The sequence below is a fragment of the Gopherus evgoodei genome, chromosome 3 (assembly GCF_007399415.2).
Source record: "Gopherus evgoodei ecotype Sinaloan lineage chromosome 3, rGopEvg1_v1.p, whole genome shotgun sequence".
NCBI lineage: Eukaryota > Metazoa > Chordata > Testudines > Testudinidae > Gopherus > Gopherus evgoodei.
In genome coordinates, this window is record NC_044324.1 from 149,408,897 (window position 1) to 149,480,985 (window position 72,089).

The 72,089-nt window shown below is 41.2% G+C and overlaps 1 protein-coding gene across 2 annotated transcripts; it reads right to left on the reverse strand.

Moving 5' to 3' along the window:
* Positions 1 to 740: 740 nt before the first annotated feature.
* On the reverse strand, positions 741 to 50,468 carry GREM2 (gremlin 2, DAN family BMP antagonist). Of its 2 annotated transcripts, none has more exons than XM_030556979.1 (2): positions 50,201 to 50,468; positions 741 to 3,556 (listed from the first exon to the last, which is right to left on the reverse strand). In XM_030556979.1, exon 2 carries the CDS (start codon positions 3,553 to 3,555, stop codon positions 3,049 to 3,051), a length of 507 nt encoding a protein of 168 aa, XP_030412839.1. In that variant the 5' UTR covers position 3,556; positions 50,201 to 50,468; the 3' UTR covers positions 741 to 3,048. The 2 variants fall into 2 exon arrangements, with proteins under 2 accessions (XP_030412839.1, XP_030412838.1); XM_030556978.1 differs by lacking the exon at positions 50,201 to 50,468 and adding an exon at positions 41,904 to 41,941.
* Positions 50,469 to 72,089: the final 21,621 nt, after the last annotated feature.

Sequence of the window (72,089 nt, forward strand, 5' to 3'; positions counted from 1 at the left end):
CAATTACTAGAAATGGTGGCCACTCTTTTCCTTGCAATATCAGATCAAGTGCATAAAGCACTCCTTTACTCTCTTAGATAGGTCATCTGCAGTGTGGGTAGCACCATGTAGATTGAGGCATGACACAGGGTAGCTTGTGTGGGCAGGCAGGCCTGCCATTGGTGGAGCCTTGGCTCTACCCTCACCAAGTCTCCATGGTAGTCTAGTGGTTAGGATTTGGTGCCCATAGCCCAGCTTCAACACCTGTTCAGGGAATTACACACCAACAAAAATGGGGGGGGGGAAGCTCGGCGGTTTGAACACTGGCCTACTAAACCCAGCATTGTGAGTTCAATCCTTGAGGAGGCTTTTGGGGGATTGGTCCTGCTTTGAGCAGAGGGGTTGACTCAATAATCTCCTGAGGTTCCTTCCAACCCTGATATTCTATGATTGTAAGTCTTGGGCCAGCATGGCTGAACAAGCATTTGTGAGTGGGATGTGATCTACCTCAAATATAGAGCTGGTGAAGGTTATTGCCCCTTATCACCTTCACACAAGGTGGTAACCTAAGAGCAGGTTGTATCAATCCCTGTCCTACATGCTCCCAAGGTAGCACAACTACATAGTCCATTGGCTGAGTCTTGTGGCAAATCTGAAACTGAGCCCTCACAGAACCAGAGACAGAGCCATGAGTTAAAGTAGTGGTAAAATATTGAAGTTAGAAGCAAAGCCCACACACCTGGATTCCATATAATCCTAGAGTATCTTTATTTGTTCTATAATTTAATAATACACCTATAAAATAATTATTTCTTCATTTTTTGTTTTCATTTATAAAACAAAGAATTAAATACAGTTTGAACCCTTACAAGCTCTACTCAGTTTTTACATACAAACAGCCCCAAGGAGGAGCTTCATGCTGCAGCATATTCATATTGCAAATTGGTGAGAAACCCTGCTTGGGTGTAGCTTAATGATAAGCATTCTTGCCTATTTTTTCCTTAAATAATTGTAGAGTTAATATAATTAAGAAGGGCCCAGGGCATTTCTATCTAGTCTTAGCTACAAGGGTGACTTTATAATCTCTTCCTTCAAGGACACATTCATAATCCTAGAACCCTAATGGGCTGAAGACATTTCAAACTCCCTCTGTACTATCAAAAAACTCCCAATAACCTGGATTTAGGAGTGCCCATTCATATGGCTGACCGCAGAGCAGTAACAGCCTCTAAAGCAAGCCCTGGACTAGGAGTCTCCCTTGGCAGCTCTGCCATTGTATAACAACAAGGCAGTAAATACACGCAATGTAGCTGTAACAGGGTAAAATACCTACCTGATCCCATCCTCCCCGTGCCAATCCCCATAAACCGATTGGTAAGCTCTAGCAGAGATCAGTACCAAAAGCCTCTTAAAGCAGCCTGCCTCGCATAATAGTGAACTGTGCCACTGAACTCATAGATGGCAACAGTCTGTAACACTTTTAACCCTTGGGATTGGTCATTCCTGAAGATGTTGCTAGAGAAGTGCTACACAGGCTAGTTTCATTAGCCCAGAAGTATTGCAGATGCTAAGCTGTAAGACATGCAATAATGTCACACATTAGTCTCTGGTATTGGTTGGTGTGCTCTTTGATTAACTTACTGTGTTTAAAGAGAAGACATTACAGCCACTGGTCTTAGAAATCTGAACTGGAACATACTGAATATACAAACATGCTAAACTTTGGTGAGTGAGTAACTTAGTATGACTTTAAATGAATTAAAATATCCATTGACACTGATTCATTATACCCCTATATCAAAAGTGTAATGGGGCAACACTGCTACAGTAGTTACAACAGCTTATTCCCTCCCAATTTGTAAAGGAGGGGACAGAACCCTTCCTCATTTCTGTAGCTGTGACCACATTCTACAAGCATTTGCTAGCCTGCTCTTCTTTCAACATGACAAAGGTCACTTGATTCCCATTCACTGTGTAGACGCTCCTGACATCTGAAGAAACTGATATGTAAGGCAGAATCTGTATTCAAAGTAACAATGACTGCAATCTGTCCTTTGCGCTACAATGCTTTAATAACTTAAGTGGAATATTGCTCCCACAAGTGTTTAATACCCTCCCCCCCACCCCACACAAGTATAAATACACAGCAATTACTGGATGGGTTTGGGAACATACTAAGGCAGAATCTACTGAAAGCCCATTCAAAACCTGTCAGTTTCAAGTCAGGTGACTGACCTAGCAATCAAGTCTATTTACTCAAGACACTTTAATCTAATCTTTGAAATATTCTGCCAGAAGAAAAATATAGATGACTAGGTCTAATAATATTTTAAACAACTTTACTATAGCTAGGTTACAAAATAAACATTGCTGTAGAGACTGTGTTTGATATAGTCAAATTGCAGCAGCACAAGAATCCATCTTCAGTCTGCTGATGGAAAAGCGGTAGCTGCTGAGAGTGTTGTGGCCGACCAATGTTCCCTCTCCCCATGCTCATCCCCCTCTCAGACAAGGAGCGCAGAGCCATTCTGTCATCCTACAGTTAGAGTTCTCTCATCATGCTCACAGCCTCTCATTTTCTTTTAGTACTCTACTGTATCCCATAGCTGCACCTCACAGCCACAGCTGGCAGCACCAAGCGCTTAAATATGAAGGTGAAAAGCTCCAGACTGAACACTGAGTGAGATGCAAAGGTAGCGAGACACATTTTCTTCCCACAGAAAGGACTGGAGTGTAGGGCAGAGGGTTTTTCCCACATAGTGGAAATGTTAATGCTGGATTCAGCCATCGGTCACCTAGATGATCAATCCCAAATTCGGAGGGGCCTGCTCCACCCTTAAAATTCAATTTTAAGAGGATTATATTGGAAATATGCTGAGGTTTTATGACAAGGTGCCTAACATAGCCCAGGACAAATTTTAGTTCCAGTAGGCAAATGACAAGTGAGCCTTCCATGCTAGAAAGATGCATCCTGAAGAAAAAAAAACAGACAATGAGTCTGCTCAGGGAAGATGAGAGACAGCAGCAAATCTGATGAGGTGATGCCAAGCAGTAGCCAGATACTTGCTTTCACTGTTTGTCTGAGTTGCTGAGGTTCACAGACATACACCTGCACTGCTTGACTTTCTGGATTTTCTTGAGTCGGAAAGGTGGATCCAGCTCAGGGCACTCCAGCTCCACAGTGAAGGAGGTGACTTTCTGAGGCTTGCAGAAAGCACAGGACTGGAAGGATTCCTCATCCTTTTTCACATGCCGGGGGATGTAGAAGGAGTTGCACTGGCCATAGCAGAAACGGTTGATGATGGTGCGGCTTATACAGCCCTCCTCGCTGACAGTCTGCCGCAGGGGTTGGGTTTTGCACCAGTCACTTTTAAGGTACTTCCTCTCAGTGACCACTAGGGCCTCCTGGCTGGAAGCCAGTACTTCTTTGTTCAGATGCTGCCTCCTCTCTGAATTGTTGCTTGTGCTGTCTTTGTAGGGAGATGGAATTGCTCCTGCAGGATGGTTTTTTCTGGTATCTGTTACTTTAACTAAGGTCGCCACCAGAAAAACAGATAAGGCAAGTTTCCAGAGCATCCTGCAAGAATAATACAAGTGAAGGTTAGAAGACATAACACTTCAGCACAGTTTGCCTTTATTTTATCTGCACAGATATTTGCCCATCCCAGCAACAGGTAGACAGTGTTCACTAAGAGTTATAGATATGACTATTGTACTCTTCACCTTAGGAGAAAAGAAATGTTTTCAGCTTGCCATAACTTAAGTCTGTTTCTTCTTCCCCCTTGAAGACATCCCTGCCATCATGTCTAAAACAAATCAAGTGTTATACACAGGATATGTCAATGAAGAAATGAAGGGACCAGTAGATTATCTAGTCTGACCTCCTGCTTAACACAGGCCACAGAATTTTATCCACTTACTCCTGTTTTGAGGTCAATATACAGATTTCTTTCCATTGTATTCAAGTCTACACATTCTATTAATAGAGCTGGGATATTATGACTTTTGAAATCTGTTTAGTTCCCTAGGAGGATGACTAGTTTTTAGGGCTCATTGGTCACCAAGTATGCCAGGAGGATGGGTTTCTGGCCACTGGGAGACAGGGCCCAACCTACAGTAAGAATTCATTACTTCTTCCAAACCTTCTAGCTACCATTTTCTCACTGATAAATTGATAATTTGACCACCTTATTGGTCAACTGTGCAAACCAGTCAGTTAACAGAAGCTAGATGTGAACTAACTTCTCCCCACCAGGAACAACTGAGAGACCAGTTGGCTAAGTTTCAGATGTCAGATGAAGTCTGCCAGTCTCCTGAAATCCCATTTGTGCAACCCTGATCGGAGGGGAAAGGAAGAAAGGATGATCTACTGTGAATTCACATTTTACTATTTCAAGCTTTGGGGTTCCAATTCTAGTCTAGTTCCAAATCATAATACAGTCAAGTATCAAGAGGTGTCTACCAGAATAGTCACTTTCACATTTTTTCTCAAGTTTCTGGGGTTTTATGTATTTCGCTGTAAGAGTGAACGTATATATTCCCGAGTGGCTCCAAGCAGCCACAAAATTGAAAGGCAGCAAATGCAAGAATATTACAAGGAAATTATATGAATACAATACACTGTTAATCTAGTAGACTCATTGCTACAAGGTCTTTTAGGTAAATAATTTAGTACAATTAAGAGACGCATACATATGGATGAGACTTTTTTTTTAGAAAAGATGTAAAACACTCACTTTACAAAGAATAAGCCAATCACTAACTGAGACATTAAGAAATTTTCCCAGTGGGCAGATTATTCCCTAATTGTCCATTACCATTTCCTGCAGCTGGAACAGGCCCCTGTTAGAGGCAGACCACTGGATTTCATGAACCAGTCATTTGATCCAGTCTGGCAAGTCTTCTGTTCCTGAAGGTCACCACTCTCTGTAGGAGGAAGTTAAGCCACTTGTACTGAATTCACTTTGATAAGTTAGGCCTAAACCTTCACAACACTCAAAAGTACTTCCGCCTCCCAGAGGAAATAGGAACAAGAAAATGTATGGCAATAGACACACTGGAATAAACTAATATTGTGATAAGTGACAGTTTCCTCTGATTTAGTACTTAAGCAAACTGGCTTGCAAAGGTACTAAGTGTCCATTGATATCTATGGTGCTTTAAATAAATGGCCTTTTTTCAAAATGCTTAACTTTCAGCACATTAATACTTAGATGGAGATTGGATAAAACTCTTGATGAATGTGCACAGAATCTTTCCATCAAGACCACTGGATGTCAATTCTGGTATCCAAGCCAAAACCTAATCAGATAGCTACAGTCCAACATTTAGTTTCAGCTTGATATAGGTGTCCCACACTTCCTCAAACTGCTCTCGCATTATCGTGCACTTGTGGCTGCACTCCAGTAATGGGTGAAATAATCGATCCCGGTGTTGTTTATGAACATGCATTCTCTATCTGGCTCAAGACACAGATACAAAGCCTCCCAAACAATTACAAATTCACGTCTTACAGAAAGAAAGAAAAACAGACCCACTCCACTTACTTTTTTGGTGAGGATAGGAGGGTAATAGCCACAGCATTACTACATCTTGAGTGGGGAGATCCAATTCGACATAAATTACAAACTGTACAGATCAGTGAGCTTCCACTATAAACTAGATCATTGTTAGTATCAAATACTGGGATTCAAAACCCCTTCTAAAAAAAGAAGAAGTGCCATCAAGATCTCAGTGCAACTGTTCAGAGATTTTAAATGCCTGATTAAACTTCCTCCAGAAAGGGGTGGTGTAGAAGCCCCATAATACTGCAGGTCTCTTCCAGCCCTACCAGTTCTGAGCGTCTATGAAAAAAGGCATGAAATTATAGTAGCTTAACAATTACTGAAACAGCTTCTACCTAGAGAATGAGGGCCATTCGATCAAATAATAAACATGGATTTTACTGGATAAATCCTGGCTTATCACTAATAAAGCATTATTACTCAAAGCCACTGTTGTAAGGTTATCAGAAACTGAACTCTGTAGTACATGTAACCAAGTATTTTAGTAGTCAGATGTGCACATACCAACTATTTCTATCGTTTGATCCCTATCAAATCTGGATATTTAAGATGTTCACAAAGAGTGTATTACTCTGTCCTAAACTGGTAGGTCAAAGTGTTGTGCATCCTTTTAGATCATCACATTTCTAATCACATGGGTACCTCCTCAGAACCGTGCTAACCTGCAAATTGCCCCCTCTTAAACCCAGGCACTGTTAGCAACACAAACTGTATTCAAGAAAACAAAGGTACATACAACCTGGTGACAGAAACATTCCATGGACTATATGTTCCAGGTAGCCACCATAACACACACACACCCCACCTCAATGAAAGCACAGAAGCATTTTGGAGAATTCTTAAGTGAGCCTACTCCAAAAGGTGCAAAAGTAACATAATGAATGTTAAGTTGATTTTGTTTCTGAATAGGCTGGGTCCACTGAATATAGACTGCTGGCAATAATGGGCCAGAGCCTCAGACCCAGTTCTATTCTACCCAAGATTCACAAAGGGGATTTAATCTGGCCAGGTGAGAATTCCTCCAGCAAAGGGGAAAAATCTCAGTTAGCATAAAGGCAGTGGAGCCCATCTTCAGACTGTCCTTACCTGCAGCATAGAAGTAAAGCAGAGGTAAGCTTCCCTATGACAATTCCTAGAGGGCATAAAGCTGCTTAAGGCCCATAGCCAGCTGTTATAAGTGAAAGCAGAAGCCCCTACAATGTTGTAACTTAAATAAGAGCTTGAGCTAGGGCACCTTGACAAACAAGAGGCTGTAACTTGTTCCATGGCCAACCCATTGCCAAGTGTGTCGTGGTACAGAAAAGAATTGGGCCCGATGTCTTTGGCTCAGCTGCATTTCTATTGCATGTGTTGAATTTGAAACTGTGAGATAGTGGACAATAGATCAACTTTGGGTTCTTATAAATACCCTAAACAATCATGAAAAAGTATGTAAATCATGAGAGGTTTTTTTAAAAAATGTTTATAGCTACAATGATCTACAGAGTCATAATATTCCCATGGAAAATAAGCCCTGCCTTCTAACAAGAGATCAAGCCTTAATCACATGCACTACAAAAAGTGAGCTTTGGTAAGACACAAAGTTTTGGCCACTAGTGATTTGTCCTTAAAATAAAAGCCTCCTGACTTTAAACACGTAAATACAGCTTGTAAAGTCAGGATCCTCCTTTGCTATTCATTAACAGCTGCAAAATGCCATGACAAGGAGCACCTACTGCACGAATAATGCAAACTTGGAAATCACTGAGGGTATAATGTGTGGGCGGAGACCCCACCCTTCTGCCAACAGAAATCACACTTATCGTTTAGAGGTTAAATATCACTTAGAAAAATATCATCACAATGAGTTCTCCCCCAAGGTTGGCTGCTACGATCAGTGCCCACAAAAAGTTCTTAAGTGAGGACTCTTGTGGCACATCTCCTAAAATCTAGCTCCCTTTGGTAGAAGGCTAGTCCCACCTCTTGAATCTGTGGTGAGGAGGAGGAGGAGGAGAGGAGTTTAATAAGCCATGTCTCCTCCAGTGAGTTAGCAGGATTGAAGGGCTTGTCTACACATGCAGCACTGCAGTGTGTCTGATGAAGACGCTGTAAGCCGACAGGAGAGAGAGCTCTTCCATTGACATAACAAAATCACCTCTGTGAGAGGCGGTAACTATATCAGCGGGAGCAGCTCTCACACCGACATAGCGCTGTCCACACCGACGCTTAGGTCAGTGTAACTTATGTCGCTCAGGGGTGTGGTTTTTTCACACCCTGAAAGTTATACTGACAAAAGTAGCAGCGACCTGCAGGATTCCAACACTTTCTAACAGGGTGGGACAACATAGACCACCCCCATTCTATTCATAGAGGGCGACAGCAGCAGTTTGACAGGAAAACAAGCATTTAAGCTTGAATATATTTGTAAGTCATGAACAATGCTATTAACAGACAGACACTCAGATTCAGTGAAATTCTAGCCATTGAAATAAGGGTTTTACTCAGTGAGGCCAGGGGGTCACCCATTTATGCTCATCTGTCTCTGTAGGCTTCCTAGTCCCATGGCACTGGACCTTCAGGAACCTTGTAAAGGTTAGTTGATAATTAAGGTTAAGTTATTTGTAACTTATTGAAGTATTCAACTGAGCTCTGTAGTGAGTCAAGTACAATACATGCAGCCGTCTAAGAGCTTCCAGCTTACATATTATACTTAGAGCTGGTCAGAAATTTTCCAGTGGAATGTTTTCCTGGCAGAATATACTGATTTGGCAATAGCAAGATGGGAACGTATTGATTTCAAACTTTCATTGGACAGATGTCTAGTTTCCTCTCAGCTCCCGCTACTTGCTCCTCAGCAGCTCACCTGGTAAGACCCAGCTCCCCAGGCAATGGTTTTACCACCTTGCCAGCTCCTCATTTCCTGGAAGGTGAGTGGGCAGGCTGCCTGGCCCTGTCTCCTAGCTGAGTAGGTATGTAGCTCTTCCACAAACACCTCAGAGATATTTTTTCCTGAAACCACTGTTGAATGAAGAAAAAAAAAATCAAATTCTTCAGTGTATTTTGTGGACTAGAAAGTCCTGTTCCAGCTCAGCTTTAATTATGTTCTGTAATCTTAAGAAGCCACGATTAAATTGTGATGATGCAGCTAAGAGGACAAATTCAATTCTTGGATATATAGAAATGGTAATAACAAATAGCAGCAGAGAGGTATAATTACCTGTGGGGAGGGGGCATTAATGAGATCCATAATGGAATACAGTGGCCAGTTCTGGTGTCTACACTTCAAAAAGGCTGTTGAAAAACTGGAAAAGGGTTCACCAAAGAGGCACAAGAATGATTCAAGGTCTGGAAAACCTTTTCAGAGTAAAACACTTAAAAAAAAAAAAGGAGACCTATTTATTTAGCTTATCCAAGAGGAGATATGATAAATATCTACTCTATAATACGTACCTGAACCCTGTCCAATTTACCAACATTTTACTTGAATGGTGGATATCAGAACTGGACATGTATTCCAGCATCAGTTACACAATCAACAAACATAGAGGTTAAAAAAAAAAAAAAACAACCTCTATTCCTACTTGAGATTCTCCTGTTTACGCATCCCAAAATTACATTAGATCTTTTGGCCACAGAATCACACGGAGAACTCATGTTCAACTAATTATCTACCACAATCCCGAAATCTTTTTTAGTCACTGTGTCCCAGTATAGATTCCCCCATTCTGTAAGTATGGCCTACATTCTTTGTTCCTAGTTTTATACATTTAGCAATATTAAAATGCACATTCTTTGCTTGTGCCCAGGTTACCAAACAATCCAGATCACTCTGAATCAGTGACCTGTCCTTTTCATTATCCACCATCCCCTAATTTGTGTGTAATTTGCAAGCTTTTTCAGTGACAATGTTACATTTTCTTGCAAATCACTGATAAAAATGTTAAATAGCATATGGACAAGAACCAATCCCTGCAGGACCTCCACTGGAAACACATCCACTTGATGATTCCATGTTTACAATTACAATTTGAGACCTATCAGTTAATCAGTTTTTAAATCCTTTTAATGTGTACCATGCCTGTATTATGCAAGTGGTCTGACGAGATCATCTCTTCTAGCACTCTAAAGAGATATGCACATAGAGCCATAATTAAGGTCAGCCATTCAACGGGATCTCTATTATGGAGAGGTTTACTTTGCAACCTTTGTTTTGCTTTAGGGCTAGAATGGGGAAGAGAAGTTACATGAGAGAGAAACAACAATATATTATATATATATATACACACACATATATACACACATATATACACACACACACACGTGCACGTTATTTAGATATTCAGGGCTTTAGCCTGTAATCTTTCCTCAGTATTTAAGATGAGACAGTACTTCTGTTAAATGAAGACAGATAAAATAAATTGGAAATAAGATGCCAAGTTCTAACACTTAAAGTAGGTGTGTGAAGCAAAGAATTCCTATTCGTTGCCATGGAGACAAAATGCTACTTTTTTTTTTTATTAGTTACACAAGATTTTGGAGATTAGTTGAACTAAAGATGCCCAGATCTTTGTAAGAAGATGGGATCCAGTGCTACCATCTCACTTTAAGTGCTCATTTGGAGACTCCTGTGCTGCTGTGATTTCATATTAGCAGCACGAAGTCATCTGAGCACTGAACTCTATGCATCCCATTGCAATGGCACTGGCCTTTATGCTAGAAGGCTGTTCCCACCATTTAATGAATTTTCAAATCACTAAAATGCCCAATCCTAGAACCCTTGCAACTGCAGAACATATAAGAAGGGAAAACATAAAACCCAATACTTTAAAGGTATTCAAAACTTTTCCGAACAACACTTGCGGCCAAACTAGTCATTGTCTGATCTGTAATGAAGAGTTTGAGGACCACACATATTAGGCATCACTTTAGAGGTATATACATGACCACTATCAGAAGGGCTATGATGTAACAGAAGAGTAATGTACTTTGCCCTAGAAGCAAAGAAGCTCCATTAATACTTTCTAACTACTTTTTTTGGCACTTAGAGTGAACGTCTACCTTGCAGTGAGGAGCCATAGACACTGTTTGACTAAAGATTCTGAAGTGATGGCAGACAAATGGGCCAGATCTTCTTCTGTAAGTTGCATAACACCATTGATTTCCATGGGGTTATGTGGATTTAAACCAGATGAAAATCTGGCTCAGTCTTCTAAGAAGACAATAGCATGTATTGCACAAAAACAGTTGGAAGATTTGGGGACTAGCAAACTGGTTCAGACAAAAGAGGACCAAAACAGAATTAAAGTCCATAGTAATTTCACCCCAAGCTAACAGATTGTGTTCTTGGGAAATTGAGCTCAGTTCCCAGGTCTCCCCTTCCTCTTAATGCATCTAAATCAATTATGCTAATCTGCACATGGAGACAAAGGTATACCTACTGGAATTGTAGGGTACAGCTCTAGTGTGGTCATTGCTAACATGTTAGAAATTGCTGCTTCCTCACATTCTAGCCCTACTATAACATGCACGGGGCATTGTTTTTACCAGGCTGAAGGCTAGCACCCTCGGTATGAACAAAAATGTATCTACAAAATGAATTGTGATAAAAGATCAGAATACTTGTAAGTCATGTACAGATTTCCTTCTGTGGTTGAATCAGTGGCATAAACCAAAGAAGGTATGTTTTATAATCAAATTCTGCTGCAAGAGTGAGGAAAACCTTTGGGGGAAAAAATGTAACCCTTAATTTTGTTTATGCTCTCACATTGGAAAGAGCCATCCTTCCGAGTTCCTGAAAGTGAACAGCTTGTGCCAGGAGCAGAGTCAGTACAATTGGGAGGATTTGGGGTCCGTTTTCCTGGACTAGAAATCTCCATGTGCCTTGGGCTTCAATGGAGACACTGCTTATGTCTCTATACATAAAAAGAATTAAAGTCACAGGTGATGTGAAATTCAGAGATCTTCTTAAGCAATCCGACATTACAGAGGATTGTGGTCTGCTTGTTAGCCCTTGTATCCATGCTAAGGCACTGTACATACTTTACTAGAACACTGGTTAAATCAGTAGGTTCTGTTATGTCCCTAAACATGGACTAATACTATGGGCTTGTCTTCACTACTAAGGTAAATTGACCTAAATTGCAAAGAGTCCTGTGCCACCTTGTAGACTAAACAGATGTATTGGAGCATGTACTTTCGTGAGTAAATACCCACTTCGTCGGATGCATCCGACGAAGTGGGTATTCACCCATGAAAAGCTCATGCTCCAATACGTCTGTTAGTCTACAAGGTGGCACAGGACTCTCTGCTGCTTTTACAGATCCAGACTAACATGGCTACCCCTCTGATACTTGACTTAAGTTACGCTTCTCCAGCTATGTGAATAATGTAACTGGAGTTGATGTAGCTTAGGTCAACTTACCATAGTGCCTGCACTGCACTAGGTTGACAGGAGACGCTCTCCTGTCATTGTCTCAGGGACCTGGAGTACTGGGGACTGGAGAGTGCTCTGCCATTGATTTAGTAGGTCTTCACTAGAGCCGCTAAATTGACCCCTGCTGCATCAATTGCAGAAGCATTGACCTCTCCACAGTGAAGACCAGCCGTAAATGTTAGGAAAGAGAAACCCCATACTCTCTCAGGAGCTCTTTCTAGAAAACTCCAGTGTGTTCCCTGGTTACTGCACCAGCCATTATGGGGCAGTTCTAAGCTCAGACACAAATGTCCCTTGCTTCCACTGAGGTACTGGAAAGTTGGCTCACACACTGCCCCAAAAGATCATTCTATGGAAATAGGCAGCAACCATTAAAGGTTGATGTGCTGAAAAACCTTTTCAGTGTTAAAGTAGGGAGCCCCTCAGCAAATCCTGAAGATATGAGAGGTGGCTATGAGGGCCACACCACATCCAAGACAAGCTGCTAGGAGAACTCCCAGGCTCCAGGGAAAGAGTTGAGAGGATTCTTGGAGAGTGTGATTTATGTAGCACTCAACCTTCTCCCCACACACTCTTTCCCTCCTCCCCGCACAAGCAGGCCTCATACATCAGGGTGTCAAGTTACCTGCAAAAGAGGTATGAAAAACTTCCATCTCCCTCAAGGCATGTTCAACATTGTATAATTTACTGGTTACTTTATTTTTGGTGTGGGGGAGGCTGTAAGGAAGACTTAAAGGTAACCCCCACCCAGATGTAAGATACCAACTTGCTGTAGCATTAGGCTTTTCAGTGCCGGATCAAACTACATCCTTGGTAGTTGCCTCTAGAGTTGTACCACTAAGTAGAAGTGTTGTACCACTTAGTTGTACCACTGAGAGAATAAATGTTTACAACTATGTGCTTCTTGGCTATTCAGTTAAGCTAAGCTCAGGCAGTTTTGAATACAGCTTCTCATTTCATCATCAGTGCCAGAGTTAGAGATCACATAATTTTTCTCTGCACTGATGTCCTGCCAGGAATGATATGGATTTAAACAGTTAATTACTGATCTACAATACTACGCTCTCCACAGCTTGGGCTTCTCTTATCTTGCAGAGCTCCAAAACCCCTGCTTCAATTTCCTTTTTGAAGTGGCAGTGGAAGGAAAGAGAAGTTTCTCATTTTTCAAGGGTGAAGGAAGGGAGAACAGGTGGAAGTCTTTCAGTGTTGGTCCATAATGCCCCAGATATGAACTACTGGGTCCCTTAAGACACTGAATAATTAAACTAAAGTCTTGGAGCCATGAATACTTTGGTTGTCTTCTTTGGGGATACATATGCCAAAACGCATAGCCACCTTGATAAATTCCGATGCTTCCCGAAGATTTACACACCACTTGCCAGTGATGCAGGCAGAACTTAATACCACCATTAGATATACAGAAATCCTAAGGACATTATTTTTCTTCTTTTTTAAACATGAAGTGGAATAAAAATGCAGTGATATGGAATGCTATCAAGTTGGCTACTTATTTGTGATGAGGGGCCAAACTTGTCACAGGAAAGACATTTTTGCCATTGCACATCACAACATCAGCATTTGTTTGTTTTATTGGGGGGTGAGGAGGGAGAAAAGAAAGAAGACATTTTTTTTTTTAAAAAGTCAGCCCAAACTGGACTAGTAATATAACATAAGGCAGCAGTGCCTTTAATCAGGGAACTCATATTCATACTGCCTCTGCTAGATGGCATCTGGTAATTCATAGATTCTAAGACCATATGATTGTCTAGTCTGACCTCCTGTATAACAGGCCATAGAACTTACCCAAAACAATTCCTAGAGCATGTCTTTTAGATGAGCCTCTTATCTTGATTTTTAAAATGACAGCGATGAAGAATCCACCACAACCCTTGGTAACTTGTTCCAAGGGTTAGTTACTCTCACTATTAAATAAATTTCTCACTGTTAACTGGTAAAAGAGTTATTTCCAGTCTGAGTGTGTCTAGCATCAACTTTCAGCCACTGGATTACATTATACCTTTCTCTGCTAGACTGATGAGCCCATTACTAAACATCTGCTCTGTGTAGGTTCTTAAAGTCTGATAAAGTCACCTATTAGCTTTCGCTTGGATAAGCTAAATAGAATCCAGGAGCTCAGTCTATCACAATAAAACATGTTTCCTAATCCTATAATCAGTCTCATGGTTCTTCTCTGAACCTTCCTCAATTTATCAACATCTTTCTTAAATTGTGGGTACCAGAGTTGGACAGTTTCCAGCAGCTGTTGCACTAGTGCCAAGAATAGAGGTAAAATAATCTCTTTACTCCTACTCAAGATTTCCTTGTTTAAGTATCCAAGTCACTCTTTTGGCCACAGCTTCAGACTGGGAGTTCATATTCAGTTGACTATCCACCAGCATCTTCAAATATTTTTCAGTCACAGCTTCCCTGGATAGAGAGTCTACCATCCTGTAAGTCTGGCCTGTATTCTTTGTTCCTAGATGTACACATTTACATTTAGCCATATTAAAACACATACCATTTGCTTGTGCCCAGTTTACTAAGCTGTCCAGATCACTCTGAATAAGTGACCTGTCCTCTTTGTTATTTACCACTCCCACTATTTGAGACATCTGTTAATTTGATTAGCAGAGCCCTGCAAACCTGAGGATATCCATGAATATCTGCATGCACATGCACACACACATTCTACATATAAACAACAAGTGCAGAACTGGCCAAATTTCTCCCCACTACCTGGGTTCTCTCTGGTAGAGAACTGAAAAACAGGTTCTGTCTAAACCAGGTCAGGTATTTTTCAGCAGGACTTTTTACATCAGAAACTACTGATTTATCAGCACTGAAATTCCTTACAGGAAAGGGTTGGTGGCAAGTATTTTGAAAATTTTCAAGTAAACAAAGCTTTGAAGTTGCTGAAATGCTTTCTTTTGACATTTTCAAAGTGAAAAACTTTAGTTTTCCAATTCTAAACCACTGTTTCAAAATTTAAGGTATGACACCTGGTACTTTTTTCAAACAGTTTTTCACATCTGTCTTCCTCACTGTTTACTACCTTTATTGACAGTTGCTTTCCATTCAGGTCTGTCCTCAGTTGTATATCCTAAGTCAGGGGTCGGCAACCTTTCAGAAGTGGTGTGCCGAGTCTTCATTTATTCACTCTAATTTAAGGTTTCGCATGCCAGTAATACATTTTAATGTTTTTAGAAGGTCTCTTTCTATAACTAAAACTATTGTTATATGTAAAGTAAATAAGGTTTTTAAAATGTTTAAGAAGCTTCATTTAAAATTAAATTAAAATGCAGAGGCCCTGGAACGGTGGCCAGGACCAGGGCAGTGAGAGTGCCATTGAAACATCAGCTCACATACTGCCTTTGGCACACGTGCCATAGGTTGCCTACCCCTGTTCTAAGTTATCAATATTTATGCTGTATGAGTTGAGATTCTGCTTAAAGATGTCTTTGATGAGTTTCTGAGTTTCAAGTTACCATAGACTCATAGATTCTAGGACTGGAAGGGACCTTGCGAGGTCATCGAGTCCAGTCCCCTGCCCTCATGGCAGGACCAAATACTGTCTAGACCATCCCTAATAGACATTTATCTAACCTACTCTTAAATATCTCCAGAGATGGAGATTCCACAACTTCCCTAGGCAATCTATTCCAGTGTTTAACTACCAAAGTAACATAAAGTGTGAATTCTTCAGAGAGGGCTTTTTTTCAGGGGGTTATCACTACCCATTTTGATAACATGACCAAATAACTAACATACCATAACTAAACCACCACCTGAGTGTTTGCAATGCTCTAGGACTCCCCAACTGTAAAAATATGGATTGTTGCAGATGAGGTAAACTCAAGGCAAAACTGGCAAGTTAACTTTGACCATACTAAAAAAAGATATGAGTCAAGCTTAGAATTGAAAGGGTTCTGGCTTAACAAGAGCTAGAAAATCCATACCTTTTATCTTATGTGTGTTTAGCAGCCACAGCATCTTAGAATGAGAATCTGTATAAATCATATTAAAGGTTTATAATTAAAGGTGTATTAAAAAGACTATATGCTATCTAAATTCTTATATTGGCATCCATTGTTGAAGTATCTGGTATCTCCTAGGGGTGAGACAGACAGTTTTCTCTTTTTCCTGCTACAAGGCAGAGTTATTTAAAGTATGTACACACACACATTTGATGTTGTTGCAGTATCATTGTACAAAGATCTCACAGCAGAAATAAATTTGGGTAATATGGCTAGCAAGTGTGATTGTATCTTGCCAGTTGGATGAACTTTGGGATTCTATTTGCATCCTCCAAAAGCTTGTGAGTGACTGACTATAAAAATATTCTATATAGTAGTCCTAACATATCAATGTACATACTCTACGCAGGTCTATTATACTTACCAACTTTTCCTTGCTATGTAGAATAAAGACTCTGGAGTTGGAATTTAATAGTTGTCTTCCTTCTTTACATGAGTGAAAAACCCAAATTTTGTTTGAGAGAGTTATCTTGTGTGGCTTCTAAAGAAGTCTTAGTGACTTAGCATATCTGTAAATTAATATCTTTAAAGTCATTTGTACAACTGCCATGTTTTTCAATTATACAAAAAAACCCAGGATTTAGGTAACAACAACATTTGGTTCTTGAGCCATGTCATGAACAGATTATGCCCTGCTATATAGGATGTCGAAATGTAGATTAAAATGTAATTATATACCTAACATGAGTAAGAATATTACTGCTTCCAAGACTCTTTCAAGTAGCAGAAAATGCACACACTACGTTTACAATGGACCTGGTGAAAGGACTTGAAGCTTACAGAAACTTTGAAACTGCCATTTATTCACTGTCACTACCAAGATCTGTCATTAACAAAGTAATAGCTTTCTAGTGGGGTGTTTTAAAAGAGCCTGTAGTACAACATGTCCTACATCCCAAATACTGGAAGCTAACTTCATTTTCCCCTACTTCACACTGATGGCAACAATCAGCTGTCCCACACCTATGACATCGTGGTTTTGATTCATGCTCTGTTCCCCGATTCTCCATCTCTTGTTTTCTTAAAAATGTAAATATTTGTTCTGTCTGTAGTTTAGTAGTTTATAAACTTGGCCCCTTATTGAGTAGGAGATTCAATCACAAGGGAATCAGCTGCCATGCAGAAACCGGGATTGTGTGTTTTAATTTCATTAGCTTGGCATGGTAACCATTCCTGGCCCCTAGACCTCTGCCTAGTATTGAATTATGGTTATGTCTCTAACTCAAGCCCAGTATTATTCTATTTCTCATCTTTTGCGGGAAGGAAGACCAGAGCTATCCTTCTGAATACATACCAAACCACAGGAGCCTGGATGAGGTACTTTAAATGTACAGTGTAGGAAAACCTGTCATTACAGTCTTTCGGCTAATTAGTGTGGATTTCCTTTGTCTAGACTAACCTAATGCAACAAGTTTATTTTATTTAAAGGAGCACGGCTAGCCTTCCTTTTACTGCCCAATGAGAAGGAGAGGAAAAAGTCACTCTCCTGGAATCTGGGAGAGACTCAGCTAAAGCATTTGTCCTTGAATGAGCCACTTGATCAAGATTTCTCTGCTCTAGCAGGACCAGAGTCAGCAGTAGTGTCAGAGGAAAATATAATCAAAATCAAATTGAACTATCTTGAAAATACTAGTGCTGAGAAAGTTACTGAGCAGTTTACTCTCTACATCAATACTACAGGCAGAGTTCTTTGCTGTAATCACTTGTAAACAGCTATGTAACTACCATCTTCAGAGTGCTGCACAAGCATTAACTAAAGCTCACAACAATCTCAAGTTTGTTTAATCAGTCTCACTTTACAGAATGAAGCAGAATAGGTGATTTGCCATTGGCCTAGTAAATCTTGTGACAGAGTCAGGGCTAGAAATCAAGCAACCCTGTGTCCCAATACCATGCTCAGTCCCATAGAACATACTGCCTGGAAGGAGACCCCTTCCTTGTCCTTAGTTGCCTTGTTTCAGGAATCTTTATGCTGCATCTCAACCCTCACCCAGAAGAGTTTGGAAATGGAGTTGTCAGTCAGGGACAGTCCTTTGGAACTCTCCCTTGGCTAGGTGACAGACAATTGGGTAAAGAATCTATCAACATATTCAAAGGTCTGTTTCCTGGGCCCGCTGCCAGATGGCAAGTGGACAGAGGCAGATTTAACTCCTGAGAGGATAGTGTATTCTCTGCAGAGGGCAGAAGTTAACCCATGGTCAGTTACAACCTCACTGTAAAATGATAAATTCTGCATCTCCTTGTCTGTACAGTGCATCCATCCTGCTGGCTGTGCTTAGGAAATAGAATCAGAAATAGAAAGATGATAGCTCTGATCATTCTTGAGAAGCCTCATGCTACAGTACGCGAGAACAAACATACCAAGACTCCATTTCATGACAGCACTTGGTTTGGCCTAAGCGTATTGAGTCATCCAACTGAACCGGCCAAGTCAGCTCTCAATAATCTGAAGCTATTACACAGCTAGCTAGTTAACATTTTTCATCCATGACAGGTGAATACTAGATTGAATGCATGTTCACAAGAGGAGGAAGAGAAAGAGAGCAAGGGGAGTGGAAGGAGTATTCTAGCCAAATGAACCCTTCATTTTCTTCTACTACAAAGTAGTCAGACACCATATGGGGCTTTGCAGACTATGAAGCTGTATTGGTCTTGCCACTCCATGATGATCTGAGGTGAAAGTTCTTGAGCTTTTTTTCCCTCTCTCCTTTGTGGCTTAAGAATTTTGGAAAGTTACTCTTCAGAGCTCAGTTGACGCCATTATAAAAATGTGCCAAACCTATAAGCCAATACCATTTCAGAATGCAAACAGATGTGATAAAAAAGGCTCAGCGCTAGTTTGGGGCAGGTGCTGGGAAGGGAAGAGGTAAACAGTCACAATCATCTGAAGAGAGAAATTAGGAGTTATTTCTGGTTAAAATTAAATTTTTATTCACTTGTAAGCAGTGACACTATATGAGGGCTCCCAAAGCCTTACAGTCAGTAACCTTGCTTCAGTTTCTAGTGGATAAGCAGTCACATCACCACAACTGGTAATAAACTACCATCTCACCGATGGAGGTGGTTCTTCCAGAAGTTACCCTTTACACTGGTTAGTTCGAGAGGTGGCTACCTGTGGTATAATCAGTTCTGTGGATAAAGGGGACTGGTGAGAATATGTTTCAGGTTGGCAGTAACTGCACACCGCACCATAGTAACTCTAGCTCAGGAACCAATCCATGCAACAAACCTCGATGCCAACTCTGCCCGCATATCTACACCAGCAACACCATCACAGGACCTAACCAGATCAGCCACAACATCACCGGTTCGTACACCTGCACGTCCACCAATGTAATATATGCCAGCAATGCCCCTCTGCTATGTACATCGGACAAACTGGACAGTCTCTACGGAAAAGGATAAATGGACACAAATCAGATATTAGGAATGGCAATATATAAAAACCTGTAGGAGAACACTTCAACCTCCCTGGCCACACTATAGCAGATCTTAAGGAGGCCATCTTGCAGCAAAAAAACTTTAGGACCAGACTTCAAAGAGAAACTGCTAAGCTTCCGTTCATCTGCAAATTGAACACCATCAGCTCAAGATTAAACAAAGACTGTGAATGGCTTGTCAACTACAAAACCAGTTTGTCCTCCCTTGGTTTTCACACCTCAACTGCTAGAACAGGGCCTCATCCTCCATGATTGAACTAACCTCGTTATCTCTAGCTCACTTATATATATACACACACATACACACACACCTGCCCCTGGAAATTTCCACTACATGCATCCGACGAAGTGGATATTCACCCACGAAAGCTCATGCTGCAAAACGTCTGTTAGTCTATAAGGTGCCACAGGACTCTTTGCTGCTTTTACAGATCCAGACTAACACGGCTACCCCTCTGATACTTAAAATGTATTTGACCATAAGCTTTTGTGGGCTACAGCCCACTTCATCGGATGCAAATTTGTTAGTCTAAGGTGCCACAAGTACTCCCATTCTTTAGGCTCACTCTAGGGTCTGATAACACAAATGGGCAAGGTCAGCCCGAAGAGGCCATGTGGGAAGATTCCTGCCCCCCAAACACACACATTTGTATTTAGACACTTCTGTCTGCACTTACGGAGCAGGGGTGATAATGAAGAGGAAAAAAGGCAATAGAGTGAAGTTTCCCTGATGTAACTATAAAAACAACACCACATCAGCTCATCCCCTGACGTTGGCTGGAGCCGTAGACACCAAAAAGAAAACTGCGTTTATTAGAGGAAGAGCTAGAGGTATAATTCTCCTAGCCCACACCTTAAACTAAGGAGCTCCAACTTCCTGAGGTGAGACAGATTTGCTCATTAAAAGTAATACTGCGGGAGGGAATAGTTTCTAAGATCAAATCCTAGATATGTGATCACTAATATCCAATGCGTACAAGGATATAATAAGTTTCATTTGTGTGCACTGTATAGATGTTTATAAGATCATAGGGAAAGACTCTTGGCCTCTTATAAAACAAACAAAAAAAAACCCCACCACACAGTTTGTTTTACACTGCTAGGCAATAATGAGTTAAGCAGACTGCTCCACTCATCGCAGACCACAATACGGAAGGCAAGCAGACTAGAGATGGTGCTAGGAAAGTACTGAATCAACAAATTGATTTATAAATTAATAGAGCTGGTCGGAATATTTTAAAAAAAAAGTTATTTTTTGCTAGCTGTGTGACTGCACTTGGTATTCTCAGAGGGTGGATGCTCACAGTGCACAGAAAGGACTATTAGGGGTTAGGACAATAGTTTGGAACTTGAGAGAGCTGTGTTCAAGTCACTACTCTGTCACACCCTTCCTGTGTGACTGTGGGAATGGTATGTACATGTTAGAATCATAGAATATCAGGGTTGGAAGGAACCTCAGGAGGTCATCTAGTCCAACTCCCCGCTCAGAGCAGGACCAATCTCCAGATCCCTAAATGGCCCCATCAAGAATTGAACTCACAACCCTTGTTGCTCTGCTCAGTGCTGGAACACCTCACTGATTTTGGAGACTAAGTCCCATTGTCTTACAATGAGACTGAGGCCATGTCTACATCTAAAATTTTGCAGCGCTGGTTGTTACAGCTGTATTAGTACAGCTGTATAGGGCCAGCGCTGCAGAGTGGCCACACTTACAGCAACCAGCGCTGCAAGTGGTGTTAGATGTGGCCACACTGCAGCGCTGTTGGGCGGCTTCAAGGGGGGTTCCGGGAACAAGAGAGCAAACCGGGAAAGGAGACCAGCTTCGCCGCGGTTTGCTCTCGCGTTCCCGGAGCCACCCAGCAAACCGCAGGGAAGGAGACCTGCTTGCTCGGGGTTCCGGGAACGAGAGAGCAAACCGGGAAAGGAGACCAGCTTCGCCGCGGTTTGCTCTCGCGTTCCCCGAACCACCCAGCAAACCGCAGGGAAGGAGACCTGCTTGCTCGGGGTTCCGGGAACAAGAGAGCAAACCGGGAAAGGAGACCAGCTTGATTACCAGAGGCTTCCTCCTTCCACGGAGGTCAAGAAAAGCGCTGGTAAGTATCTACATTGGATTACCAGCGCTGGATCACCAGCGCTGGATCCTCTACACCCGAGACAAAACGGGAGTACGGCCAGCGCTGCAAACAGGGAGTTGCAGCGCTGGTGGTGCCCTGCAGATGTGTACACCTTCAAAGTTGCAGCGCTGTAACTCCCTCACCAGCGCTGCAACTTTCTGATGTAGACAAGCCCTGAGACTCTTGGGTTCCTAAACTCCTTTTGAAAATGAGACATAGGCTCTGCCCTGCTCAGTGTTGCGATGCCTACATACCATTAGCTTCTCGGTGCCATAGTTCTTTATTGATAAAATAAGGATAATAGTACTTCCCTACCTCGCAGAGATGTTGTGATGACAGATACATTAAAGGTTGTGAGGTCCTCAGATATTAACAATAATGGGGACCCTACACGTATGTAAAATAGACCACCACCACAATTGGCATCCTTCTTAGCAACCCAAGCACAGAGGCCAAAAACAGAATGGGTAAGTGACTCAACCATCACTTTGTCCTTTGGAAATGGTCCTCCTGGGGCAGGTTTGAGGGTACTGTACATTGGTGGAGCAGTCTGGGAGAATTCACAATGTTGCTACCTATACTGAACCCGTTCTTTAGATAAATTGTCTATTGGCCTCCCAAACTGTCAAGCCAGGACCACTCCTGAAAGCCACATTATAATGGGTAGGGCCAAAGCCTGGTCCAGTCAAAGTCAGTTTTGTCATTGACTTTAGTGAGATCAGAATTTGACCCACAGAGAGCTAGTCAGGAGGGAAACCTCAAACTGGTGATACTTTGAAGATTAAGAAATACTGGTTTTTGTTCTCCAAGAGGAAAATATTCCTCAATCAAGTACAGCCATTGCTTTGGGGTACACTGAAAGGGGCTGTTCACTATAAAGCTTGACAGTGAGTATGTCAGCATATATGCAAGTCTTCTATTATCCAATCTTGTTCTTAAAATTTCCTATGTTTGAATTACATTAAAAGCAGTATTCACGGTATCTTTTTCTTGACTATTGAGGGATTGATAGGAATATACTGTACTTTTGAAATACCATGACTTTTCTACGGGAACTAATAGCTTAAATCATTGATTTTATCATTTGATATAAACTCTACGTCACACTCAAGCTCAAGACTAGTAGATGAAGTTTCTGGTTGAAAGAATGGAAGTTTATGATTGGATGGAATCAGTGCTTTTAATTTTATAATATTTCAGCGTGGAATATTATAAAATTAAAAGCACTGACTTCATCACAGTCATAAACTTCCATTCTTTCAACCAGAAACTTCATCTACTAGTACACACACACAAATAGAATATAGGATAGCTAGCTAGATTCAGGTCCATAGATTAGGTACAACATGTAGAATATTTTTTGGAAAAATCTGTATATGTCCTCTATCAATTTTTATTTTTTTAAACTAGTCATTCTTTCCTTCCTATTTGTTCAAATGTCTCTCTCATTTTTCTCATTGCAGACAGTTTAAAAAAGAAAAAAGAAGGGAAACTCAGCTACTTCTGAGTAACTGTTTCACTTATTTGTTAATAGGAAGTAGGAAATTAACCAAATGAATTCATTCATCAGTCCTTGCTCTGTGGTTAATTTTGTTACATGGCAAGCTTTAGCCCTGTTCTCATGCTACTTCATGATGCGTGGACTGTGCCAACGCCTACAGCTATCATACTATTCACTGCAGTTTTGTGGTATGTGTAATCTAGTGCTGGCCTCATCTAATACTTTAGTTTACACACTTGGTTAACAGGATGTAGGTTGGCTGTGTGCATATTTTCTAAACCACTGTTGAAGGGCACGTGCTATTTCCATAGCACTGCTATTATTGTATCAGTTATGTAAATGTGAGGCTAACATTTAAATTAACAAGTAAATTGAAAGATTAAATTATTTATACAGGTTCTTTAAAACTGTTGTCTAACTTAATCAGTTGTGTGTGAGGTAAGTCACCTGTGCACTTATGTACTGTAAATCACTTGTTCATATATTGTAGACAATGTGATATCTAAACATTTACTGTCAAACAGAGTGAAAAACAGCAAAAAAGACAGAAGAACCCATCTCTCACACCTGAGCAACTCAGCATGGAATAACTTGATGCTGCTGGACAGACTTCTGTTTTTCACCCATTCCAAGTTATGACCTCAAAGAATGAGAGATTAGACTTCACTCTTCTTGTACTGTCTAACCAAGTCAATTCAAATGGTCAGTTATAACTGTACATGTTGCAAGATATATCTCATGCATGTCTATGTCATTACCAAGCTCAAATTTCATGGAAGATCAGATCCACATAAATGGAAGTTTGCTTCAAAAAAGACTGTTGTTGACTGAATCACATCTTTGCTTTTTACAACATACAAAGGAAAGATGTGCAGCCTTCAGTTCTAAATGTCAAGATAATCTCTGTTATGGTCATATATTATATAAAAAAAAGCCACATTAATGGAATATAAAGGTTGCATATTATCTAATATTGTACAACAGGAGAAACAGTGCATCACCATACAAGAAGATGCCAACTGCCAGATATTCAGGAGAGCTCAGCTTCCATTTAGACAGTAATATAAGGACCAGAGTTTTAGAAGTGCTGAGCACCCAGCAGCTCCCACTTATAGCTAAATTTTCAGAAGAGCTCAGCACCAAATATATTGAGATGTGTTGAAAACCTGGCCCTAAGTTGTAATGCATATACAAAAAGAGAGCAGAGTTAAGATTAATAGATTTTTAAGTCCAGAAGGATCAGGATGATCACCCAGTCTGACCTTCACAATCAAAACCTATGCAACCTTAACTTCATCATTTTCTAACTGTTGAGTTCCTCACTTTGCAACTTTCTGGGTTTCTGTACAGAATTTCCTAGGGTTTTCTCTTTAAAGAAAATTAGCAAAGAAATTCCATCATGTGCAACTATTTGCTAGATAGCATTAGAATGTCCTGCACTGTCTGATATGCTCAAGTATCGATACAGAACCTAGACTTCTTCCAGGTACTCCTTCAATTAGGTAGCCCCACAGTCCAGCTTTGAGGTTGTGATGGGCCTGACTTAGGTGGTCTGGGGTTGATCCATAGAATCCATGTTTATGTAGATCCACAGCCATATCTCCCATGCAGCTGGTGAATTGCAAAGACAAGGACCAATCTTATACACATTGTCATTATTAAGCACATAGATTTTGGTGTGTTGTTTTTTTTTCTGAAAGGTAGCGTGGCTAAATAGGATAAGGCCTGGGAACAAAGTATTCTTTCATTCTCTTCTATCTAGATAATGGCAGAACCAGTTTTGTTCAACTTTTAAAAAGAAAAGAAACTCCCTCATGTACATTCCACTAGAACGTGCCTATAGATAAAAGGCTCAAAGTTATAAGTAGTTGAAAATGTTCCCCTTTGAATGGAAATACTTGTGCAACTTTCCTACAAATTGATAGTGTGCTGAAGCAGAATAAAAATCTCTTCACCCATCCTGGTTATTGGATTTTCCCTTGTGTAGTAGGTCAAGCTGTGCAAATACATGATTTGCTATTCCTAAGAGAAAGTGTTACAGCACTACTCCAACAGCAGACCTGTCGAAGTGTAACAATCTACATAGCCACCATGGTCATTGGTGGTCTAACCTGGGACCTTCAGCACCAAAAGCACTAGCCCTGATCACCTGATCTAAAGGTGTAACTCCTATAGCCTTTAAGCAGCAGCAGGACTCTTCTACTAATGGAGAATAGCCAACAGAGGGTCATATGATCACACACACTAAGCCAGTGTATTACACACTCCCCTTGTCATTAAACAACCTGACTGAGCAGCTGAAGTCAAGGAGAGTGGGGACCAAAGTCCCATGTAGGGTAGCATTGTGTAATGAACTATGATTGCATATACATACAAACACCATGGTCATCAGAAAAGATTGATGTGGGGAACTGTGGCACAAGACACATAAACTCCTACCAGTTGAGCAAAAGGAACAGAACTTTAGTGATTAGGGTCCTGATTCAGCACATTCTTAAATGTTTTGCTGAGTTGGGGCCTAAAAGCCTGTTATGGGTACCACACACTAGAACAGAGGTGGGCAAACTACGGCCCACAAGCCACGTTGAGTCTGCAGGACCCTCCTCCTGGCCCAAGAGGCTTGCCCCCTTCCCCACAATCTCAGCTCACTTTGCTGCTGGCACAATGCTCTGGGTGGTAGGGCTGTGAGCTCCTGGAGCAGCGCAGCTGCAGAGCCCAGCCTGACCTGGTGATCTGGGCTGTGCTGTGTGCGGCTGGCTCCAGTTGGGCAGTGTGGCTGTAGTGCCACCAGCGCTCCAGGCAGCGCTGTAAGGGGGCAGGGAGCGGGGGAAGAGGGATTGAGGTCGGGGTGGTCAGAGGACAGGGAACACGGATTGAATGGGGGAAGAGGTCCTGGGGGGGTGGGATGGGTGGTGCAGGGCAGCCAGACTTCACTGATGCCGATTTTCACCAATTGAGGCCCTTCTGTCCCAAAGTATCCATATTGTATGTATATTTTTTTCTCAATTCTCTACCTTCCTCCTTTCTTACCCTTGCAGTAAAGTTTATTGCTTCTTGGCAGTTCCCATAGTGAGAGCTCATTATGCTTTCCGTAGTGATTCAATATGCTTGCTGGGAAGTCCTTAAAAAAAACATCTCAAAGCCAGCTCTTTGGTTAACACAATGCAGCCTGGTAATTCTGAGCTCACAAGTTATGATGTCTAAACTAAGAGTGGCTGTCAGGAAACAAAACCTCAATTCCTGTTAAGCTACCTTTGTGTTGATTTCTTTCACTGAAGGCATAATGCTCCCCATTTGTTTAATGTTTCTCTGTGGGGAAAACACCAAGAGACAAGGTTCTGGAGAATGCCTTGGGATTTCTAAGATTTCTGTAGGAAACTATTTGTAACAGACATTTTGTTGATAGTTACTTGCTGGAGAGGGCTGGAAGGATCAGGGGAAGGAAGAATACTATTTATAAGGAATAGGAAATTTTACTCATTTTCCTAAACCTCTCTGTGTACCTTACAAAGTCATTTTCTACATAGTGCTGAGTAGGAGACTGACTTCGGAGCAATGGTGGATACAGTTACAAGGGGATCTTTCAGGACTGATCTCAAGAAGAAGGAAAATTATATGCTGCATAAATAGTTAATGTAAAGAGGTAGATGAAATTATTCTAGTAATATTGTACAAAGAGTCCGACGAGGCTACTCACTGTGTTTTTTTGATCAAATGAGCCTCACTCTGTTTTAAGAGAGTACAGAAATAGAAACTTAACAGTCCATAGCATGCCAATTTCTAAATGGAATAGGTAGAACAGAATGGCTGTGTCGGCTGGTATGGAAGTTAAAATCAAAAGGTCAGCTAAGAAAAGTATGAGTAAGGAAGAAATTTTGGTGGGATCCTTATATATCAAGAGGAGTGAACAGGATATCAGTAAAGTGATTGAAAGATACTCCAAAATAGTCAGCCAACCAACCACCACCACACCACATGTATTTGTAAAATATGTCCCTGATATTGTAAGCTTCAGACCCAAGTCTCAGTTAATCCTTTCCTGCTCTTGAGAAAAGAGATAGCAATAATGGTGGTATGGAAAGCAAGATGGCTTTAAGCTTCCCTTATGTTCTCTGTATTCTAGGGCCATGTAGAAGCCTGCCCTTCTCTGGAAGTCAGAGCAGCTCCAGATCTCCAATGAGCCAATGGAAGTAGAGCATAGTTTATGACCTGTCACATTCCCAATCCATCTCTTCTTTCAGAAGATGAGTGTAGGAACAGTATAGAACAATTATACCAACTCCATTGGAGACCTCACTGGCTGACATGAAAAGAGTATTCTAAGTGATCTGCTTCCACCCACTAGAAGGCCATTTACAGTGAGACAGATGCATACCAGGTCCTTAGTGTAACAGAGAATCAGACCTATGGTCAACAGCACTCCAAAACCAAGGCTACTACATTTAAAGTTCTGGAGCCAATAAATAAATGTGTCTTGATCTTAATTGTCAGCAAAAAACAGATTGCCAGCAGAAAGAAAACAAATTGCCATCAACATACATTGGATGGTAGATGGAGCTTTACACCACAAATATTAGCAATACTGCAGTTCTTGGGCTAGAAAGTGCAACGTTTATCAGGACCAAGGAAATACATTTTTTAGATTAAGTTAAATTTTAGGGTTTGTCATCCTAGATGGCAATGCCTTACTTATGGCATAAGCTACCAAGGGCTGAAGCAGGAATTAAATAAAATGAGGCGATATAATAGTATAACTAATAGAGTTTGATTTGTACAATAGAGAAGGAAAAAAAGGGGTGCGCTATAAGTGTAACCTAAACGGCCAACTGTAGATTAGATGGAAAGAAGCCAAAAGCAAAACATGCTGCTATTTAATATACCACTTCTAAATCAAAGTCACTAATGACTCTGCTACATATGGCAATAGCATATATAATACAGACAGGCCTGATCCAAACCCCAGATCTAGCTCAAAATGATTATTTGGGCCGAGTTTGGAAGCAGACAGTCAGAAAATTGCATTAACAAAAAATGGTCATGTTGTCCTTATGCTGGCAAACACCCAAATCCCTCTCTACCTGTAACAGCTGTGGGCAGATTAGCAAGTCTCTGGTATGTGGCACAGTTTACTAATGTAATCATTTTCTCTCTTGCAATAACAGCTTTTTTTGTGAAAATGTATCTGATTAATTATTTTTGCTCTTTAAATTATTTGTCCCCCAGAAATAAGCAAAGCACCAAGAACTACAATTTGGAATGAAACTTCATTTTGAAAAACAAAAAGGTCTGAACTGATATGTTTTGGACTTTCTGCTAATTTAGCTCAGCACTAAATCCCTGACAGTAACAGTCTATTGAATAAAACAATCTCTTATTAATAAAAAAGTCTTTGGGCCAGATCCTCAGCTGGTGTAAGTCACTGTAGCTCCATACTCTGCTGGATTTACACCATGTGAAGAGCTGGCCCTTTATCAATAGCCTAATTACATGGAGTGCAATTTTGATGTGTTGGAGTGCTACACACCATTCTGATCTACACAATTACAGCTTCAAATGCCAGTGACAAAATGCTATTTTGTAACATTTTTAGATAAGATAAGCAACAGCTAAATCTAAGGGAAGCATATTTTTTGTTTGTTTAATGTAAGTGATAATTTTAAGTAAAAAAAAGGGAGCTAAATATGGTGAATAAGCTTCCAGATTCTAAATATAATTATTATTGATACACCACTGTCATTACAAAAAAAGATTAGACAGGGAAGGCGTCTGTAGGACTTAAATAAAAGTAATATTTCAGATGGCAAGGCATGATCCTGAAGTCATAAATATACTAGAGGTGTATTTCCTTGGTTGTAGATGAAGAAGCATCTGTGCAGCCCCAAGCACAAATAAGCATTGCTAACTACTATCTACAGAACCACTAGGTGCATACATCACTTCTGTTTGCACTGAGTGGATGCGGCACAGAATTCTGCAACTATTCCCTTGGATACTTAGATAAATTCACTTCATCCAGGCCCCTGCCTCTTTTGTGTTGGTTTTCTGCAAACATTCAAGCATTTTAAGTTTACTGACATGAATATTCTCTGAAAGCAGCATTAGAGTTTTGTATGAATGTACTTAAGGCTAGATGCTCAGCACAAAATAAAGGAACCATCACACAGCAACTAGCTTTACAAGTGTGCCATTTAAGTGGGAACTGCTCATGGATAAGTCAGATTACAGACATGTAGTGCAATCATTGAATCCTCATCCCATTGAAGTAAAAGGCAAAACTCCCTTGACGTCAGTGGGACCAAGAATTCACCTAAAGTGTAAATCTGCATAGATCCCTTGAAGTCAATGAATCTAGGTCATCAGTTTATACCATACACACTTGAATATCTCACACACTCATTAAAGCAGGGAAGACAAATAATACCTTTTGAAATACATGACCAGTTTGTTATAAGTAACCAACACAATCTGAATAGCTAATGCTCACAGATAATTTATGGTGATCAAAACAGAGCAAAAAATGTTTGTCAGTGAATAATTTTAAACAATCAACTGAAAGACAACAATATCTGCTCACTGACATTCCAAAAGAAAAAGCAAGCTAAATTTTCTTAACCTTGTTACAAATTATTCATTCATTATATGCTTGATATCATATTTCTTCACTAGTCATTTTGGTTACTGTAAACTAGATTTTATTTTGGATTAGGCAAAAACAGACATTGGTATAATTTCAGAAAACTGGTGGCAATGGACTTGACATTTCCGCAAGAGAGAGAGCCCCAAATCCTCAAAGGAATTTAGGTGCTCAACTCCCCCTGATTTCACTGGGAGTTTGGCCCAGATCCTGAAATGTATTTAGGCGCCTTACATGCTAGATTCATATAAGAACAGCTAAATTAGTTGGACCTACTCAGGACTTGAATGGGTGACCTCTACAAACAAAAGGGAGCATGAGTAATATGCATGTGTTTTTGTATCAGACTACAGCTGTTATTTTGTCTCCTATGTGGTGGTGTTAAAAAAAAAATGGATGATCTGCTCAATGTTACATTAATGCAATGTTACGGATGAGGTTTTAACCACTTGAGAATGAAGAAATTCAGTTACGCCCACCGCTTTGTGGAATGCAACAGTTATTTTCTGATGATGTGGTGGTGGAGGCGTGGGACCAATGGCAGGGGTGGCAAGTTTGTAGAAGTTTTGGGATTGGCCAGAACACTCAGAGCCTGCCCCCCTCAAACTCCACCCCCCCCGACCTGCCTAAAGCTCTGAGAGGGAGTTTGGGTGCAGGGAGGAGGGTTGGCAATGCTACTGTAACACCATCTACTCAATAGGAGAAGAGAGTGTTCAACATCTTACACAAATGACCATCCGGTTTCTCCCTGTTCTTCACCCTGATCATTCCATTCTCCCTTCACTGGAAACTCTATTGGATGCCTCACATGTAGATCCTACAGCTTCCTGTTATGCCTTAAACTCTTCCTATGTAAATGTTTCCCTCAAAACATAGGGCCAGATCCTCAGCAGTTTTCAGTGGGGGCAATATGGATTTACACCAGCTGAGGATTTGGTGTAGGGTCTTTAATATATTGATGGGAGAAGCTCAAAGGCTTAGCTTTAGTTTGACTAATAGACAACACTCTTGGGTGCTTATCTTAAGCTTATCCAAACTTTTCTGAACACATGCAGTAATTATAGGCATCACAACACTGACTTCCTGTTTTGTACAACTCTTCAGAGGCAATGTGATTTTTTCAGCAAATTGGTTGTAACAGGCAAATCATTTAAGCAAAGCAGAGCTGACCCTAATCTCTCGATGCAATACAAGTCCAGTATAAATGAAGAATTCAGAGACTGCACTGAAGGTTTGTAATACAGTTAATCTAGGAGTTAAATGGCACATTCATAGCTAGTCACTATATTGTTGTTTCTTATTTTGTGCTGAAACAAAATCCATTGATTTACTTTGCTTTGTGAAGAGCCCTAAATTAGCTGGGAGATCTCACCAGCTTCTGGAAAGGCTCCTCAACTCTGAACTACAATTAAGACTTTCTGACTGCCAGTGCCAGACACCATTACCCGAGGAGGTTGAAGGTGGGAGAATAGCTATCTAGCTGTACTTTGGATCCAATTATATCTTAATACAGCTCTAAGTATTTTATCACCTTTAGTTCCAGGATGCAACTGAAACTATGCCTTAAAGTGATCTTCCCAAGTTGCACCTTTCCCTTGCAGCTGAAATGTCTCAGTAAGTATATCCTGGGACACAGAGCAATTAAGAAGCATTTTGCTGTACTTTTAATTAGCCCTTCCTCCCTTTCTCTTCTACCTCTAGTGTTATCCTCCCACAGCCTAAACAAGGAACAAAGACCAAAAACAAGAGAACAAAGAAAAGACTAGTGCAAGAAGCTTTAATTGATGTTAAATTACATGATTTAGTGTTTCTAAATGCCAGTATTTCAGTTATACAAGCAAGACCCCTACAGATACATCTGGGCCAGATGTAAATTCTATATTTAACACAACAGAAAGTCACTTTCCTTTCCCATATTTATGTCAATGTTCTTCTGTGGCAAGTTGCAAAATCTGCTCTTAAGGCTGAAACACTGCAAAAGTTCCTCATCCACATCATCTTTCCAGAAAAGACTGCCAGTTAAATATGGATCTTGCTCTAACAATGACAAGGTGCCTACCAAATTCCTAATCTTTGGGGCCTCAGCCTGTTTCTAAAGTCAATGAGAGTTTTGCCATTCATTTCTGTGACAGCAGGATTGCACTTAGAATCACAGAATCATAGACTTTAAGGTCAGATGGGGTACTGTATTATTTTTAAATGTTTCTACCTTTTAAAATCGATTTTAATTCCTAACAGGGATGATTAACTCTAATGGTCTCAAAATTCCAACATATTTGAATGGTCCCATTTCAAAGGAGCAAATAAAGGTCATATTTTGTTTTTAATTAACTGATATTATGAATTGGCCTATGTGTGTGGCACTGAATGACAATGGCCTACCCTAATCCTGTGATATCAGATGGTGGTTGCAGGTGTGTTTCTAGGGGACTAGTGTCTGTAGTACCTCAGAAAGAACTCATCATCACTACGATGGGAACTATTGGCAGTTTCAGCTGACAGGCAAGGAATTGAATGGGAATGGTTATTAACGACCTTCTCACCCCTCAGAGATGCAGCTTCTCTCTCCTCAAGAAGAGGTGGTTTGAAGTAAAAGCTTGCAGGGCTGCACCTGAAGTTTTATTAACAAATATACAGCTGTTATACCAAGAGAGACACCTGCCTTCATCATCAGTGACAGCCAACACCAAGGGAGCCACCAGCAAAGCAGGACTTAGTAATGGGTGTAACTAATTTGTCACTACGTGGCCAGTGTTCCTTCTTTTTTTTTTTAATTGGTGTGGTGTTCATGTTCTTATGACTTGATGTTGGTAATTACCTGGATTTTAGAGACTGCCCTGCACAAGGGGAAAGATGGGGCATTGTGAATGGGCAAATAGGAAGTGACACACACACCTCTGAACACCATATGGGGACTGAACAGGATAGAGATCTCAGCAAGTCTTAAGGTCAGGTTTTGCTCTGAAAAGGGACTTTAACACTATCAGCATGGAGTCCCATATTCATTTGCTCTCAATGTCAAACCTGCTAAATTTACTGTGACTTTTCTGTCGCTGGCCCTCCAAACTTATCCTAAGATTGGAAAGCCAAGCTAGATTCCTTCTGATTCACATGTCACCAAAAACAGACAGAGATTTTATAGTTGGAACTAGTTTAAAGTTCTCCTGGGGATACATTTGGCATCATAGAATCCTGCTCACTCACTCTTAGCTGCATTGCAAAGCACAACTCTACCACAACTATAGACATTTTCAGTCAAGTAAGCAAATGCCAACTCTAATTCTAAATACACATGGGGAGAAGAAGATGCCATTTTCACATTGAAAAGCTATGTATAACGGCATTTTAACTAAGGAAAGCTCTTAAGCACATGCTGAACTATGATGAACTTAATGTCAATGGGGCTCAAACATGAGCCTAAAGTTCAGCATGTGCTTAAGTGCTTTGTTGAATAGGGATACTTTCCTGAATTGAGATCTAAATGGGGGAAAACTCATTATAGTCCTTTTTTTAGAAGCAGATTTCATAACTAAATACATAAGGACTGATTCTGCTTTAAACCCATGTAAATAAAGAGCAAGTCCATAGAAACCAGTGTGAAACAAGTGCAAGGAGAAGTGAGAACAGAATCAGACTCTCAGTATAGTTTGCAAAAATGCAGGTTGTAAGTTTTTGCCTCTTAATCATTATACTTGCACATATCTGCTTATCTGACTCTGGTCTCTTCAGTTCCTTGATCAGTTACAGGATTAACCTACCACAGTTCTTAGCTATAGTTTAATTTCTATATTTGAGAGGACCAGGGACCAAATAATATAGCTCTAACTTCTGGATTTACCACTTGTTAGTGGTACTTAAAATCAGAAATAAGTTTACGTGGATTATTTAGTCACCCTTAATTTTTTTGTTTTAACTTCATTATTTGCCATGTTTACCAGCTATCACTTAAAAAACAACTCCCCCTCAAATTACTGAATAAACAGAACCGAGCACTTTTATGTAACTAAATCATGTATCCCTGGTTTTAAATATATAAACATGCAATTCACACAACAAAAATATCCAGCACTAAAGCCTGTCCCCTTTGCCCATCTGCCTAAGCACATTCCACTCACATTTAACCATCCCCATTCACTCTGTTGCTCACCTGGGCTTGACACACTCAACGCTGTACACTGCACAGAGGCTTGGGAAGTAGCTCAGATCTTATGTTCGCTGCACAGTGTCTAGATGTCTGTGTTTCTGGGGCAAGTTGCTTGTAGTAGCCTAGAAAATAATTGTAATGGCTCCAAGCCAGAGCTCTGCTGTGAGTGTTGGGAGCTGCTCTCACCTTACACAGCCCACATGGAGAAAATGACCTGAACCCACAGAGCTCCTGGCATTGCTGCTCGCTCCTCTTCCCCCAAACATAATACTGTGTCCCCTAGAAGACTATGGTTATCACTTGGCCAGCATTTGACTGGCCTGGCTAGGTTTTTGTTTTTTTTGTTTTTTAAATGGATTTGCCAGAAAAATAATTTATTTTGCCATGTTTATTTTACGTGGGTCTAAAAATTTGCATTATTTTGCACAATGCAGTCGTATAGCTAATGTTAAAAGTTTCTATGTTCAGTTAAAGATGCTGCAGTGTTTCCACTTCCACAGTTTAAAGCAACAACAGATCAAAACTGCTGAGAATACTGCAGCTGGCTGCCCACTAACACGCAAGAGCACCACATGTGTATGGGGGAGAAGGTTTGAGCCACATGAGAGTGAGAAGAGGTGCGATTCATCTCATCTTGTGTATGTTCTCTCTCTAGATACCATAAGTGGCTATTGGGGGGGGGGAGGTGTTGCAGAGTTGCCCTGGGATTCTGGTTGCCGCAATCTTGCCTTGTGGCGGGAAATGCCTTTTCTTTTTGCATTTCCAGGTTGGTAACCATATAGGGCGGCTGGGGTGGCGAGCAGCAACACCAGGCGCTCTGTGCGTCCATATCAGTTTCCCCACCCGGGCTGTGCTGCGAGGCATCAGGAACGTCTCTTCTGCCCTCCCCTTATGCAGCCCACACAGGGAAACCGACCTGGACACACATAGCGCCTGGCATCACCGCGTGCTCTCCCCCACCCCCAATGTTCCTCTGTGGGGAGGAAGCAGGGCCAAATAGAAGGGAGAAATCTAGTTGCTCCCTACCCCGCCACATCACCCCTGTGACATTCAGGTGGGGGAGGTAACACCCACCCCCATTACTGCACAGATTACCACTCCCCACCAGCAGCCTCTGCTAGTACATAAGTAAGGGGCTCACTTACTCATCACAAAAAAGCAAGCCTTGTTTGACCTGAAATTACTCCAGGAGCTAATAAAAGTCCCTTTTGGGAGCAGAGATACAAATGAGAGACATTTTCCCCAGGGATGATGGAAATACTGAATGGGATGGATCTCCAACAGTTATGTGGTTTCTCCACAATTGAAATTTTCCACAGGAACATTTTTCAATTTTCTTTTGGGAAAAATCTTTAAAATATATTTCATTTTGGGAATCCCAGCAAGCAGCTTCCTGGGATCAGTAAATTGGTTACCCCATGCCCCCCCCATCTCTTTTGTGAGCGGGGCTCCTCAGATGGGCTACATCGCTGAGGATACAGTACAGCCTCTCCTCTGGCTGAACCATTGTGACTCACCAGGGGAGTTCCATTGTCACTGTGCATCATGGGAGATGTGGTCCAACCCAGGAATCAAGGCTATACCGGAGGGGGATGAGGTACACAAATACAACTCCCATGATGCACTGTGGCAGCTCTGGTAGATGTAGTTCAATGTTGAACTGACCCAAAATGAAATATTTCAATTTGGAAATGTCACGGCAGGCCAATGGCAGGGAGGAGGCATGGCCAGACTACTGTGTGCTCTGCCAATTCTCTGCTTCCCAGAACTTGTACACAGCCAAGGCAAGCAGTATCAGAGCAGCTCTAACTTACAACTGGGGCTAGACTGAACCTGGCTTCTCCTGAATATGGGGAAAGCAAAGATGGTGTAAACCACTTCTGTCTGCTCTGCCCTATGTTCACCTCAGGAAGTTAGCAACTGAGAATCAGGGCCTCTATTTTTATCTATAAAGGGACTTTTTTTATTTTTTAAACAGAGACTGAAACACAGTCATCCTCTACCAGTTCAAATACTATGAAAACGAATATAAGTGTAATGGTCCAAAAGATATTTCATCTACTGTACTTAAAAGCTTTCTAAACAACGCACAGCTATGCTATAGAAATGTCAGAAATATGTTCATTTCACTCTTTGATGTCCTTTCTTCTACAAAAGAACTTCTGTTATTTCTTGCGCCTCAAGAGGACAGAAAATTAACAACATATTTCACAGCTAAAAACATTTAGACTGGCACGGACGTGGGTATAATATGGAAATTTGTATGTTCTTACACAATATTGTAAATACACAATATCCTGTCTACAGTATTACAGTACATATGGGTAAAATTCAAAGAAACATTGTATGGCTTTTCCTGACATACAGAATGTAAAGAGAAAACAATTTCCAATACAAAATCTTCTTAAATAAACCATGACAAAATGCAAGAATAAAATACATACAAGGACATTCTATGGGGGGTGGAGGGGAATCCTGTGATAAACCACATCATCTGAGCTATCATGATAATCTCTCAACACTGGGCTAAATTCAGCCTCTTGTCAGAATTTTGTTCATGTCTCTGAGATAGAATGTGGGTCCAGAGCTATTATGCTAACCAGTTGTGAGTGTGAAGAAACAAGCAGCTGGGCTCAAGCTCCGCTGCAAAAGGCCAGTGGGGAACTGGAAGATTTCTCTCTCTCTCTCTCTCTCACACACACACACACACACACACACACACTTACACTTCATACATAATAAGGGAGCTAAATTAGAGAGACATCCCACAGAACTGTGGCTGGGATTTTCAAAGCAGGCTGTGGATGTATTTTTCCCATCACAATTAACAGGAGGCATGATATACTGCGTTATCTACATTGGCTGTCTTGTCAATTTCCTGGCTCCATGCGGGAGCCAGGAAATTGAGAAGAAAGCTGGACAGCTAGAGCCCAGCTCCGCCTGGTTCCCCACTCTCAGCTGGGCTGCTGCCTGGAGGCTCCCCACTCAGGGAAGCTTGGGCTGCTGCGCCTCCTCTTGCTCCTCTCCCCCACCCCCCACTCTCAGCTAGGATCATGGAGATGAGAAGCCCAGAAACTACCCACCTCCCTCCCCAACCCCCAGTTAAGATCCAGGAAAGGGTGGGGAAGCCGGACTACCGGCAGTGCACGGCACAGAGCTGACAGCTTAGGCTCTCAGTTCCCCACACTGCCCCTCCTCAGTCAATGAAACTGCTCCTGGTGAGAGCATGCACCACCGACAGAAGGAGGTTAGCGTGGACATAGGTCGATTTAGGGCTGTCTTGTAGACATGCCGTAAATTACTTAGATGCCTATGTCACATTTTCAAAAGTGACTTAAGCACTCAGGAACCTAGGTCTCACTGAGAGACACTTTTGAAAATGGGACTGCGCCATTCGAGTCACTTAGGCCTAGATTTTGAAGGTATTTGTGTTTCTCCACCTGGTGCTGCAAAGCCTAAGTGACTTGCCCAAGGTCACACAAGAAGCCTCTGGCAGAGCAGGTAACTGAATCTGAGGCTAGCACGCTAACCATTCAGTCACCATTCCTTCTCAGCTCACCAGCCCACCTCAAAATCTGTACAGGACAGCAAAGTGGGGAAAAGCGGGGGAGGGGGAGGAAGGAGAGAAAGGGGAAGGTGGCTCCTTATGCACTGCTCAGTCTCATGCATCCCCTCAGAGATCAGACATAAAATCGAGCCTTTACATGTTGCTCAGAGGATGTGATAGCATCAAAATGCATCTGTCTGGAATATCCAGGATTCTGTGTCCTCACAAAAAGCAATAAGGCTCCTTTGGTTAAGTTATCCACGTATGGAGCCTTTATTAGAAGTTAGACACACATGGAAGGGAGGGCTAATAGACACATTTTAAGTAAATGAAGTAAGCTGATAGGGGAAGGTGACCCAGACTGAATGGCGATGTCGCAGTGATTCTTTGGTGGTGAAATTTTGCTACTTGATTCTCCAATACAACATGGTTCTAATCCTATAAACAAAAACAACAGGAATGTGACAGGGAAAGTAGCCAAAAATCCAAGCCATTATCAGGTATGAGAAAGTTCCCCTGTAACAGGAGCTAGTGAAAGCTACATATGTACAGCCAGCCTCTTTGCAGCTATTCTCCAACACAAATAGTTGCAGTCTGAAAAGCAGATTAAAAAAAATCTGCCCAACATTCCTTTTATTTCAGCTGGCCATCCCTAACTGTGACTCAGTATCAGGGAAATAGTTGTTTAAATCCTCTCCTGACGTGCAGAGTCTCTGTCTCAACACAGCACGAGGACGAAGGTTACTAAATGGTGACAAAGCTAAATCATCCCTAAGGGATAAAGTTACTTATTCACTATTGACTTATCTGCCAAGAACACACAATTAATACTTCCAAACCTTACTCCATTTGAAATCTATTACCAACTAAAAAACTGAGTTAGTTTTCTTTTCCCACACTAAGCCAGCACACCCTCTCAGTAATGGATCCCACTTCATTTGCTCATCAAATGTATCTTAATAAAGAAGTGGTGAGTTAATGGCAGGTGGTGGGTATGCCTCCTCTCCCTTCCTCCTCCTCCCGCACCCTCCACAGGGGAGCTGGCAAATCTTTAGATGTGGTTCGATCTATATATCCACTTAGAGCTAGACATAAATAAATAAAGGAGTGAGTGGCAGCTAGCTATATTTCTTAGGGAATGTACTCAGCTAGGATAATGACCGATCTCTGAATCAAGAGATCAGTGAATGAGTGACTGGAATAGTTTTATTTTATTTAAAATGCTAAAGGGACAATCTCAAGTTAGAATCATATTGGTATATAAATGCATTCTCTTACTAATAACCTCTTAGAATGTTCAAAACTGTAAAAATCAAGCTTGTTTTTCACTCTTCACATTTGTTTACTTTTTGCATTTCTATTTATTTTAATTTGTCTAAAAACGCAAAGCTTAGTTAGATTTATTCTCAACTAATTTTCTGGCTCTCAGGAACTGATTGGATAGTTTTGGGTTGCAAATACTGCAAGAGAATGTCATTAACTTAAAAAAAAGCCATCTGAATTTTAAAAATAATTGAAACAGTTCCGCTGATATTGATTTTTGTAAATCAGTTTCATATAACCTACATTTTTGGACAAATGTATGTCCCTTTAAATTTTCCTAACCTCCTCTAAAATAAACAAGCTTTCCAGAAAGAACATATGCTTCAGACTAGTCATGCTATCCATAGAATGCCTTTTCTGCTCCATGCAAATAAAGATGAAAGTGCATTTATCTTACAATAAATAAGGTAACTCTCAAAGAATGAAGTTCAGTAGTGCTAATGCAACTCTTTACGACACTTCTACTTATGATGCCTCTCGTGGGGCAATTTCAGGTCTCAAAATATCTGTGCTGGTCTCAAGCAAATGTGGGGTTAGATTCCAATCTCACACCAGTATAAATCTGCAATAAATTATGTAAACTGAGGGAATTTTTCCAGATTTAAACCAGCACAATTCCTATTCAAATCTGAGCTTTTACATAGCTGCTATGGGATGAATATGGTTTAGATTTTGAAAGTTATCTGTTTGTACGCAACATGGTCAGTTGGGAGCCTCCTTTTATTTCCCTATTTTGTGGAATAGTTAAGTATAAATGTCATGCAATTAAGCATCTGAAATATGAAACACTATACAGTAGTTCAACAATTATTTATTCCCAGTTTATGTACTAATGTTATATCACCCCCAAAACTACAACAGTTCTAATATCAAGTTCTCTACTTACCCTAGTGAGCACACACACAAAATGCATCATATAGGCGACTACTGAGGACAAACTACAATGGAAGACTTGGACTGCATCTGATCAGAAACAACTTAATAATGGAGAAGAGCAGATCAGTACATAGTGGAATTTTCTACTTGCTTAGGTTGATCATAAGTCACATAAAAAAGTTATGATTTAAGTTTTATGTAAGGGATCCATAGATATTATTCTGGCCCTCTGAATAGGGATGAAATTTATTCAGTATGTGGAGCAACCTGACAAATTTGCATGGATATTCATACCTCTAAACTTTTTTGTAAATCAAAACATTATTTTTACAAATAGGTAGCCACAACCTGATAGGTAGATGTAAGTTCTATGTACCCCATTGCAGTGATCAATTAACAAGTGGATGATAATATGGAATGTCTTTTTTTTTTTTTTAAATGACATGTTAAATCTTACAGGGGACCAGAATATTTTTTCTTTGGAGGGCAAATCACTAAGTTTATTAAAAAAAAAAAAAATACAGATCACAGAATTAACCTGTTTTGTTGTTCAGAAAATCTGGTCAAGCTAATCTTTGATTTGTCCCTTCTCAAACCACTCTTACCTAATAACTTCCATGCCTAGGCCACTGAACCTCTGTTGCTGTTCTTCATAGAAACTCCTCTCATCAATAATGTGGTTTTCAGAGATATCATAGCAGTAGTTTGCACGTCTCAAGAGTGTCTTCTGTGTGAAGGTCTCAGAGTGCTTTGCAAACATTAATAAATTTAACCTCACAATGTCTCTGGAAGATAGGATACGATCCCCATTTTACCGATTAAGACTAACTAACCATGAAGATGACAAATGACTTTCCCCAAGATCACACAAGAAGTCTATAGTAGAGTAAGGAATAAAGCCCAAGACTTCTATGTTTCAGCCCTCTGTCTTAACCACAAACAAGCTGAGGTTCAGATTTCACACTGTTATAGGGAAATGTGCTTTCACATTGTGATACAGGACTGGAGCCTCGGAGAACAAGGAAAATATCGTCATTGCTCATTCTTAAAATGTTTAACACTTGGTATAAATCTTTGCTCTAGCTGTCTCTTAGCTATTAATTTTGCGACTGACTGATATACCTGGCACATCAGACAAGCAGCGCTGACTCCACATACGTCATTATGCAATATTAGCATAGAGCACAATTGCAGAATTGCACAAGAATGGTAGATGTACCCCTAAAAACCAAATGGTTTAGTAAAAACTGAAGGTTTATGTCATGGAGGTAACTAAAAGTGGGTATGAGGATAACTAGTATTAACCACTAGATGCCTTGTAATCTCAGCCTGATGTGCCACATGCTAGCAATTCACATTCAGGTTTTTGGTTCACCTTTTTCGAACGTTACTTGTAATTCTAGGTCCCTCATTTTTTGGTGCCCATCTTGAAACACTTGATGGATGGGTACTCAGCACTTCCTGTAAAAAAAAAAAAAAAAAAAAAAAAAAAAAATCACTTCTTTAAAGTGTCTCCCTGTGCGCACCTAAAAATTGAAGAAACTAAAACCATGTGTCACTTTTGTGTAGGCTTTTCTGCCAATAGCGGAGTGGGAAATATTGGGGTTAATACACTTCAAGATTTTGAAGATGCCTAAATTCCATTATTGAAAAAAAAAAAAAATTGGACGAACATCTCAAGTGCCTTATGTCTTATCCATTCAGCAACAGTAACAGTTTTTGTCAACCATGTCCAACTGCTAAACGTGTAGTTATGAGTAAATAAAGCCAGAGGCTCCAATTTTGTTCACATGGAGGAGCAGAACTGGCAACTTGCCGGAGCCTTGGGTTGCAATTTGCACATAATGGAGTAGATTAAATATAGGAATGGCTGCAATCTGAAAATGCAGCCACATGGAAAAGTTCAAATATGCAGCACTCCATCATAATCAAAGAAACCTGTGGCTGCCTATATTTTTAATCTGCAGGTGGCACTGCACAAGCCAGATTTTCTGAAGTGCTCAGGCTCCCTCATCTCCTGTTTATGTTCCCACATTAGATATACATATTTTCAAACATGCACAGCACCCAACAGTCCCCATTCAGAACATCAGGTGCTGAGCACTAGAAAATATGTTCCTAGAAGTCCCAGAAAACAACATTCTGTCTTCATCTGAACAATATCACTAATAAATAAATAAATCAAAGTGAGTCCTCCAATCTCCATTAGCAGCCTCTCTGATGGCCTAGAATTTTACAAAGCTACCAGTGTGACACCATTCATTTTGGCAACCATTGTGACAAGAAAGCCTAGATCAGAGTCAAAGTGAATCAATAGCCCAAACCTCATCTTTACCTGGAGAAGATCATCTCTGGTCAAAGATTCTGCATATCTCCAGAGTCTATTTCAGGTGAGCATAGAACTCAGTCTAGATCAGGTAATTCTCCTCCTTAGTGCAAGTGACCTATTGAGATTGAGGAAGGTCTCTTCAGGCCTGGTTCTCCAAGGAAGAGCCTCGATTTCCATGCAATGTGCTGCATGTAGAATTTTCAGAATAGAGCTTAAAAACCAACCAACCAACCACACACTACGTACACACACACACACACACCAGGTTCCTGTCTGCTATACATGGACATTGAAGAGACTATGGCACTTTCCATAAGAGTAGGGATTTGTCCATCACCAAAAAGATCTCCCCTCTCCTGACTTCTCCCACCATTACGTAGTGCATACACTGTGAACCAGCAGTCTGGCTGGCTGCTGCTTTGCTAGATAATCACCCTTCCATGGGCAGAAGCATCACGTCAGAGCGCAGATTCCTGTGGGTACTAATGCCTTCATCCTACAGTCATTATACTGTCTTTACAATAGTGCTTACTACTGGGGAAGGCCCACTGACAACTTGGGTACTTATGTATTACCAAGTTTAGTGCTAAGTGTTTACTGAATTTGTTAAGTACATGGGCATTGTTGCAGGGGGGGGAGGGTGAGGGAGAGATGAAAAAGCCCTACATAAATATAAAATAATTATTACTGCTAAGTCATCTTGCTACTGGATTCCTATCACCACTGATTTGTATGTAGGAAGTTATGTGGGATATGTTCCAGGAATTTTACCTAATCACATTTTACTGAGTCTCAAAGTTATGCCCATTTATACATGCAAATATTTGATGACTTAACACCGTGCATTTGAGAATAGAAAAGAAGTCCTATGGCCTTATCTTCCTTTTAGAATTCACTCTCTATTTCACATATTGGCCATTGTACAAAAACAATCATTAATAACTACAAGGCTGGACAGCCATTGCTTCCCAACAGAACAGCCTGCCAATACTCTGTGGATATGGATATGGAGATAGATTGCTGTTCCTGCTTCCTCCAGGAAATCTTTTCCAAGGACCTACACCCTAGTCTAGCTTACTCAGATTCTGAAAATTGTTGTTTATGACTGTGGCTACAATCCTTGACCCAAGCAGCACTGCCAGGAATTAAACCACAGTCTATAGAGAGCAACAAGATCCATAAACTGGAGTTTTCTAGCATTGTTAGTCTACTATATGAGAGTGTTAATTCTAAGACACACAAGAGAGCTATGCCAGGATAATACTTCAGATGCTGCAAATCACGTTTATATTGTTAAACATTTTAAAGTCTAGCATAGTTTTAAATGGATAGCATATCTGTTAAGAGGACAAAGTCTGAACTGCTAAATAAATAAAATGATGAATTTCCTAATACAGCTGGGCAGAGTGTCCCTGCAAGTATAATATACATATATCAATTTCCTACTGAGCTAGCCCTGACTTTCAAATTTTCTTTAATCCTCTTATAGTAAACATAGTGCAGCGCTCTGGCAAACAACTGTAACATTCTGCCTGTAATATCATATTTGTCTGAAACAAAACCGTGAGCACAGAATGTGGCTTGACTTGGAATGGCACAATACACTGTTTTTCCAAAAGGAACTAAATGTTTGAGACAATAGTACATTTTAAACTGAAAAAAACCAAGACACTTTTTACAACAGGCAGAGTGGTCATTTTTGATAAGTATTCCAGACTGTTTTAATATGCACAATACTTTTAAAGGCAACTAGAGGAACACTGAAATTGTCAACATTTTCTAGCTTGAAGCACTATACCTGGATTAAAGGATAATTGGCACCTTGTCAAAATTCCATATCCAATCATATATAGCAGCCTGTGGTAAAGCTTTTTGCTCAGTGTTGCCCTATAAAGAAGAAACATGTGGAGAAGAGGATATTTTTAAATGAAGGAAGCCAAGAAAGATTTATTATGGTCCAATTTGTATTTAAAAATCTCTCATCATTTAGAATAAATTTCTGATAGACAAAGGTGGAATTTATCTTAGAATTTTAACCAATGGCCTAAATTCATACCTGGTATGATTTCATTTAAGACAGTTAGGTGAATTTGGACTATAGTGTCCATGATCTGAAGCTATTCTTCTGCCTTTGACTTTTCAGTTTCTGATGAAGGATTGCATTTGCTCAACTGTCTAAGTGATTTGGCAAGAAGAGGGAGTCATTTCAGAATAGAGAAGGTTTAGACAAAACACACTGTATATTGCCAGCATTTTCACTGGTCTCCCACTTATTTTTAACTAAAATGAGTTTTCTTTCATAATCTATGTATGTGACATCTAAAGTCTTTGGTTACAGATAGGCTTGTGATGTCATAAATTCTGTATTATGATGTCACTGTGGGATCAATTTAGAGTGACAGATGGAAACGTCTGGGAGAAAGCACATTTCTCCTTCTGAGTCTACATATGTTATTTATAAAGTGTCTATAATTTTGTCTCAAATTTGTTAAGTGTCATTATTTGAAGACTAAATGGGCCAAACTTGCTCCCACTGAAGTCTATGCCAAAATTTCCATGGTCATCAGTAGTGAACCATCAGGCCCAAAGTGTCAATTCTCTCCCCAGAGTAAGCCCCACTAACTGCAATAGGCTTTCACTAGGGATACATTTAGTCCAAATCTGAATGATAACTTCTCAATAAAAAACATGTGGCTGATTAATGGATCCATTCAATAATGCATGTGTTTGAACGTATTTTATTATATTTTCACTTAATACACCTCCTTGTTCCTAGGACCAGCATTCCGACTGATGACCAGCTGCTGGTGCCCAGTACATTAATAGATCAGAAACTGACACAAAGGAGGTGTGTCATATAAGAAGCGCATCTCTGGACTAAAGGCATTGGTCAGCAGAAAGTTGGGTTGGTATGTATTTTGTATGAGTTTTTGCCTCCTCTGACACAACCCCTCTCTGACTTGCTCACCAAAATTTTAACATGGTTAGTTTCCAGATATCATTCACATGGAGATTGGCCAGTGTCCTGTTTATGGGCAGCAGATTCTGCTTCATTTCAATCCAACAGGTTTTGGCTTCATTAGAAGTAAGATCTGGCCTTACGTTTGTACCAGGGAAAACTGTTTCTTGTCAGGATTATTTCTATAGTACACTGACAATACTTCTGTTTATCTTTCATTAGTGCTAAAGCAAAATATCAGACATTGCTTTACAATCCTTAAGTGCTATTATTATAGCAAGGTAGCAGAGTGGATAACTTGGAGTTGGAATCCATGATAGAACTCCATACAAACAAAGAAAGGCAGCTAGTTTTCAATGGATTATAAGATTAAGTTCCCTCAGACTTCAGAATCACAGTTCTAGCACTGGGTTGAATAATATTTTTCATGTCAACAATGTTTGTACAAGACAAAGTCAAGCATTTTGCATGAGCTCTCGGGTGTTCTCTGTGTTCTTTTTCACCTCACTGTTTAAATAAATTATAAAGAGAAGAGAGCTTTAATGTTGCACTGCTGATAAATCCATAGCATGAATGTTGTATTTGTGCTTTGGCTATCACACACTAGAGAAAACAGTTTTCAAAAAATGAAATTATGGGGGTGAATACTATATTTGCTTTTCTTAGGGTATTTCAATTATCCTAATTTCTGTCTTTAAAAAAAGCTTTCTAAGTCTGATATAACCAGAGACTGGTTATATCAGAGACTAGTTATAACTGATCTTTAGGACGGTTACCGTACTTGGATAGATCAGAATCTTAATTCCCTTTGGTTTTCCTTATAACTGGATGAATTTCTTCAAATAAATGTCTCCTATATATGGATATTAAAATAATGTGAAATGGCAGAGGAGTTTATTATTTCCATTCCTTTGAAGATGATGTGCATATTAAAATTAGCATGACAATGGTGATGCAGTATCCAGGGAAAGCAGACTTTGCTAATTCTTCCAGTACCTCAGCAATAACCTGCCATTTATCACCGATTCACTCTTATAAAGACCAGTGTTAAAAAAAAAGGGGGGGGGAGGTAAAAGCAGGGAAGAACAAACAGTAGGCTTTCTATGGAAATAGTGGGTGGAATAGTCTTGCAAAGGTAACTATACCATTCATGACATTTAAATGTAGACTGTGTTATATTTTCATACACAAGCAGCAAAGCAGACTAACACTACAAGAATGGAAAAAGAAATCTTTCCTATAAGAGACCACAGTGGGTTTCTCTCCTCTGAAGCAGGCTGCAGCAATTTTGAGAACAATGGGAATGGAGTAGATGATCTCTAGTCATAGAGCTGCTCCATCTTGAACATCTATGATTTTGCAATTACTGAATTATAATTACTAGAAATAGTCAGGACAGTCATTCTGGCATTCTTAGGTCAGCTATGAGGTTCAGCATTGACATCTCAGTTTTACATGTACAACTTAAACCTGGGGTATAGCAGAGGGTATATGCGCAGCATGTACAATACAGATATTTTGAAGGAGACACTATACCCACTGTTTTGCAGCACAACAGTTGTCCTCTGCTGCTGGATTAAAATGGTTTTGGTCCCCTAATCATAGAGGTGGTCAATTTTTGGTGAAAAGCTCTAGTTTTCATTTAATTAAAAAAAAAAGACCTCAAATACTTCAAAACCAAAAATGTTTTGGATTTATGGCTGAAAACTGAAAATTTTCAAATCTGAAATGCCACGACAGTGCCTTCTGGGAGTCGTTTTTCAGAGGACTTCATGACCCCAACTCTCCACTAGGGTCCATGCTCTGCAACCAGTCAATCTCCCATGATGTGCAACAGCCAGGAACCCCCAGAATGCCCTGCAGTAGTTCATAAAGAAGGGTGGCCATGCTGCATCATGGGTGACATAGTCTAGCCAGAGATCTTGGACTATAGGATAGAATGGGGTATGAGGCAACCAAACTAAAGTTCCAATAGGCAATATGGCACATTTCTGAATAGAATTTTCAGTCTTGTCAAATTTTTCCAACATTTCCAAATTGGAATTTTGGGGTTTTGGACAATATTTGTTGGGTTAGATTTTACACACGCACACACACACCAATCTCACGAGCTCTCTTCAACAGCAGGATCTTGCATGAAGGACAGGGCAGCAATACAATTTAAAAGCAGTGAACCCTCTACCATTGGCTGTGGACTAAGGATGACAAGCATCAAACAAATAATCACTTAATCAGTCTTTCACACTCCCAAAACAAACAGGACATCACTGTTCAAATAAATTCTTATTGTATTGCTCGTCATCTAGCAGATTTACCTGCTGCCAGACAATAGATCTAAAGTCTTATAACAGAGTAATACATGTCAAATTCTCCCCTTTTAGCAGTGGGGAGAGACATGTGCAGAAGTGGGACAGGAAATGTGAAGAAGGCAGCTGTGATAGCTGCAGGCTCCTGTTCTGCTAACCTGGCAAAAACTCTTCCATAAGAAGAGGCTGTGCGGGCAGTGGAGCAAGACCCAGGGGGTAGCCATGCTCTCTGGGAAGGGAGCCCAGAGTCTGCAGCAAGTTGCTAGGGCTCCAGGCTAGTCTGACCTACACTGACTCCCCCAAATGTGGAGCTGTAATAAGGAAGCAAATGGCACCATGATGTATAATCCTGGTGTGCTGTTTTAGAGGAGAATAAGGGGGTTCCTGATCAACAAAGGGGTGTCACTCCCTAAATTCAGCCATAGACTCATAGGATTCAGTTTTGAGTTTCCTGCAGAATCCTTGGAATCCACCAGGTGTTTGTAAATAATTTTCTTCTGCTGTGGTTTTGTTTACCCCAAACACAGTTTACTTGGGTCTAGTGGGTTTACACTTTCATAAATTCTATCCCTGGCATCTAGATTTAGTTTTGGTCACCATTAGTCAATATTGCCCTAGATGCTCAGTGGACATCTCAGATATATTTTTTTCATTCAAATCTTTTCCATCTGATGCAGTGGAAGTAAAATAATTTAAATCCCTTCAACACTAATAAACATTGCAAATTAAAAGTAGATTTTAAAGAGGGATGGAGGAGTGACTAAGGGCACCTGAAGTGACTGATTGATTGTATCTGTCTGAAATACAGGGGACTCCATCCTACATTGCAGGTTAATGGATTTTCACTTTGTGCATCTTTTCTATCTTCACTGTGATCAGACATGACTCTCCCTGTAATACTTCATACTTCCATAGCCTCTTCCATCTGAAGATATCAAAGTGCTTAACTGTTATTAACAGATAAATCCTCTTCCCTGTGCAAAGCCCAAGAGACTGAACATTGTGTAAGAGGTTACTGTGGCAATCTATGAGGGTTGGGGAGAGTATAATCCACGCCATTCCTCCCCCAAACTCAACATATGGGGGGGTCACCAGCAGATCTACATAGTCATGGATAGACTGTCCATGCTTTACACCAAAGCCCCTCTCTAATCTAGCATGTATCAAACACTCATGCTTTGAACACTCTGAGAGCATTCAGCATCCTCAGTCACCCTCTCTTCATGGGCTGCAAAAATCACACTGGTGGTGCTGCTGCATTTAGGATCTTCCATTCCCTTCTTTGGGATGGAAGTAGAAGAGGAGCAGCATTTTTCCCCATGGGGAAACTGAGGCATGGAGAGGTTAAGCCCCATTCCCAAGGTCTGTGGCACAAACTGGAATAGAATCCAGATATCCTGAATCCCGGCATGGTATGCTGACCACTAAACCTTGTGTCTGTTAAATTAAGAAATGAATAGTGTAATCTAACTTATTTTTTGCTATGAAAATTGTTATTTTTCCCCCTCTGTAATTTTAATGTTTAAAAAGGAAGGAGTTCTAAGAAATATACTTCAAGGCTAACAATAAAAATATAATAATTAACAACAACTCAACAAACAGTTTTAGCAAATATTTTGGACAGTACTTGCTACTTGGCTTTAGACATTAAGAAGAAAATAAATCCCCTGCAGAAACACAGTACATGTTCTGTATATGCATTGGTGGGAAGTAAATGAGCCTGAAGTGATGTTGATTTCATAGTGGCTTTGAATGCAGTAGCCTTGAAGTGGTTTGATATGCAGAGTGCTCATTAGGGCTCAGTGAGTGAATTCTGCTTGTTCTTGCACCTGTTGCTTGTTATTCAACAGGATTGTTTAAATTCCTAATCTAAATTTTCATTATAGAAGCTACTCCTTCCACTGTTATTTGTACAGTTAAACTGTTAAAACTGAAGTTTATCCAACTGTGTTCAACAGGACTTTAAGTTCAGCTTTTTTTTTTTTTGGGGGGGGGGGGGGGGGAGTTCCTGAAAACAGAAGGTTTAACTTGTTATGAGCTGTTAACTTTGTCCTCTAAAATCTACCAGAAATAAAAAGTTATATAACCACTTTTACAAACCTGTACTAAAAATAGGAGTCGCTCAGTCAAATGCCATTGCAATTTTTTTCTAAGACCTGAGACTTCAGTTTTGTCAGACCTATGTAAATGCAAATATTTCCATTGCTTTATCAGACAATCAAACAGGATCTCACTGTGAGACAGACATACACGGGTCTGTATTAGCATAATCCTCATTTGCAGGGGGAAAACACTGCATATATATTTCTAACTCATGACTATTAAAAAATAATAGTATTTGTTCTTGGAGCTGATCCCTCATGGGGTTTCATAATCACAAACCATAATTAACCCAAAGCAAAGAAAGAAAGGTACAAAGGGGCACAAGTCCCAGTTAGAGAATTTTTTCATGATACTTATATCCAAAGGATTTTTTTTAAGCCATGCAGTTAACTTATCTTAGAATGCTGTTCAAAATAAAACCTAGATCGACAGACACCTGATAGCTTGCTCATATTAATTTAGTTGCATGCCTCATGGGAACTTGCCACATGAAGGACATATGAGCACAGTATACAATATTTAGAAAATATTAAGCTATTACTTTAAAATGATAACACTGCAACTTGCTTTGTACTGTAGATCATTTCAAATTGAATATGCTGAAGCTGGGCAATTAAGTTTTCACAAGGATATAGCTATTGCACACACAGAATCGCTTTAAAATGGGAGGGGAAGCTACAATCTGTTCTTTCCACTGATTATTGTGATTCTTCTTGCACTGTGCAAATTTAATACAGGAATAAGTATTGCTTCCTCAAAATCTGCAGAATGAATTGAGAGGTGAGGTGTAGTTTTTTTCTCCTTTCTAAACAGTAGAAAATGACAGAACTTTAAGGGGGGGGGATGAATTCCTGAAAAATAAATGATGTCTAATAAATGTGTAGTAACTAACATCAAATTCTTCTGCTTCAGATAAGCTCTGACGATCTCCATACCTGCAACCAGCTGAGGAGTTTTCTTCAGTTCCCTGCGTCCTGGAGGTTATTATATATCCAATGGAGTGATTAAGTGTAGTCTCCTGCTGCTGCTGCTGCTGCTGCTGCTTCTCTCAGTTCTGACTCAACCAGGCTGCTGCAGATGCCCATAAGAGCTCAATTTAAAAGAGCTGCGAATGAGGAGCGCATGCCTTGCTTTGCAGGGTCTCAGGCTCGCTTTGGTGCAGATGTGAAAGGAACACTGGAGACTCAGCACTGACTCTTCTCAGGCACTGCCTGGGGATATCATCAAAGACTAAGCTTTCTATTGGCTCTGATCACCAAACAAATCACACCAGCCACCCTCTGCCTCCACCCGCCCCCCTCTCTACTCAGCGCTTGTTTCTCATCTAACCCACAAACATTACAGCTACAGACTCTTCAGTCGCTCGCTGTGTTTCTGCTTTCCTCCTTCCCCGCTGTGGATTTACAACCGTATGGTCAGCTCTACCATTTCTTTCAAAATCGGACTTCCAATCCAAGCTCTTGCAGGGAAATCCTCCCTGTACTAACCCACCCAAAAACAGCCCCTTTAGATCTTCTTCCTTTTATTGAAGGATCTGCAATGTAAAGAATACATGAAGGTTGTGATTGTGTGCAATGCTTGACATTCAAACACATTGGTTTTCTTGCCTTTTTTTTTTTTAATCCCTTACTAGTAAAATTCAAAGCTTGCAGAGCCTAATTAACTGGAGGACAAAATTGTGAAATTGTCAACTGAGTCAGGACAAAGTCTTCATGGCCTGTGTTTGTGTTGGTTTCCTTGTAGAATTTGGACTATTATTCCAATTTTTGTGAGGAAAATGTGAGGAAGGAAAGGAAGCCATTTGTAATCTGCATCAAATAATGACACTTACACAGAAAAAGAAACCATGATGCCAAAGCACTTCTTCCCTGAATCTGAATGTATTTCATCAGAGCAACTGAAATGACTCCTGCTTCCTGTTGGAATATTGGGGCTGCTATTTTTCTTTCATAGGATGGGGCAAGGTGGCTTGTAGGGTAGGATTCTTTCGCAGCCAGGATTTGTGCATGGTTTGGGTTCAATTCTCAGTCCTATCTTCTGAGAAAACAAGACAATGCCTTTAGTATGACTCTCTCTTTAAACAGGAGTACAGTCAACACAGATAAATAGGTTTCAGGGTCATAACCATGTTAGTCTGTATCTGTTAGTCTCTAAGGTGCCACAAATACTCCTGTTCTTTTTACAGATAAATAGGTTGTTTTGGGTTCTCTCGGTGCAGGAAGATGTTGTAATATTTCCTGTAATCATGTTGTCACAGTTGCCTATGAAAATTAGGGAGAACAGAATGTATTCATGATAACAGATGCATCCTTAATTTAGGCTATGACACATACTTGACTGGGGCTGTTGAATTAAGTAAGATGCATTGCTTGTCATTAAAAGTCACCATTTACCCAAATTTAGCACCCCATGGCATCTGAAATACAGGGAAATAGAGTTCCTGGCATACACCTGTGTACTAAGAGTGTGAAAATGCTGAGTCTGAAATGGTGCCCTCTGTAGCACTTGTTTCAGCAGTTACTCTTTATTGATAAGACTGTTAGATACTCTTCCTCATTCACTGTTCAGTATGTTTAGGATTTGTCTAATGTATAGCATTTGTACTAATTTTTTTTAATGAACTTTGTTTTTTTTCTGGCAAAAGTCAGAAAAAAGTATAGGAAATAAAAGTACTGAGAAAATTTTCAAATAGAGATATCAAGAAAAAAACTACACTAGGATTTCATTCACCACTGGCCACTCCGATTTTGTCAGTGTTGTGAACTCAATGGAGTTGCTCCACTGTAAAACAGGAATAATGCAGAAATTTGTCAAGGCCTTTGTTGTTAATTATTTTATTTATTGCCTATCTTCCTCTCCATGGATGAAATCAAGTTATGAGCCTACAGCCAAAGATGCATTTCCAGCCGCCTGGCTGACAGCACCTGGAACTGTTACATCAGCAACACATCTGGTCAGTGGCCACTGCTATCTCTATGCCCCAGCTCACACTTATATTTCCTTGTTACTTCAAGAACAGCTGTATTTATTTCCTCCTTCATGTGACTCTTTCAAATTGTCTTCCTTTCTCTTCTTTATTTCCCAAGTTACACAACAGTCAGTGTGCTGAACTGTCCGATTTTAAATGCAACAACTTCTCTTTCGGATTCTCTTGTGCTTGCCTCCCTGGACCAACTCTCTCCACACTACCTTTAAGCTGAGCAAAGCTTACCGTATCATCCTCGTGCATGAATGATACCATTTCCACTTTTTTTCCACTTTAATGAGTGATTGGTACTTTGTTTTTGGTTTTGTTTTTTCCCCAGAAAATGATGAGCACTAGCTGAGGCAAAAATTTTCAGCCTGGCAGGCTGCTCTGATAAGATCCATTGTACCACCCCTCCCTCAGTTCCCATTCATCTTGCTTATTGACACTACATAGATTTTTTTCCTTGTGTCTTGCTTGGCAATGAGAAAATGCTCTGAGTCTCCTACAGCAATCTTAGTTTAGCAAATCTCTTTTACTCTCTGATCTGACTTAAGCACTCCTTGTGGTAAAATAACCTCTGACTCAACATGACTCTATCCCATTGTCCATTCAACTGACGTGCGGTTGGATTCCTTTGCACTTTGACTGGGTTCCCCTCAGCCCAAGTTCATTTTAATAGCTTTTAACCTGTCTGTTTTATTTATGTCTGCTTAAGTGCTTATTTAATCTTTTCTTTTATAACTGTAATGACCTTCCACAGGTTTTTGTAATCCTTGAAGGTATGTGGGGAATTTAAAGATTTAAAAGTAGTTTGACTTGGTAAATAATTTTTATTTTTTCATTATCTGGCTTGTTTCTTTTTAAAGCAGAAAGATGCTGTCTGTTCTATTTGCTCAGTTACTCACATATTCATGTTTATTCATTCAGCATATCTAGTCATAAGGCTAATTGAGTATTTTGTGGTCACAGGAGTTTTATTCTTTTGCAAAGCAATTATTGAGAAGTGCCAGGTGCCTCAGGTTTGAGTCTCTGAGGATAAAAGATACGATATTTATTCCTTTGGCCTGGTCTACACACAGCTTTTGCAACAGTATAACTATATTGTTTAGGGATAAGATTTTATACCTATGTATAGGGTCCTACCAAATTCATGGTCTATTTTGGACAATTTCATGGTCATGGGATTTGAAAAATAATAAATTTCATGATTTCAGCTATTTACCATATATACTCATTCATAAGACGAATATTTTTGGTAAAAAAGTGACGCATCAAAGAGTGGGGGTCAGCTTATAAACTTGTCTACACCAAACTTTGATGATTTTAAACTCTATGTAATCATTTAATTGAATATCTAAAACATTGTTGTTTTGTTTACCAGGAGCATTCTGAGGCCGCGATTCACCGTTCCCAGCCAATGGGAGCATTGACTGGGAATGGTGAACCACGGCCACAGAGAGCTGAGGGGCTCCATGCCTGCAGAAGCTCCAAGTAAACAAAACATCCTGACCCGCCGGTGGCTTACCCTGACGGGCCGGGAGCCAAAGTTTGCCGACCCCTGAAATATAGGGTCAATTTATGAAAAGGTCATACAGTTTTTGCTATTTTTACCTATCCATTTTGGGGGGGAGTCAGCTTACAAACGAATGGGTAAATCTGAAATTTCACAATGTTGTAATTGTAGGGGTCTTGACCCAAAAAGAAGTTGTGGGGGGGGTCACAAGGTTCTTGCGGGGTGGCAGGACTTCTATCCTTATTTCTGTGCTGCTGCTGGCAGCGATGCTGCCTTCAGAGCTGGGCAGCTGGAGAGTGGTTGCTCCTGGACGGGAGCCCAGGTATGAAGGCAGAGCTTCCTCCAGGAGCAGAATTCAGGACGACATGGTATGGTATTGCCACCCTTACTTCTGCACTGCTGCTGGTGAGGTATTGTCTTCAAAGTTGGGTGCCTGGCCAACAGCCGCCACTCTCCAGCTGCTCAGCTCAGAAGGCAGCACAGAAGTAAGGGTGCCAATACCACGACCCCTACAATAAGCTTGCGACCCCTCTGCAACTCCCTTTTTGGTCAGGACCCCCAATTTGAGAAAGGCTGGTCTCCCCCATGAAATCTGTATAGTATAGGGTAAAAGCACACAAAAGGCCAGATTTCACATTCCTATCTTTAAGCACATAAGCAGTGTCATTAATTAAATTCTACCCTATGCTGGCTTCATATCAGTGGTGCTTGAATTATCCCTATATAGGATATTATCCAAATTCTTCCCTGGTATATATTGGCCTAGCTCCATGGATATCAATGGGTCTAAGCACACGCTTAAAATTAAAGTTAGACGCATACTTGGGTACCTGGCTGAATCAGGGCTAACACTTAATCTCAAATTGTTGATGTATCACCCTTCAATTTCTGATGGAGCTGGGTCAGTTGACACCAGCAAGAAATTTGGCTTATAGCTCATGTACTGATAATTCAACCACCGGTGAAATACAGCCACCTCTGGGGTAGAATGTAGCAACTGTTTAACAGCAGACAGCAACATGGCATAATAGTTTGGGACAGGACATGCAGAAGGACACTATGTCCAGCTGAAATTACAGAATGTATTTAGAGAAAATTAAGCATACTTTGGGGCCCACTCCATCACCATGTGTTCAAATTAGAAACAGAACTCAGAACTGTGGGGTTTGCATTCTGCTCATTTCAACACTTTCCTGTTGATATCAACAGCAGCCCTGAACCATGGTGGCATCTGTTAGTAGCTGAAATAGGGCACCCTCCCCCCACATGTGACAATGGAAAAGAATTGCCGAGAGAGAAATTTTCTTCTAACACTGAACAAGGAACTTTGTTCTAATAAATAAAACAGTATTATCCCTACAACTACACACTTCCTTTCAGGATTGTGGGAGTTTCTGAGAGTGAGGCTGTGTTTGGTACGTGCTGTGTGCACTAGCTTTGTTTCTGATAGTCTGTGTTTGTTTTTGGTGTTACTTGGTGTTTCTTTGTTTTAGGGAGGTTGCTCGTTCCTCACCCACTTTTCCTTGAAGGGCATGGGGGAGAGGGTTTCTCCCTGGCTTCCACTTCAGATGGGTTTAGTGATATGACCTTGTCATAAACAGATAGTTAAGGGTTAATGTCTCTTTTACCTGTAAAGGGTTAACAAACACGGAACCAAAAACACCTGACCAGAGGACCAATCAGGAAACAAGATACTTTCAAACCTTGGTGGAGTGAAGCCTTTGTTTGTGTTTTTTGGGTTTTGCTTTGTTCTCTCTGAGTCCTGAAAGGGACTAGACGTGCAACCAGGTTTCTTGCCAATCTCCCTGCTATAGTCTCTTATATATTCAGAATAGTGAGTATTAAGTAGGAAAGGCGGTTATAGTCTTTTGATTGTTTTCTGTGTTTGCAAATGTGTATTTTGCTGGAAGTATTTTAAATTATATTTTTGCTGGGGGGAGGCTTCTCTCTAGTGTCTATAAGCAGAAAGACCCTGTAACTTTTATCATCTAAATTACAGAGACAACTTTTACTTTTTTTTCTTTCTTTTTATTAAAAGTTTTGCTTTTTAAGACCTGTTTGATTTTTTCCCCTTGTTGAGGCTCAAGGGAATTGAGTTTGACTTACCAGGGAATTGGTGGTAGACAGGGAAAGAGAAGGGAGGGGGGGAAAGGAGGAATCCCTTTGTTTAGATTCACGGAGCTTGAATCTGTCTATCTCTCCAGAATAGCCCAGGGAGGGAACGCCTGGGAGGGGGAGAGAAGGGGGGGGAAACAAATCTGTTTTCTCTGTGTTGTGATTCAAGGAGTTTGAATCACGGTGATCTCCTAGTGTACCCAGGGCGGGAAAGATCTGGGAGGAAGAAAGGAGAAGGGGGGTAAATGGTTTATTCCCCTTTGTTGTAAGACTCAAGGAATTTGGGTCTTGGGGTTCCCAGGGAAGGTTTTGGGGGGGACCAGAGTGCCCCAAAACACTATAATTTTTTGGGTGGTGGCAGCTTATCAGATCTAAGCTGGTAATTAAGCTTAGAGGAATTCATTCTGGTACCCCATTTTTGGGACTCTAAAGTTCAGACTGGGGAATTATACCATGACATACCTGCAGTCATGGGGGTGTGAGCCTGATGTCTACTGCACCACATATGATGTGTTGCCGAGTGTAAGTAAGGTTATTGACTGTGCTAATATAAAATCTGTCTCTCAAATGAGTAAAATCTGCAGTGATTTTCCTGACCCAGGAGCAGTTTGTGAAACATTTGGTACAGGAGAGGCTCTGGATCCAGGAGTCTTTTGTTGAAGTTTTTCCCTTATTTACTCCTGCTACTAAAGTAGTTTTTTTCCCAGTTGCCCCCCCCCTTTCTTTCACAATGAGACACTAGTGTCTGATCTCTTGTTATGGGAAGGTAGTGTCTGTTATTAGGATGATTCTGTTAGGCTTCAAGAACCCAAACGTGAGGCATGTATTGTGCCTGGTGAGTCTTCAAGCCCTAGATCCTACATTCTGTAATCCAGGCTTGGGGCTGCACTGCCTACCCTTCTTGGGAAAATAGATTTTCCAGTTGCTCTCATGGAATCTCTCTCCTTCGTGGATGATGAGAATGTGGCTCAATGTTCTTCTGAGCTGTTGGAGTCTGAGGGAGATGAAGAGAATGGCAATGATCTCTCTGACTCCTGATGTTCCAGCTGGTCAGCTTGATAGGAAGGGGGTACAGGGTGAAGGAGATCAGTGATTTTTTGGATAGCACTAAAGGCAAGCAGGGAGTTGAGATTGAGGTGTATTCCCCTAATTTACAGCACTTTGTACACTTAGTTGCCCTTGTCTTGAGACATACCTCAGTTGATTGTAGAAAACATTTCCATCTCAAAGAGTTGTTGAGCAAGGTGAGGAAGTGTGCTGGGATTGTTCAAGATGTATCAGCTTCATTTTGTTCGAACTACCTCCACTTTCTGTGGTTTCTCTGCTGTGTGGCACTGTCCTTTTAGTCTCTATGGTGCTGCTCAGCTTTGCCTCTCTAAACATTAATGGATGCCAGGATGGTCATAAAAGGGCACAATTCTCTGATTTTTTCAGACAAATACAGGCTGATGTTGTCATTATGCAGATGCATAGACAGCTGCAGCAGCACAGCAGCCAGCAAACAGAGCTGTAAACAGGGGAGTTTCAGAGGGAGTTTTCTTGGAGGAGCAGGGTTTTGTAGTTTGTGTATTGTATTGTGTAGTTTGTATGTGTGGAGCCTGCTAGGGGCAGTGTGCTGGGAGAGAAACTGAGCCCTGTTTAGGGGGAGGGGCTTACCTGCTTAGGGGTCCTATAAAAGTAGCCAGCCAGTCAGGCAGCGGCATAGACAGCTGCAGCAGCACAGCAGCCAGCAAACAGAGGAGTCTGGAGAGGGTCCAGAGAAGAGCAACAAGAATGATTAAAGGTCTTGAGAACATGACCTATGAAGGAAGGCTGAAGGAATTGAGTTTGTTTAGTTTGGAAAAGAGAAGACTGAGAGGGGATATGATAGCAGTTTTCAGGTATCTAAAAGGGTGTCATCAGGAGGAGGGAGAAAACTTGATAGAACAAGAAGCAATGGGCTTAAACTGCAGCAAGGGAGATTTAGGTTGGACATTAGGAAAAAGTTCCTAACTGTCAGGGTAGTTAAACACTGGAATAGATTGCCTAGGGAAGTTGTGCAATCCCCATCTCTGGAGATATTTAAGAGTAGGTTAGATAAATGTCTATTAGGGATGGTCTAGATAGTATTTGGTCCTGCCATGAGGGCAGGGAACTGGACTCGATGACCTTTCGAGGTCCCTTCCAGTCCTAGAGTCTATGAGTCTATGAGTTTCAGAGGGTGTTTAGAGGGGGAGGTTGTGGAGGAGACTAAGAGGCCTAGGCAGAGGAACTGGCAGGCTAGATAAGGGAGTGGGTGGTGGTCTGCCAGTGTTCTGGTGCCTGTTGGGGGTTTGTTTTGTTTTGTGTTTCTTGGACTACCAGGTTTTAGGTGGGAAGTCTATGACTGATACAGAAGCAGCAGTGAAAGACACAATGAGGATGACTGGATGTGGAAGCTGTGGCATGTACATGATCATGGAGGGGGTACCTGAAAAGAGTTTTGTCTGCATGAAGTGCCGCCTGATAGAGCTGATGGAAGAAAAGATCCAGGGACTGGAGATGCAGGTGGAAACTCTGGTTGAGTTTAGAAGGGGGTTCGAGCAGATGATGGAGCAAAGACATGAGGAGGCTGAAGGGATAAGTTCAGACTTGCAGATGGAAGCAGGACCAAAGAATTCTGAAGAGAGACTCCTGGGTGAGCAAAGTGGATGGTGGAAGCATGTGACTAAGAGAACCAGGCAGAGGAAAAGATGGGCCAGTGAAGGAGAAATAGAACTCAGGAACAGGTTTGCAGAGTTGGAAAATGAAGAAGGGGCACAGCAGGTGGCCGCTGAAGGAGAGAGGGCAAGGAAAAAAAGAAGAGTTGCTAGTCCTACAGGAAGAGGGGTGGAGTCAATGGAGGCAACACCAAATATGAGCCCCAGGAGGACTGCAAGGGTGAATAGGAATCGAGAGGACTTGCAGCCAGTGGGTGCAGGGGATAGACCGGAGAATCACACTGTCACCAGGAAAAGGCAGGTCTACGTGATTGGAGACTTACTGAGAAGAATAGACAGGCCTGTAACTAGAGCTGATCCAGAGAACAGAAGGGTGTGCTGTCTGCCGAGTGCTAAGATACGGGGTGTGGACTTGAGGCTGAAAAGGATCCTAACGCGAGCAGGAAAGAATCCATTGATTGTCCTTCATGTGGGAACGAATGATATGGCTAGATTCTCATTGGAACGTATCAAGGGAGACTATGCCAGACTGGGGAAGATGCTTAAGGAAATCGAGGCTCAGGTGATCTTCAGTGGGATTCTGCCGGTTCCTAGAGAAGAGCAACAAAGGTGTGACAAGATTATGGTGATCAACAGATGGCTCAGGCAGTGGTGCTATAAGGAGGGCTTTGGGATGTACGGCCACTGGGAAGCATTTATGGACAGAAGACTGTTCTCTCGGGATGGATTTCACCTGAGTAAGGAGAGAAACAGACTTCTAGGATGGAGGCTCGCCCAACTGATTAAGAGAGCTTTAAACTAGGAATTTGGGGGAGATGGTTGGGAGATGTCCAGGTGATCTCCACACCAGAATTTAACCTTGAGAGGGAAGAAAACAAAGTAAGAGGGGATACAGCCGTGGACAGAAGAATTGACATAAGGAGGAAGGGTAGTGTAGATATCAGTCTAACAGGTGATGCTGGTGGTAGAATGTCTGTGCCTAAGTGGGTAAAGAATGTCAGTGAAGCCAAACGGCAAAAATTAAGATGTCTGTACACTAATGTGAGGAGCCTAGGTAACAAAATGGAGGAACTAGAGCAACTGGTGCAGGAAGTGAAACCGGATATTATAGGGATAACAGAAACATGGTGGAATAGTAGTCATGACTGGAGTACAGGTATTGAAGACTATGTGCTGTTTAGGAAAGACAGAAATAAAGGAAAAGGTGGTGGAGTAGCATTGTATATCAATGATGAGGTTAACTGTAAAGAAATAAGAAGTGATGGAATGGATAAGAAAGAGTCTGTCTGGGCAAAAATCACACTGGGAAAGAAAGCTACTAGAACCTCCCCTGAGATAGTGCTTGGGGTGTGCTACAGACCGCCAGGATCTGATTGGGATATGGATAGAGACCTCTTTAATGTTTTTAATGAAGTAAACACTAATAGGAATTGTGTGATCATGGGAGACTTTAACTTCTGGAGGACAAGTGCTAGTAAGAATAATAGGGCTCAAATTTTTCTGGATGTGATAGCTGATGAATTTCTTCACCAAGTAGTTGAAGAACCAACAAGAGGGGATGCCATTTTAGATTTGGTTTTGGTGAGTAGTGAGGACCTCATAGAAGAAACGGTTGTAGGGGACAACCTTGGTTCGAGTGATCATGAGCTAATTCAGTTCAAACTAGATGGAAGGATAAACAAAAATAGGTCTGGGACTAGGATTTTTGACTTCAAAAGGGCTAACTTTAAAGAATTAAGGAAATTAGTTAGGGAAGTGGATTGGACTGAAGAACTTGTTGATCTAAATGCGGAGGAGTCCTGGAATTACTTTAAGTCGCAACTGCAGAAACTATCAGAAGCCTGCATCCCAAGAAAGGGGAAAAAAAACATAGGCAGGAGTTGTAGACCAAGCTGGATGAGCAAGCATCTCAGAGAGGTGATTAAGAAAAAGCAGAAAGCCTACAAGGAGTGGAAGATGGGCAGAGTCAGCAAGGAAAGCTACCTTAGTGAAGTCAGAACATGCAGGGATAAAGTGAGAAAGGCTAAAAGCCATGTAGAGTTGGACCTTGCAAAGGGAATTAAAACCAATAGTAAAAGGTTCTATAGCCATATAAATAAGAAGAAAACAAAGAAAGAAAAAGTGGGACCGCTACACACTGAGGATGGAATGGAGGTTAAGGATAATCTAGGCATGGCCCAATATCTAAATAAATACTTTGCCTCAGTCTTTAATAAGGCTAATGAGACGCTTAGGGATAATGGCAGGATGACAAATGGGAATGAGGCTATGGAGGTAGATATTACCACATCTGAGGTAGAAGCCAAACTTGGACAGCTTAATGGGACAAAATCGGAGGGCCCAGATAATCTTCATCCAAGAATATTAAAGGAACTGGCACATGAAATTGCAAGTGTCATAACCTATTCCCAGATTTGGACCTTAGCGTCCCAAATATGGGGGTTAGCATGAAAACCTCCAAGCTTAGTTACCAGCTTGGACCTGGTAAAGCTGCCACCACCCAAAAAATTAGAGTGTTTTGGGGCACTCTGGTCCCCCCAAAAACCTTCCCTGGGGACCCCAAGACCCAAATTCCTTGAGTCTCACAACAAAGGGGAATAAACCATTTCCCTTCCCTTCTCCCTTCCAGGTGTTCCCTCCCTGGGTTCCTGGAGAGATACACAGAAGCAAGCTCCGTGAATCTAAACAGAGGGATGCTACTCTCCCTGTTTCCAGTCCTGGAAACACAAGTACTTCCCTCTTCACCCAGAGGGAATGCAAAGTCAGGCTAGTAAATCTAACACACACAGATTTCCCCCTGACTTCTTCCTCCCACCAATTCCCTGGTGAGCTGCAACTCAATTCCCTGGAGTACCCCACTAAAGAAAAACTCCAACAGGTCTTAAAAAGAAAGCTTTATATAAAAAGAAAGAAAAAATACATAAAAATGGTCTCTCTGTATTAAGGTGACAAATACAGGGTCAATTGCTTAAAAGAAATATGAATAAACAGCCTTATCCATAAAGAATACAATTTAACACATTCCAGCAACTACACACATGTAAATACAAAAAACCCAAACCTATGGTCTTCCTATCTTTGTACTTACAACTTGGAAACAGAAGATTAGAAAGCAGGAGACAGAAATCTTCTCATAGCCAAGAGAGAGTACAGGCAGAACACAAAGAAACAAAGAACTCAGACACAAACTTCCCTCCACCCAGATTTGAAAAAATCTTATTTCCTGATTGGTCCTCTGGTCAGGTGTTTCAGGTTACTCCTTTCCAGGTAAAAGAACATTAACCCTTAGCTATCTGTTTATGACAGCAAGCCCATTAGCAAGAATTTTTAATGAATCGGTAAACTCAGGGGTTGTACCATACGACTGGAGAATTGCTAACATAGTTCCTATCTTTAAGAAAGGGGAAAAAAGTGATCCGAGTAACTATAGGCCTGTTAGTTTGACATCTGTAGTATGTAATGTCTTGGAAAAAATTTTGAAGAAGAAAGTAGTTAAAGACATTGAGGTCAATGGTAATTGGGACAAATTACAACATGGTTTTTCAAAAGGTAGATCGTGCCAAACCAACCTGATCTCCTTCTTTGAGAAGGTGACAGATTATTTAGACAAAGGAAATGCAGTAGATCTAATTTACCTCGATTTCAATAAGGCATTTGACACGGTTTCACATGGGGAATTATTAGTTAAATTGGAAAAGATGGGGATCAATATGAAAATTGAAAGGTGGATAAGGAACTGGTTAAAGGGGAGACTACAATGGGTCATACTGAAGGGTGAACTGTCAGGCTGGAAGGAGGTTACTAGTGGAGTTCCTCAGGAATCAGTTTTGGGACCAATCTTATTTAACCTTTTTATTACTGCCCTTGGCACAAAAAGTGGGAATGTGCTAATAAAGTTTGTGGATGACACAAAGCTGGGAGGTATTGCTAACACAGATAAGGACCAGGATATCATACAGGAAGATCTGGATGACCTTGTAAACTGGAGTAATAGTAATAGGATGAAATTTAATAGTGAAAAGTGCAAGGTCATGCATTTAGGGATTAATAACAAGAATTTTAGTTATAAATTGGGGACACATCAGTTGGAAGCAACAGAGGAGGAGAAGGGCCTTGGAGTATTGGTTGATCACAGGATGACTATGAGCTGCCAATGTGATATGGCCGTTAAAAAAGCTAATGCAGTTTTAGGATGCATCAGGCGAGGTATTTCCAGCAAAGATAAGGAGGTGTTAGTACCATTATATAAGGCACTGGTGAGACCTCATCTGGAATACTGTGTGCAGTTCTGGTCTCCCATATTTAAGAAGGATGAATTCAAACTGGAACAGATTCAGAGACGGGCTGCTAGGATGATCCGAGGAATGGAAAACCTGTCTTTTGAAAGGAGACTCAAAGAGCTTGGCTTGTTTAGCCTAACCAAAAGAGGGTTGAGGGGGGATATGCTTGCTCTTCATAAATATATCAGAGGGATTAATATTAGGGAGGGAGAGGAATTATTTAAGCTTAGTACCAATGTAGACACAAGAACAAATGGGTATAAACTGGACACTAGGAAGTTTAGACTTGAAATTAGACAAAGGTTTCTAACCATTAGAGGAGTGAAGTTCTGGGACAGCCTTCCAAGGGGAGTAGTGGGGGCAAAAGACATATCTGGCTTTAAGACTAAGCTTGATAAGTTCATGGAGGGGATGGTATAATGAGATAGCTTAATTTTGGCAATTGATCTTTGATTATCAGCAGGTAAGTATGCCCAGTGGTCTATGATGGGATGTTAGATGGGATGGGATCTGAGTTACTGCAGAGAATTCTTTTCTGAGTGCTGGCTGGTGAGTCTTGCCCACATGCTCAGGGTTTAGCTGATCGCCATATTTGGGGTCAGGAAGGAATTTTCCTCCGGGGCAGATTGGCAGAGGCCCTGCAGGTTTTTCGCCTTCCTCTGCAGCTTTGGGCATGGGTCACTTGCTGGTGGATTGTCTGCAGCTTGAGGTCTTCAAACCACAATTTGAAGACTTCATTAACTCAGACATAGGTTAGGGGTTTGTTATAGAAGTGGATGGGTAGGATTCTGTGGCCTACTTTGTGCAGGAGGTCAGACTAGATGATCATATTGGTCCCTTCTGACCCTAAAGTCTGTAAGTCTATGGCACATTCAGACCTTGATAATCAGGAGAATTGATTGAAGGAATGGGGCAGGGAATCTTTCTTGAATCATGGCTCTAGTGTTCTGCTGGGGTAACTGTTCTCTTTTCCCAGGATGCAGGAACACAGATCCTCTTTGTGAAGGAGATTGTGCAGGGTCGCTCCTCCAAGTGGAAACATGTATTGAAACCAGGGCTGCCCAGAGGATTCCGAGGGCCTTGGGTCTTCGGCAGTGGGAGGCAGTATATCCAGGCTGCCATGCAATCCTTGTATCAGGATATGAGTGGCCTGAATTGAGACCACTTGGGCCTTCCTGGCAGCTTTGATGTGGGAAACCCAGTGTAGATTAACCAAACCTTAAATGAGAAGTGCCAGCTCCTGTGATGCTTCTTGGAAAAGAATGTGCAAGGAGCCCTAATTCAGGCCCATTTTACTCAACTGCATGAAATTAACACTCCCACAAGGTTTTTTTTGGAGTTGAGTTGGAGAAAAAGATCTACAGACAGAGGACAGCTTTTTTGCCTACGGCTGCCAGGTAAGAACATAAGAATAGCGATACTGGGTCAGATCAATAGTCCATCTAGCCCAATATCCTGTCTTCTGACAGTGGCCAATGCCAGGTGCTTCAGAGGGAATGAACAGAACAGGTAGTCATCAAGTGATCCATCCCCTGTCGCCCATTCCCAGCTTCTGGCAAACATAGGCTGGGGACACTTCAGAGCATGGTTTTGCATCCCCATCCATCATGATTAATAACCATTGGTGGATCTATTCTCCATGAACTTATCTAGCTCTTTTTTGAACCCTGTTGTAGTCTTGGCCTGGCAAAGAGATCCACAGGCTGACTGCGCATTGTGTGAAGAAATATTTCCTTTTGTTTGTTTTAAACTTGCTGCCTATTAATTTCATATGGTGACCCCTAGTTCTTGTGTTATGAGGAGGAGTAAATAACACTTCCTAATTCACTTTCTTGACACTAGTCATGATTTTATAGACCTCTATCATATCCTGCCTTAGTCTTCTCTTTTCCAAGCTGAAAAGTCCTAGTCTTATTAATCACTCCTCACATAGAAGCTGTTCCATAACCCTAATATTTTTTCTTGCTCTTTTCTGAACCTTTTCCAATTCCACTTAGAAATGGGGCGACCACATCTGCAGGCAGTATTCAAGATGTGGGTATACCACGGATTTATATAGAGGCAATATGATATTTTCTGTCTTATTTTCTATCCCTTTCCTAATGATTTCCAACATTCTGTTCTCTTTTTTGACTGCTGCTGTACACTGAGCGGACATTTTCAGAGAACTATCCACAATGACTCCAAGATCTCTTTCTTGAGCAGTAACAGCTAATTTAGACCCCATCATTTTATATGTATAGCTGGGATTATGTTTTTCAATGTGCATTATTTTGCATTTATCAACATTTATGCATGGTCATCTGATGGCTGATCCTGCTGAGATCTGGAAAACAGCTGTTTCTTTTTACAGTACTTTGTATTCGCCTGAAGCTTGTGACATGCTGGTAGGGGAGGCACTGCACTAGGGGTTATCCCATAAGGCTGGTGAGGAACAGTGGTGCCTGGACGCCCTGTTGTCACTGCAGAAGCAGTCCAGCAGCTCTTTACAGGCAAGGCCAAGGTATCTGGGAGCTGCCATCTGATACTCCTGGGGAAATTCTGTGCCACTGCATGCGCATATAATTAATAAGCCAAGCATATTTTAAAATTTTTGTGCAGAAAAAGCTTCTGTTGAAAAGTTTCTGCAGTTCTGCCTTTTGCCCACCAGAGGGTGCTGGGGCAATAGAATGCAGCAGATTCTTCTAATTAGGGAAGAGAAAGAGCCTGCCTTCTTCATAGCACCAGATCAGGAGAGAGGGGCAATGGGGAGTCAGACAGAGGCTCATAAGAGCTGGTAGGTGAGGACAGACTAGGGAAAGGGCTCAATGGGAGTGGAGGTGCAAGGCCACTGAGGGGAAGGAGGTGCAGGGCCACATGGGCAGAGGGGTGGCTGAGAAGGGCACTAAGATACACAGGGATAGAGGGAGGGGGTGCAGGACAATATAGGGACAGGGGGTGGCTGAGCCGGGGCACAGAGACACATAGGGATGGGGTGCAGGGCCACGTGGGCATGGGGGGTGGGTGTCTGAGTGGAGGTGGAGGGACACTTGTGCCTGACCGAATGGGAGAGCCTAGGGGTCATCCAGGGTCTGCATGGGGGAAGTTCCCCAACAGTCCTTTCCTGCTCCCCCCAAAAAACCTTTTCCATACTTTTCCTACCCATACCCAGCAACCTTCCAAGTTCACACACAGTCTCTTTCCCAGCAATTATTTCCGTCTTCCTCAGCTCCTCCACTACCACTGACTCCTCACAGCCTTTGCACTGCTTCTGGGGGGTCTCAAAATATGGTTGTGTATTGTAGTTTAAATGAAATATTACTCAGACTTCTGTATTAATATGCCAAGTAAGGAATCTATTTGGCAAAAACATTTTCTGAATCTTTTTTGTTGTCTGTATTGTTATAGACATACTTGCTGACATGTATTTTGAAATAAATGACCAAAAATAATTGAAACTCGTGTGATGATATTTTGTTATTTTGACAAAATATGCAGAATTTTGCAGAATTTTTAATTCTTTGTTTCAGAATTCCCTCAGGAGTAAGAATCTGTATTTTACAAGCATTTTTGGCATCTTATCAGTCTTAACTTTTTGCTAGTGGTGCCAGAGTGTTTTCAGGAGAAAGAGCTGCCCCTCAGTTGCCACAGGGCTGCGATCACCCTGCTGCACACAAAAGGGGATCTCTGTGACTTACAGAGCCGGATACCTATTTCCCTTCTCTGCTCTGATTCTAAGATTTCATCTAGGGTCTTAGCCAAAAGGCTGAAGGACTGTCTGGACTCTGCAATACACCCTGATCGAACATATTGTATTCTGACCCACTGCATTTTTTATTTTTTTTTAAATTCATGATTTTATGGTTAACAAATTTTGCAATCCATATGTGGGGCTTCTTTCAATGGACCAAGAGAAAGATTTTGATAGCATTAACCATCATCATTTTTTAAAACGATAGAAGCTTTTGGGATTGGGCCAGTGTTCTCTTCATATATTTTTTATCATACCATAACATTTGTAATGTCCTAAAGATTAAAGGGGATGTTAGCCACTGCTTCACAGTTTTCAGGGGCATTCATCAGGTGTCCTCTTCCTGGATGGTGTATACTCTTAGGTTGGAGCCATTCCTGCACCTCCTTAGAAGCCGTCTGACTGGCTTGTCTGTGCTGCGTGGGCTGGATGCTTTCCCACATCTGTTGGCCTATGCTGATATCTCAGTTTTTATCACATCTGATAAACAAGTGCAAAGTACCTGCTGCTCACTAACTGCCTCCATTAGGTGAGCTAAGAGCAATTTGATCTTACTGAGCTCTTGGCAGTGTAATGGTCCCCCCCTTTATTGCCCCAACAATTTAATGGGGCACCACTAGGATTAAGGTGTTGGAGGGTCTGTTTCACATCAGAACAACATACATTAAGGAACTGGGAAGGGGCTGAGGAAAAGATTCCAGGCTGCTGTAGAAATGGCACTGGCTCCTTCCTGAACTCTCTTTTTGGGGATAGGTTTTGATTGCCAATAACCATGTGGCCTCAATGTTGTGACAGCAGCTAGTATTTCTGAACCCTCCTCTGGGCCTTATGGACTAGATTCAGACACATATTAACCAGGGTTTGTGGTTTGTTTTTTAATAGTTACCGCTGGTTGCACCCTGCATTTGCTGTTTCTACCATCAGATGAAGATGGCTAAGGCTCACTGATTTATTCAGCAAGGTGGCCCCCTTTCGCCACTAGTCTGTTTGGCGGTTGCTATATTCTGACTCCCTGCTGGCCAGGACGTCCCTTGTCTTCTCTCTACTTCCTAGTCCTGGAGGGATGAGCGTTGACTCCCACCTATTTTTGCTGGCACCTGGTCAATTACCGAGTCTAGATTTGTTTCCAGTCTACAACAGTATTGTTAATTCCTGGCAACTTCTGTGAAGTGCGTGACTGGATCAGGCATTTTCCAGTTTAAGGCTCTGGGAAGATCTGTATTTGCAGAGAGTTTTTGCAGGGACTGTTCTTCCAGGACAGAACTGTGTGTTTCCCTCACTAGCTGACTCCCTTTTGTGCAGGAGCTCCTTGTACAACTGGACAGATTGTTGTCCTGGAAGGGTTCGGTGAATGTTACTTTTTCAACTATGACCAAGAAGTAGCTCTATGGCAGGTGTGTCAAGGTGCAGCATTATGCCACCCTCTCATCTCCCTAGTACAGCCTGGAGGATTCCCTCTGTCTCTGGGTGATTGTGTCCCTGACTTGGACGACATTGTACAAACCTCCCCTTCTGAAGTGCTCTGGTGACTTGTAGTGGAAGGTACCTCATAGCCCCATAGCAACCATTAGTTTTGTTCACCATATTACCCCCAGGAGTCTGCATAGTACCCCAGTGTGCAGACACAGTGTTTCATTGTTTTTTCCTATATTGCCCCATCTGATTCCTCTTTTTTTTTTTTTTTTTTTTTTTTTTTTTGGCTGCAGCTTATCAGTGGTTTGGGACTGGTTTTCTCCAAGCCCCTATTTGTTCTCAGCATGAGATACCATGCTGCTTGCATTGGCCTGGTTCCTGCCTGGCTAAGTCTTTGCTGGGTCACACAAACCTAGTCATTTTGAAATCTCACGAGAACAGAATGGCCAATGTAAAGTGGTGTGATGTGCTAGAGCTGTTCTGTGCACTGATTGTGGCTCAACTGCAGTCTGATTACACTTTGTATAAATTGGCTTGTAACCTGGACACTTTTTGGTTGATGTGATGTGTTAATATTTTAAGTGAACTTGGTGGTGATAGTACTTTAGTGATCTGTGTTTAATGTTGTCAAGGTTTTTTTCCCCCACTTTGAACTTTAGAGTAAAAATGTGGGGGACCTGCATGGACCCTTCTAAGCTTAATTCCTATCTTAGATCTGGTACGCTCCCACCAGCCAGAAGTCTGTGTCTGGCACACTTTCTGTTCTCCCAAAACCCAAACCCCTTGGGTCTTAAAACAAGGAGAATTTAACCATCCCCCTCCTTTTCCCTCCACCAATGCCTGGTGAGTTTAGACTCAATCCCTTGGATTCTAAAACAAGGAAAAATCAATCAGGTTCTTTAAAAGAAAGCTTTTAATTAAAGAAAGAAAAGGTAAAAATTATCTCTGTAAAATCAGGATGGAAAATGCTTTACAGGGTACTCAGATTCATATACACTAGAGGGACCGCCCCCACCCCAGCCTTAGATTCAAAGTTACAGCAAAAAGAGGTAAAAATCCTTCCAGCAAAAAGACACATTTACAAGTTAAGCAAACAAACATAAGACTAATCCGCCTTGCCTGGCTATACTTACAATTTTGAAACACGAAAGACTGATTCAGAAAGATTAGGAAAACCTGGGTGTACGTCTGGTCCCTCTCAGTGCCGAGAGCGAACAATGAACAAAACAAAAAGCACAAACAAAGACTTCCCTCCACCAAGATTTGAAAGTATCTTGTCTCCCTATTGGTCCTCTGGTCAGGTGTCAGCCAGGTTTACTGAGCTTCTTAACCCTTTACAGGTAAAAGAGACATTAACTCTTAACCATCTGTTTATGACAAATGTTCACTTCAGATGTGTTTTGCTTTATTTTATTCATCTTTTTCTGCATATATTGTAATTTTATGTGAATAAAGGTGTTTTTCAGGTCTCTCATTCTCTGTTTCACAGCAGATTTTTTGTTTAGAATCCTCTCCAGCCTCTCTGAAAAAGTACAGATGCCCTCACAGCCTTTTCTGTATCATATAATTGGAAGGAAAAAGAAGAACCTCTTGGCCTCATAGGGAGGAGAAAGAAACATACACATTGCTAGCACTTCCTGGTCCACTATCATCCCTTTCCTTATTCCCAGTTGCAGGAGAGAGACAATTCTGGCAACCTCCACATTTGGACCTGGCTCCAGCCAGACACCCTCATCAACCACCATGGCCCTGTTCTCTTATCACTAAGATTTTTCAGGTGATGACCAGCTCCTGTCTTCTATGTATTTTCTTGGGGCAGCAGACTGCTCATCCTCTATCTTCTCTCTTTGGAAGCTAGCAAGAAGTCCCACTGGCCCAATCCACCAGATAAAAACCAGAGCAGGGTTTCCACACAGCCTAGGAAAGATCAAGAAAAGTGGGATTGTCATTCAGCCTGAGTGAGTTTTCCATTTAGCTTAGTGCACTGTGGCACATATTGCCACATAAATGTTGAAGACACAATTCACCAGGGCAAGGAGGGATATTTCCCTTCCTACCTCTGCCAGATCATAGTGGCAGGTAGACAGGACATCTGCTCCCTAAAGTGGGCCCTCTTGCTAAAGACAAGATAATGGAGGAGGAAGCATCTTTTTGCCTGAAAAGGCAGTGAGGGAGACGATGGTGGATCATCAAGGACTCCCCTCCTCCCGTACAAGACATGGTAAGAAAGGGGGAAACTGAGGCTCCGGGAGAGTCAAAGAGTATGTGAATTGAGGGATACCAACACCTTCACTCCTTGTAATGATGGAGTCAGGGTGGGGTCAGTGATGTTCACTGCTCTTTTCTGGCAGGTGTCAGGATGGCAGGAAGGTAAGGTACCTAGGGCAAACTTCTCAAATAGTTTTATGAGGTCCGTTAAAATATGAACTCATTTTAGAAAACCCTTCACTTTTGAAGAGGCTCACAGCACCTAGAACTCTTATAGGTTTGTTCAGCTGTAGTAAGAGTAATGATCCAAACTGGAATTTATGTAGGCCAGGACACTGGGTTAATAACCCTTCTCTATGAAAAAATGTCATAGGAATTTTAATGATAAATGGCCAGGGACTCTCTTTTATGTCTCACTCAAAAAATGGTACTGCCAACTAGCACAATGCCACTTCACACAGGATATTGATTCCATACTTATCTAAACAGTGCAGTGTCACAAACTAAAATCTCTGCCTGCATGATCAAGCTGTTCCTTGGAGGCCTCCCATCCAGGGCCTAACTCTACTTCAGTTTGAGAGCTGTAAGAGTTAAAATCAGAATTAAAATCCTCCCTTTCCCAAGCTATTGTGAAACCTGGATCTGGATTTTGGCTTGGGCCTATCTCTGGTGAAGATTACAATAGGCTCACTAGAAGAAAGAGACTTCATATAAGGTGAGTAGGGCCCATAATTCCACTCCTTCCTCATAGTTGAAATAAGGGGTATTTAGCTATAGAGACAAGAGACAGAAACCAAAGAGCAGAAATCTATTTGGGAACAGAGTTTATCTTCCTCCTCTCCCACAAGGACCTGGGGGGACATCTGGGATTCCAAGGAACTTTGCTAAATAGGAACAGATAGCCTCACAGTATGGGAGCAAAATCAGCTTTATGATTGTGATTTGCTGGCCATATAATGACTAAAAAAGGCAACATGGGGACACAGGAACAGAGCGAATGTAGCTCTTCCTGCGAACTGTGAGTAACTAGCCAGGTCCCTGATTATTTTCCTCATGCAAGTGTACTGATCGAGATTCTTACAAACAGTGTCCAGTGTGTGGATTCGCTTCCTCTCTCCAAACAGGACTAGCTCATGCAAATGAAAAAGAAGGAAAAGTAAAATTGAACCTTTAAAAAGCTTGGAGTTTTTTCCAGCTACACCATGGTTGATATTTCCTAGTGTCTTCCTTCCTCCTAACCTCCTGTTTGTTTTCTGCCTCAGCCCCTGGGTTCTACAACCCTGGATGTTATTGTGTTGATCCGGCTTAGCTAGTGCCCTGATACTATAACAACCCAAGAATGGTCATGCTGGGTCAGACCAATGGTTTCTCTAGCCCAGTATCCAGTCTTCTGACAGTGGCCAATGCCAGGTGCTTCGGAGGGAATGAAGAGAACACGGCAATTTTAAATGATCTATCCCTTGTCTCCAGTCCCAGCTTCTGGCAGTTGGAGGTTTAGGGACACCTGAAGCATGGGGTTGCATCCGACACCATCTTGGCTATTAGCAATTAATGGATCTATCTGCCATGAACTTCTCTAATTCTCTTTTGAACCCAGTTATACTTTTGGCCTTCACAAAATCCCATGGCAATGAGTTCCATGAGTTGACTATGCATTGTGTGAGGTACTTCCTTTTGTTTGTTTTAAACCTGCTGTCTATTAATTTCATCAGGTGACCCTAGTTTTTGTGTTATGTGTAGAAGTAGATAACGCAAATTCATTTTCTCCACACCAGTCATGATTTTTATAGACCTCTCTCATATCCACCCTTCGTCATCTGTTTTCTGTGTTGAGCAGTCCCAGTATTTTTGCTGTATCCTTGCATGGAACTGTTCCATTCCCCTAATCATATTTATTGCCTCTCTCTGTACTTTTTCCT